The 72,089-nt window shown below is 39.5% G+C and overlaps 1 long non-coding RNA gene across 1 annotated transcript; it reads left to right on the top strand.

Moving 5' to 3' along the window:
• The first annotated feature begins 15,534 nt into the window (after positions 1–15,534).
• On the top strand, positions 15,535–43,857 carry LOC129635834 (uncharacterized). The gene is made up of 4 exons (XR_008706482.1): positions 15,535–15,634; positions 41,465–41,775; positions 42,680–42,911; positions 43,344–43,857. It is a non-coding gene; the product is annotated as an uncharacterized LOC129635834 (long non-coding RNA).
• The last annotated feature ends 28,232 nt before the right edge of the window (positions 43,858–72,089 follow it).

The raw sequence follows: 72,089 nt of genomic DNA, 5'->3' as shown, positions 1-72,089 counted from the left end.
AAGGTCAGAGAGAGATAGAGGAAAGAAGTTCAAAGATGCTATGCTTTTGATGCTGGAGAAAGGGGCAATAATTGAAGGCAGTTTTCCAAAGCTGGGGGCTTCCCTTGTGGTTCCCTGATAGCTCAGTTGGTAAAGAATCCGTCTGCACTGCAGGCGACCTCGTTTCAAGTCCTGGGTCGGGAAGATCTGCTGGAGAAGGGATAGGCTTCCCACTCCAGTGTTGTTGGGCTTCCCTTGTGGCTCAGCTGGTAAAGAATCTGCCTGCAGTGCAGGAGACCGGGGTTCAATCCCAGGGTTGGGAAGATTTCCTGGAGAAGGGAAAGGCTACCCACTCCAGCATTCTGGCCTGGAGAATTACACGGACTGTATAGTCTATGGGGTTGCAAAGAATTGGACACAACTGAGCGACTTTCACTTTTCCAGAGCTGGAAAAGGCAAAGAAACAGCTGCTCCACTAGAGTATTCGAAAGGAACACAGTCCTCTCAGCACTTTGATTACATGACTTCTGATTTCCAGAGCAGTGAGACAGCAAATTTGTTTTGCTTTTAGTCCCCTAAGTTTGTGGTAATGTGTTACCATGGCAACGAGAAACTAGTACTAGTTGACAAGGAATTTGGGGGATTACCTTCTGCTTCCTCAATGTCTAAATCAGAGAAGTATAGATTTTGTTACTCCCTGCTCATCAGATCAATGTATTACAATATAATCGATGTAAAAGGAAGTGTGTTGCCCAGTGAACTGAAATTGAGGCAAGTCCTTATCAGCAAGATTATGGCAGGATTTGAGAATTGACAGAACTCTGAGTTATTATAAAACAATAAAGGTGTATTGCTAATCCTCCCAGTTGAAAGAAAACTACTCCTGATGGTACTTGAGTGAAACAGCAGTTGCCAGATAAAGAGCGGCATACCAGATGACCTGGGATGGGTCCATTTGCCATAGCAATGAAACCATACCTAGGTACCTAGACCAACCTAGACCAGCAGGTGCACGGGACTCATCATCTAAGTTTACAATAGTCTCCTGTCATTCTTTGATATCATCAGTTTTCATCACAGGCCAAAACACATTAACTGCGTTACAACAAGGACCTACTATATTGCACAGGGAACTATACTCAATATTTTTTAATAACCTATAAGGGGAAAAAACTGAAAAAGTATATGTGTGTGTGTGTGTATGTGAGTGTGTGAGGGCACATGTGCTTGTAGTTAGTTGCTCAGTCATGTCTGACTTTTTGTGGCCCTTTGGACTGTAGTCCTCCAGGCTTCTTTTTCCGTGGGATTTTTCAGGCAAGAAAACTGGAGTAGGTTGCCACATCCAGGTGGCATCCTCCCCACCCTAGAATCGAACCTGCATCTCTTGTGTCTCCTGCATTGCAGGTGGAATCTTTACCCGCTGAGCCACCAGGGAAGCCATATATATGGCTTATATATATTTATTCACTGTGCTGTACATCTGAAATTAACACAACATGGTAAATCAGCTATATTTCAATTTATAAAAATGTTGTGTTAGGAATCACTGCTCCTACATCTCTCAATCTCAGGTCCTTGATGGTGACAAGAATTCTGCAGTTCTCTTACGAATGTGGCTTTGCTATTATTAATAAACTATTTCCATAGGGAGAGGGAGTTTTAGTGCCCTCTGCTTGACCATTGCTACCTGCAATAGTTTTCCATTGCTGCACAACAATGACCACACATTTATTGGCTTAAAACACCACTCACTGAATAGCTCGTATTTCTGAGGTCAGAAGTCTGGCACAAGGTGGGTGGCTTCTCTGCTCAGGCTGGAATCAAGGTGTTGACCATCTGCTTTCTCATGTTGAGTTCAAGATTCTCTTCCAAGTTCACTCCTGTTTCTGGCAGGAATTCAGAGAAGAGCTACCAAAGAACTCTTAAAAATATATTCTCCTCACAACTGTTTTTATTACAGCCTTGGTGAAGGAAGTGTCTTATGGATCCTCTTGGGAAACACTGTTAAAGGGTAGATGAGCAGATCTTACTGGAGAAATGTATGCCAGCATTAAGATCTCTCTAAGATTTTGGATTTCTTTCTCTACAATATACCAAGGAAGTTCTGGCAGTTCCACTTGATTTCATTTTCAGTTTGGCATTTCAATCCCACAGGAGATTTGGGGTACAGTTTAAAACAACGAAGCAGACTTTTAGAGAGATACCCAGTGGCTCAAAGTAACTTACTGAACCCAGAATTACTGCTTAGTAAGCCAAATCAAAAAATCCATCCAAACCTAACATCCTATTCCTTCCATATTCCCCCAACATACCTAGAACGCATTCCTAATTCTCTCTCCCCAGGTTACTTGTCAGTATAAATTGGCCAAACTTTGCAATTCTTCTTTATACTGCATGTCCTCACAGGTCTCATTTTGTGCCTTATCCTCTTAGGCATTGTCTGGACTTGCATTTGGCTATAGGTCTAGAAGCAATGAAGGTTTAAGTATTGGGCCTTGTCATGGAACAATAGTCCCCTGCAAGGAACATATCTTTGGGGTCCATTTCAGGTACGTCAGGTAAGGGGACACTAACCTATTCTGCCAGGAAGAGAAGACAGAAAGGCTGCTTCTACTGTAAAAGAGGCTCAGGAAAACTTAGGGGTTCAACATCCCCAGATTTATTGGAATCTGCACATGTGAATCGAATTTCCAGGATACCATTCTTCCAAACAAATGCCTTAACCTTAATATAAGGACTCTGTGATACTGGCAATTCAACTGTGCTATAATTCAGCCCCTTGGAGGTTTAGACCTGGGATTAAATACTCAGAAAGCTCAGTCATAAGGCTATAGGAGATAAGGGTTTCCTTCAGGGCCATCTATATTCCTGGTTTCTTCCCAGACATTGAACCGGACATTTAAAAGCCCTGAGCTGATAATATTCTTCCCCTAAGTTCTCTCTCCCACTTAAAAGCAACTTCTTGTTGTTTAGCTGCTAAGTCTTGTCTGACTCTTTGCAACCTCATGGACTGCAGCATGCCAGGCTTCCCTGTCCTTCACTGCCTGCCAGTTTGCTCAAATTCATGTCTGTTGAGTCAGTGATGCTATCTAACCATCTCATCCTCTGTCACCCTCTTCTCCTTTTGCCTTCAATCTTTCCCAGCATCAGAGTTTTTTTCAATGAACCAGTTCTTCGCATCAGGTGAGCCAAGTACTGGAGTTTCAACTTCAGGATCAGCCCTTTCCATGAATATTCAGGGATGATTTCCTATAGGATTGACTGATTTGATCTCAAGGCTCTCAATTGTCTTCTAACTATGCCCATTATCATCCTTACTTTCACTTATGTTAGTTATTCCATGCCAGACTTCTGCTCACTCACAGGCTTGCTCTACAGGCACCTGATTATCATGCATTGCTGGAAGAACAAGCTGCATTATCAGAGGAGTGACACGTCAGCTACCCCAGCTAATTCAACACGGGACTTCCGAGCAGAGACATGGCTGCTGCTTCATTTCTACTTCCCAAATCTCGTGTCTATTTCTCTTTTTCCTAACCTGGAACCACAGGAAGAAGAAAATTGGTGGAAATTCAGTTCCCACTCAGCCAAGATGACAAAATCACTACTTAAAGCCCCTTCCCGTGCCCTCTCGTGAGCTACATCTTCAAGATAAGAAGTTGAAGGATCCCTTAGCACTGGAGAAGATAATTCTGAGTGAAATGTGGTTGACAGACATTAAAAATAGAAGATGCACTCTAACACAATGTTTTCTGTGGGAGGACAAAGAAGAAACACTAGCAACTTTCTCCCTTACCCAGTCTAACACAAAATGAAACAATGAGAGCATTTACTGTTTCATGGAACCCAAAGAACTGTAAGCCACATTGCAGGTTTGGGAAAGTCGTAGTTTTCTGAAAATTCTCCCTTTTTAGTTCTCCTTCCACCTGTTTTCCTTGGGTTCCCATTGCTGTCTCCATAGAATTAACATCTACCACTTTATTAATGGACAGTTATGTGTCCATCTGACCATTTGCTGTCCTCAGCCTTCCACTGCATTCTATCTGACAGATCTCAGTAGATCTGTTTTACTTTCATTTTGTTGTTTTCCTGCTCAAAATTAATTAGGAATAACCCACTCTCCAATCCCCATTCCCCAACTACAGGAAAATGTCCTCACTCCATGCAGGAGTCTTTTCCATTTTTGTTCCATAACCACACTATATTAAAAAACAAAAAATCATCACTTTGATTAAGTGGCAAAGAGGCGATCTAGCTAGCAGCAGTGAGGACTACACAAAAGATAGAATTTTGGCTCTGCAGGAAGGGTCTGTCTAGTTCCATAAGTCAAACAGTGTGCAGGTCAGTTTTGCAGTTGTTGCTCATACCACAAGTGAGTGAGTGTATTGTATTAGTTCAAGCAGGTCAGGGTTTGTGTCCATAGAAGTTCACTAATGCAGACAAGGAGTGAAGGGAGAAAAACAGCTCTCCAACGGCAAAGTCCAAAGTTCAGGAGGTCAGCTTGTCAAAGATAATTAAACTGGAGTGCAGACATTGAGCCAAACCCAGAGAACAGAGCCAAGGCTTATTTTTCTCTACACTTGGCTCAGACCAAGGGAGGGTAGCCAGCCCTGCTGCTGCTGCTGCTGCTGCTAAGTCGCTTCAGTCGTGTCCGACTCTGTGCGACCCCACAGACGGCAGCCCACCAGGTTCCCCCGTCCCTAGGATTCTCCAGGCAAGAGCCAGCCCTGCGCACACAATTACCAAAGCTGGAACCAAGTTCAGGATATGAGGTCTCTCTGCTAATTGGTCAAGGGGCACAACCAGGTTGACCATGGGTCTGTTTGCCTGGGACAGTCACATCCCCATGTGTCAGGCCTGCTACTCTCAAAGTGGACCCATTTGGAAAATAAATTACATTTTCATTTTATACTTAGATAATATCTCAGCTCCCTCAAGACTGAACTAGTTTTGCATATCCTACTTACAAACTTTGACTTACATGAACTTGAACTTCCCTTCCTAATTGTCTTTATCTTCCTGGTGATTAATATCTTTCATGTTCCAACTTACATCCAGCCCCTTAATAACATTCTGTAATGCTGCTAATCTGGCTTCTATTCCAGGCTTTGTTGCCAGTTGTGTGACCTTATGTAAGCTACTTAACCTATGTGTGTATCAGTTTTCTGATCTTTCAATTTGACATAACAGGTATCTACAACATGGATTTATTGTAAAAATTAAAATAGGTTAATATATGAAAAGTGTTCAGATTAGCGCTCTGAAACCTAACAAATGTTAAATAAATGTTCATTAACTTTATCAGTAGCAATAGCATGGATGCTTTCTCCCTTTATCTGAATTCACATAGCATCCTTATTTGGCACTTTAATTGTTAGTTAAATATTTGTGGTTATTTTGTTTTCCAACTTAATTCTAATAACAGGGACTAGGTCTTATTTGGTATTCTCCGAGAACCCACCACAATACCTTGTGAAGAGTAAGAGCTCAGTAAATAAAGATGGTTTACTTTAAGATAATCTTTCAAAAATAATTTGCCATTGTTAAACAGGGCCCATGAAGAAAGCAGGAACTTTATTTCCTGCGTAGGACTGCACCTCAAAGCCTCCATCTTGAGAATAAATTCTGTACAGATTGGAACAAGGGGTGCAGATGTGAAAGAGATTCAAGGGCCTTGAACCAAATCCTAGGAAATCAGAAGAAAGCAGGTGACTTTTGCTTTCTCAATGAAACATTTAAATAAAAGTTGTTTTACTGATCTTTGTCCATTTCTCTTAAATTTGCTTTATCTCTTTGGATAATTAAATGTTTTATCTGGTAGTTTCTAGATAATAAATAATTAGTAACTTCATTCAGTGTATGGGCCTTTGGGACTACTTGGGCTCTCCTGGTGGCTCAGATGGTAAAGAATCCACCTGCAATGCAGGAGACCTGGGTTCAATTCCTGGGTGGGGAAGATCCCCTGGAGAAAGAAATGGCTACACACTCCAGTATTCTTGCCTAGAGAATTCCATGGACAAAAGAGCCTGGTGAATTACAGTCCACGGGGGTGCAAAGAGTCAAGACACAGTTGTACAACTAACGCTTTCACTTTCATTCAATGTGCAGAAACTGGTACCATTCTTAGCACTGTTCTAGGACAGTCAGAAGACAAGGATTAAACACAAACAATAATATTTCTATCTTGTGAGACTTACAATCTAAAGGAAATAATTTAAAAATGCAGCTAACACATCTAAATTTGAATAATAAAACTATAAAAATATGAACACAAAAATAGGAGTCAAAGTAAACACAGTTATTGTTCTAGGGACACAGTGGATAAAAGAAAAAGTTAGTATTCTTATTTTCTGCACTATCCAATTTACTTCTCATTGCATACCTATTCCATAATTATTTTTTTCTATTTTGAATCAAAGTACAAACTTATCAAAAACAAAAACTAGATATTTTCCCTTTCATTTCCAAAGAGAAGAGCAAACCTTAGTCAATCAGCATTAGAAGTTAGTTTAAAAATCACCACACTGAGGATAAAGTCAGGATTATTCACAGTGTTTTTAAATATCACTGTTAAAAATCAACACTTAGTGCAACTTTCCCTGTGCTTGAAAAAAGGGGAGAACAGGTGTTGTTTCCTCAGATGAAGAGACGCTGATTGTTTTTATATTTCCTGAGTTAATAAGAAGTGAAGCTATCATCACTTGAGTCAACACTACAAGTTGGACGCAAATCCAAATTTGACTTCCTGTAACACATATGACAAGTTAACATATTCCTTATAATAAATAGGAAAATAAGCATCATAGTCTCAAAGTTAAAGGTTATATAACCATGTATCACTGTAGTTAAAATAGAATCTAGAGAACTTCCGTGAGGAGGAGGCTGTTTAAATCCACATATGTCACTTTCTTCCTCATGAAACACTGATAAAACTACAGTAAGGAGATAGATGTTTAAGACACAAACTCCTAAAAAAACTAAATTCTAGGCCAGTGATGAAAGAGCCAATCAATAACCAAACTGATTTATTTCTTCCAGAAATAGTGATACCCATCACATCTAAAGGTTAGTGGGGAGTTAAAGGGGTTTACAGAGCAGTAACATCATTAGCTGCCTTCATCAGTGGGGAATTCTCTCTCTCAACACCAACAGAATACAAGATGTTTAACTTCTGAAGAAGCTAAACAGAGGGGCTCTGGACAGATCATTGCAGACCCCAACTGAGAGACTGTAATAAAAATGGGATATGAGAAGGAAGAAAGATTAAGCAAATTATTCACACCTAAATATCAAAACCTGCATTTAGAATGGGAGTCAAGGCTGATTTTTTTTTCTTTTTTTTTTTATTTATTTCTTAATTTAATTTAATTTTATTTTTAAATTTTACATAATTGTATTAGTTTTGCCAAACATCAAAATGAATCCGCCACAGATATACATGTGTTCCCCATCCTGAACCCTCCTCCCATCTCCCTCCCCATACCATCCCTCTGGGTCGATTTTGAAAAAAAAAAAAAAAAAGTTATCTACTTCAGAAGTTTCTTCCTAAGATTCTAAAACCAATGCATAAAACTAGCCACCAATATCACTGTAAAAAGGTAGAAGTTAGAAGGTAATTTTATACAAGCTACAAGTTCAGATTATTTGTAACATCAATGGTAGTAAAGGACTCGATGGCAGGTCTCTCCAGCTTCCTCCAGCACCTCTTCCAGGTGCAACAAACACCCACACACACACTCAGATGCCAAAGGTAAAAAAGCTGAGACTTGGGGAAAAAAGATACTACAATGAAGGAAAAAAATCATTTCCAAAAGTATACATGATATTAACAAAAACAGAAATATTCCTAACTAAAATATAAAGACTGAATGAGGTTAGGAATTTTAAATATATATTTCAAATAATTTAATTATGCTATGCATTCTATGGCCAAAATTGAAAAGAATTAGAAATCAATAATAAAAGGAAATTGGAAAAATTCACAAATATGTGCATAGGAAACAATATACTCCTAAATGGATAAAGATGTAATAAAGCAAATTAGAAAATACTTGGAAATAAAACAAAACTCAACAAACCAAAACATAATGGAATGTAACTAAAGGAATATTGGAGGGAAATGTATAGCTCTAAATGCCTAAATTTATTTATGTTTTAAAATTATTAGTTTCAGGCTAAGAGATAGTGACTCAATATTTTTAGATATTATGAAATTATCACCTCAGTAGGAGCAGTTACCATCCACTGACATTTGGATGCGAGTTGTTATAATGTTACTGTAACATTATATTCCCAGTGACTTCCTTATTGTAATAGCTGGAAGTCTGTACCTCTTAATCCGCTTCATGTGTTTTGTCCGTCCTTCCACCCCTCTGGAAACCACCAGTTTGTCCTCTGTATCTATGAGTCTGTTTTGTTTCTTCCCTTGTGTTGTTTTGTAGATTTCACATACAAGTAAAATCACACAATATTTTCTTTTATCTGACTTATTTCACTTAACATAATACCCTCCAGATCTGTCCATGTTGCTGTAAATGACAGGATGTTGTCCTTTTTATGGCTGGGTAATAAATATTCCACTGTGTATATATATATATATATATATGGCATACCTTCTTTATCCATTCATTGACCAACGGACATGCACTCAAACTTCAAACTACCATAAAGCTGCAGCAATCAGAACAATATGACACTGGCACAAAAACAGACACACAGATCAGCAGAACATAATAGAGAGCCCCAAATAAACCCATAGTCACGTGGTTATTTAATCTACAATAAAGCAGGCAAGAATACTCAATATGCAAATCACAGTCTCTTAAATGGTTCTGGGAAAACTGGAGAGCTATGTGAAAAAGCATGAAACTGCTACTTTCTTACGTCATCCACAAAATTAAACTCAAAACAGATTTAAGACATGAATGTAAGATCTGAAACATCAAAAATCTTGGGGAAAAAAATAGGCAGTAACTTCTTTGACATCAGCCTTAGCAATAATTTCTTTTTTTTTTTTCTTTTTGATCTGTCACCTCAGAGAAAGCAACAAAAGCAAAAATACAAATGAGACTTACATCAAACTAAAAATCTTTTGCATAGCAAAGGAAATTACCAACAAAATAAAAAGGAAACCTACGGAATGCAATGAAATACTTACAAAAAATATACCCAGCAAGAAGAACAGGGGAGCCTGGCGGGCTGCAGTCCATGGGGACGCAAAGAGTCAGACACAACTTAGCAACTGAACAATAATACCTGACAAGGGATTGATATCCAAAATATATAACACTTTTCCAAAAAAAAAAACATACAGATAGCCAACAGGCACATGAAAAGGTACTCAATATCACAGATTATCAGGGCAATGCAAATCAAAACCAGAATGAGCTATCACTTTACACTTGTCAGAATAGCTATTGTCAGAGATAAGAACAAGGTTTGGTGAAAATGTAGAAAAAGAAAACCCTTGTACATTGTTGGTAGGTAAATTGGTATAGCTGCTATGGAAAACAGTATGGAGGTCCTTTAAAAATTGTTTTTTAAAAACTGAAAATAGAACTACCATATGATCCAGCATTTCCAATTCCAAATATTTATGTGAAGAAAATGAAAACCCTAATTTGAAAAGATATATGCACCCCTATGTTCATTACAGCACTATTCACAATAGCCAAGATGTGGAGGTTACTGTTTTCTTAACGGCTCATCCTTTGGTGCTTCTCTTTGAAGAACCTAAGAATCAATGTAGAATAATACTTTTATACAATTCTTCAAATTACATTGGCTTAGCCTTGAACTTACTGGCTCTTTTCCACCAAAAGAACGCTGAGGAAGAGAGGGAGGGGGTGATGATCCAAAATGGAAAATAACTTCCGGGAGCCCATCTGAAGGGGGGAGTTTGCTCTTTACTCAAGAGTCATGCGGTGACATGGAGAAGAAAGGGAGTTACTGATGTGAGACCTCTTCGTGCTTCTGATGCTTCCTACCCACCGTGTCGGTTTCTTAAAGTGCCACCCTGGACAGAAAAGGGCAGATGTATCGTTCACTTTAATTAGTGGCACTTTGAAAATAATCCCCTTCCATGGAGCCAGTAGGGTTCAACATTTCTTATACCTGGCTGGACTTACTAATTCAGACTGCAGAACTCAGGAACAACAGTAACATATGGGCTCAGTAAGGAATCTGCTCAAGTTGTATAAGAAGGCAATGTTTTGTATTCTGTATTGTTTGGGTCAAGTTGACCCACTGAAGAGATGTTGAAGAGCACAGAACTTTAATATACAGCCAGGGAAATTTATATCTCTCCTAAAAACTGGGGATTATTTCATCTACATATTTATGATTGATTGTTTACAAAAAGATGGAAGAATCTTTTCCTGAGATTCTGCATCATCTTTGCAAATTAGGTACATGGTGAGTCCCCTGAGAGCTGTAACTCTGCACTACACTTAATATCCAAACAGCTGGAAGGAAACTTAAAGGTCAACTACTCTGATTACTCATATAATATATAATGACTATACAGCATCCCTGACACACAGCCATAACTCTGCTTAAAAACATTCATGAACAAGAAACTTACTACCTCAAAAAGCCATTCAGCATCTTTTCATGTCCGTATTGGCCATCTGCATGTCTTCTTCAGTGGAATCTAAAATATGGCACAAATGGACCTATCTACAAAACAGAAACAGACTCGGACATAGACGCAGACATTGTGGTTGGCAGGTGGGAGGGGGTGTGGGGAGGGATGGCCTGGGAGTTTGGGGTTGGCAGATGCAAACTATTACATTGAGAACGGATAAACAACAAGTGCTAATGTATGGCACAGAGAACTATGTTCAGTATCCTGTGATAAACCCTAATGGAAAAGAATATTTTAAAAGAATGTATCTATGTGTATAACTGAGTCATTCTTCTGCAGAGCAGAGATTGCCACAACACTGTAAATCAACTATACTTCAATAGAATTTTTTTCCTTAAAAAGCCATTCAGTCCATGTTTGGGCATTCCAAAGGTTAGAACAGTCTTTGCAGACTTTCTCGGCGTAATACCCATAATACCAAAGGTGGTACTTCTAAGGAAAAGATAGCTAAATGTGACTACATTTAAAAATAATAATAAACAAAAATATCCCTGTATGTATATGGATAGGTTAGACTATACTACAGTAAAAAAAAAAAAAAAAAAAAAAAAATCTTAGCAATTCAGTACAACAAAGGTTTATTTTGTTTACATACTTTGTAAGTAGGAGGCACCACCCATTTTTGTCGCTTGGGGATGCAGGTAGACACTGTCCCCATCACACGCTGTCACAATCAGCACAGAAGAGGAAGTTACACACTCACCGACAGGGAACACAGTCCCTGGGCTCGCAGTCAGACAAGGCCGAGGGTTTTAGCACGAGCCCACAGGCCTAACCACCACTACTCTCTTTAAAGCAAGTGTGTATGCGCTCAGTCGCTCAGTCACGTCTGACTCTTTGCAACCCCATGAACGGTAGCCCATCAGGCTCCTGTATCCGTGGGATTTTCCAGACAAGCATAATGCAGTGGGTTGCCATTTCCTCCTCCAGGGGATCTTCCTGACCCAGAGATCGGACCCATGTCACCAGACTCTCCGGCGCTGGCAGTCAGGTTCTTTACCACTAGCACCACCTGGAAAGCTCCAAAATGAGTCATATAACCGAGCTTAATTTCAAAGAGGGCAGGAAAGAGAGCTCAAAATTTAGGGGAGCAAAACTTGACCATTACTTTTCTGGGTTAAAAAGCAAAATATTACAGATAGCATTAAGTGATACAGAACAAATTAGGTAAAATCACTCAAAATACACACATCAAAAAGATACACTATCTTTTATGTATGGTAAACTCTTAGAACTCAGTAAAAAAGAAAAAGAGCATTAATCACCTCCAGTATACATATTAATAGAAGGCCTGAAAAGAGAGGACTGTAAAGGATAGAGATAATATTTTAACAGATATGGCCAAATACTTAATCTCATTGGTAATGAAACACTGATAACTCATGGAATAATTATACTGTGTCAGGCACTGTACTTAAAATTTATACACATTATCTGAATGTTTCCCCAATTTTGCTACAAGATGAGTATCTTTTATTCATCCACCTTAGAGATGAGGCTGAATATATTAAATAAACTTCTTGGGGTCATTCAGCTTGCAATCATGGAGCTGGGTTTCAAATCCAATGTCTGCACTTTTCTAAACCATATTTAAATATGAGTGAAAATTATAATATAAATGAAAATCGTAATTATCACTCATTTTTTTAGAGTTACAATGCCAGCATTGAAAAAGGAGTGAAATCTGATGGATGGTGCAGGTACAGATTCTTAAAATCTTCCTAGAGAGGATTTAAATTGTATCTAAAAAAAATTTCCCTGTACACTGTCTGATCCATCAATTCTACTTGTAGTGATCAAATAGAATACTTAGAATAAAAGGAAATAATCAAAGTTCGGAACAAAGACACACTGTTTGAGGGCTAATTCTGCAAGCAAGAGCACAGAAGTTTCCTTTCCTCAGGCACGTTCAATCCTGTGGTAATCATGAAAATCTGAAAGTCACTCTCTTCATTGAGGAAAAGCTCAGGCATGTGAAGTACCCACTATACCACATCTGTTGCCGTCTATTGAGTCTACACTAGATTCCCTGTACAAAACATCTAAGACGCCCATGTGGTTTTCTTGTGTGTTGTGTTCTGACTCTTTTGTCAGTTCCACTATGTAAAGGTTTCATCACTGCCCAGATACTCCCAACATTTACTGAGCACGCTGCGTAAAGTACTAGGGAAAACTAGATAAACAGATGACCCATAGCTCCTCTTTTCAAAGTGGTTACCTAGTGGAGATAATCTCCACACAATTTGGTAAAACGCTTTGATATTATATGTTAGCCAGGACACACAGAGACAGGGAAGGCAGCTACCCCATCATCAAGGAGGCAAGGAAGACTTCCTGGAGGAAGTGAAAGTCGCTCAGTTGTGTCCGACTCTTTGCAACCCCATGGACTATACAGTCCTTGGAATTCTCCAGGCCAGAATACTGGAGTGGGTAGCCTTTCTCTTCCCCAGGGGATCTTCCCAATCTAGACATCGAACCCAGGTCTCCCCCATTGCAGGTGGATTCTCTACCAGCTGAGCCACCCAAGAACACTGGAGTGGGTAGCCTATCCCTTCTCCAGGGGATCTTCCAGACTCAGGAATTGAACCGGGGTCTCCTGAATTACAAGTGGATTCTTTAGAGGGTAACAATTACTTTTTTTTTTTTTTTTAAACTTTACATAACTGTATTAGTTTTGCCAAATATCAAAATGAATCCGCCACAGGTATACATGTGTTCCCCATCCTGAACCCTCCTCCCTCCTCCCTCCCCATTCCATCCCCCTGGGTCGTCCCAGTGCACCAGCCCCAAGCATCCAGTATCGTGCATCGAACCTGGACTGGCAACTCATTTCATACATGATATTTTACATGTTTCAATGCCATTCTCCCAAATCTTCCCACCCTCTCCCTCTCCCACAGAGTCCATAAGACTGTTCTATACATCAGTGTCTGTTTTGCTGTCTCGTACACAGGGTTATTGTTAAGAGGGTAACAATTACTTTGAGGTAACTTAATTGTGATACGTTTGAGTTAGCCAGGTGAGAAAAGTCAACAGTCATCCAGGCCAGGGAAGCAGGATAAACAAAGCCATATAGGCATGAAATAGCATCACAGGGGTTCACTGTGTCAAACTTTTGTGCTCTCATCTGTGGGACTGACTTTGGAACTTCTGGTGCAAACTTTGGAGGAGAAAGAAAATAGGAAAACTTGTACCTTGTTATTTGTAGCCTGTAAGACTGTCATTCAATGAAAGATAATAAAATTCTGTCTCATGACTATTTTTTTTCCCTTTTCACCACTCGCCTTAAATTCAATACAACACCACGCATATTGATTTGGGATTTGAACGTGCTATATATTTAAAGGAAAGGGCAGGCCGAAAATGTGAGGTGATAAATCAAAAGCTACCAGAACCTTGTGTGGTAAGCACTAAATGGGCAAAAACAGGAGTTCCCTTTCAAATGTGAATGTTGTTTACTGATATGATTAATGGGCTTTAAGTTCCATTCCTCTGAGCATTCTTTTTATTATTACAATTAAATGATGGTTTCAAATAAGCTGCATTGCTTCCCTCTGAGACTCATTCCAGGGATGTGGAGGTGAAAGGCTACCCAGCCTGGGAGAATTTGCTGGCTTTTTCTGTTAACACATGGTGTTCCGTGAAAGCACCATTGATTCATCAAGAGTTTATCCTTTGTAAGAAAGATCACACCCACCTTAAGGAACCAGAAGAAATATGCACTTTAAAATTGTACCCAAGGCAATTACAAACTGGGATCAGAAAGAAACTTGTGCAGCTGGGATTAATACAACACAGTGAAAATCATTCTCCAATTTCACAGGTATCTTTGTACAATCATATATCAGTTTTTTTTTTTTAATTTTATTTTATTTTTAGACTTTACATAACTGTATTAGTTTTGCCAAATATCAAAATGAATCCGCCACAGGTATACATGTGTTCCCCATCCTGAACCCTCCTCCCTCCTCCCTCCCCATTCAGAATACAGCCAGATATTTATAGATACTTAAAATTTTAATTTTGAGACAAGTGCATATTCCTATGCAATTGGAAAAAGTGAAAGCAGCTCTTTTACCCCTTTCCCCTTTGCCCTTTTCATTCCTTCCTAACCTTGGAAAAACCTAATTATAGGAATGAGATCATTAAGCAATTGGAACTAACTCCAGACTTATGCTCACCTGATATACACCATGCCTTGTCTAATGAATAGCTCTGTTCGCCCAACAGCCCCCTCAGCAATTCTGTAGGCAGATCACACACACACATCTGAAGGAAGTCCTCCAGTCTGCGCTCAATGGTCAATGATGCAGAACCCAACTTCATGCCTCGAAGATCCACTGAGATTCCTCCCCCTCATGTTCACTTTAAAACACAGCTCAGCAAAATCTCTGGAGTTGGTCTCTGGACACGAACCCACCAACTCCCCAGATTGCTGGTTTTTCTAATTAAAACACCTTTCCTTTCTACTGACGCTTCTCTCTCAAATTACTGGCTTATGAGCGGCGAGCAGTCAAACCTGTGTTAGTTACAAGAGTAGTATAGAGACATATCATGCCAGCTTACCCGTGATGTTCTCAAGGATAACATCCTCTGAACCTCTAGTCCAACACCATGACCAGCATATTGAGGTTAATGCAAAGATACAGAACATTTTCATCATAAGATTCCTCATTTTGCCCTTTTATAGCCACACCCAGTTCCCTTACGTTCCCCTCTACGCTGTACTCTCTTCCCTCCTACTCCCCTCTCTCATCTTTATTTAATCCCTGGTAACCACTGCCGTCTATGGGGTCCACAGAGTTGGACACGACTGAAGTGACTTAGCAGCAGCAGCAACCACTGATCTGATCTTCAATAATTTCATCATTTCAAGAGCTATATAAAGGGGAATCATACCTGGTGCAATCTTTTGGGACTGAGTTTTGGCCCAAGCATGATTCTCTCGAGATCCATCCATCCATGATTCTCCGTGTGTATCAATAGCGTGTTGCTTTTTACCACAGAGAAGTAAGTAGTTCATGCTATTGCTGGACCACAGTTAAATTGTTCATCAACTGAAAGACAGGGGGTAGTTTCTAGTTTCTGACTATTACTAAAAAAAAGCTATAAATATTATCAGATTTTTGTGTATACATAAGTTTTCCACTGCTCTTGAGTAAAGATTGTTATTGTTGTTGAGTTGCTAAGTCATGTCCAACTCTTTGTGATCCCATGGACTGTGGCATGCCAGGCTCCTCTGTCCTCCACTGTCTCAAGTTTGCTCAAATTCATGTCCATTGAGTCGGTGATGCTATCTAACCATATCATCCTCTGCCAACCACTTCTTTTGCCTTTAATCTTTCTAGCATCAGGGTCTTTTCCAGTGAGTTGGCTCTTCGTATCAGGTGGCCACAGTACTGAAGTTTCAGATTCAGAAACAGTTTTTCCAATAAATATTGAGGGCTGATTTCCTTTAGGACTGGCTGGTATGATCTCCTGGCAGTCCAAGGGATTCTCAAGAGTCTTCTCCAGCACCATGATTTGAAAGCATCAGTTTTTTGGCACTCAGCCTTCTTTATGGACCAATTCTCACATCTGTAGATGACTATTGGAAGAACCATAGCTATGACTATATGGACCTTTGTTGGCAAAGTGATGTCTCTGCTTATTAAAACACCATCTAGATTCGTCACAGCTTTCCTTCCAAGGAGCGAGCATCTTTTAATTTCATGGCTGCAGTTATCATCCTCAGTGATTTTGGAGCCCAAGAATATAAAATTTGTCCTTGCTTCCACTTTTCCCTTTTCTGTTTGCCATGAAGTGATGGGACCATATGTCATGATCTTAGTTTTTTTAATGCTGAGTTTCAAGCCAGTTTTTTCGCTCTCCTCTGTCACCCTCATCAAGAGGCTTTTAGTTTCCCTTTACCTTTTGCCATTAGAGTGGTATCATCTGCATACCTAGGCTTCTTGCTATTTGTCCCAGCATTCTTGATTCCAGCTTGTGATTCTTCCAGCCTGGCACTTTCCATGATGTACTCTGCATATAATTTAAATAATTAGGGTGGCGATATTTAGCTTTGTTTGCTTATTTCCCAAATTTGAACCAGACTGTTGTTTCATGTCCAGTTCTAATGGTTGCTTCTTAACCCACATTCAGGTTTCTCAGGAGAAATGTAAGGTGGCCTGCTATTCCCATCTCTTTAAAAATTTCCACAGTTTGTTGTGATCCACACAGTCCAAGACTTTAGTATAATCAATGAGACAGAAGTAGATGTTTTCTTGAATTCACTCATTTTCGCCATGATCCAACAAATGTTGGCAATTTGATCTATGGTTCTTCTGTCTTTCGAAACCCAGCTTGTACATCTGGAAGTTCTCTGTTCATGTACAGCTAAAGCCCAGCTTGAAGGATTTTGACCATAACCTTGCTAGCATGTGAAATAAGTGCAATTGTATAGTAGTTTGAATATTCTTTGGAATTGTCCCTCTTTAGGATTGGAATGAAAATTGACCTTTTTCAGTCCTGTGGCCTTTGCAGAGTTTTCCAAATTTCCTGAGATATTGAGTGTGGCAGTTTAACAGCATCATCTTCTATGATTTTTAATAGCTCAGCTGGAATTCCGTCACCTCTACTAGCTTTCTTTACAGCAATGTTTCCTAAGGCCCACTTGACCTCACACTCCAGGATGTCTGGCTCTAGGTGAATGACCACATCATCATGGTTATCCAGGCCATGAAGACCTTTCTTGTATAGTTATGAGTATCCTTGCAACTTCTTAATCTCTTCTGCGTCTCCTTGATTTTTAACGAAAATTTCTGATTGTCCCTCAGAGTGGCTATACTGTTTTACATTCCCCCCAGTAATGAATGACATGGTTTCTCTATATTCTTGTACGCATTTGATGTTATCGCTAATTTTTATTATAATAATTCTAATAGTAAATAGTTATGTCTTATTATGGCTTTAAGTTGCATTTACCTAATGGATAATAATATTAAATATATCTTCTTGTGCTTTTATGTCATGCTTATATCCTGTCTAGAAAAATGTCTCTTCAAGTCTATTGCCCATTTTCTAATTGAATTGTTTGTTTTTACTACTGAGGTTTGAGAGTCCTTTATATATTCTATACTCATCTTGGATAGTGGTTAGCAAATATTTTTGCTTCTTTTCAGCCTTTTAATAATGTAGAGCAAATTTGTTAATTTGATCAAGTCCAATATACCAACTTATTTTTTTAATGGCTAGTTCCACTGGTGTCAAGAACTCTTACAGTTTTACATTATATATGATTCATTTATGGTACACTTTGAATTCAATTTTTTAAAGTATGATGTTTAGGCTTTACTTTTTTTTCCTCTTGCTTATTAATGTCCAATTGCTGTAGTACCATTTGTTGAAAAGGCTATCCTTCCCCCATTGAACTGCTTTTGCAACTCTGTCAAAATCAGTTGGTCCTGTCTGTCTTCATCTATTTTTGAATGCTTCGGTTTCACCGTTTTACATGTTTATCCCTTCTCTAAGTTGCCTTGATCACTAAACTATCATTGAATAGACATTCTTTTACCTTTATTCTTCTTTTTCAAATCATGTTTTAGCCATTCTTGTTCCTAAGCTTTCCATTTAAATTTCATATTTTTTCTATATATCCCCCAAAATCTTGCTGGGATTTTAAAATATAGTACATTAAATCTTTACATCAGTTTGGAAGGACTAGTATCTTTACTCTGTTGAGTTTTCCAATCTACAAACATGGTATATCTCTCCATTTAATTAGCTCTTGATTTCTTTCATCATCCTAAGGCCCTCTGGTTTCTGATGCTGAGGCAGATAATACTGTATCTTAATTTCAGGACTTACAGGGATTTACTTGTATTTCATATGAGGATAGGGAAGAAAATCTACTTCATGTTCCCAGAAGTGGAAGCGGTCTTTATAACATAACCATACAATTAAAGAAGTTTTAACCTCTGCACAAGCATGCCTCCCTGCTTTCTCCCTCTAAACAAATGCTATTCTTATTCATATTTACCAAACATTTAGTACCTGTTTATAATATAATTCACTCCTTTGCACCAGTGTAAGTCACCATCAATATTTTTCCATTTCTCCCCCAAACCATTGGAAACTTTATTATTACAGAGAAGTAGAAAGCTTGCCTCCCTTTTGCAATCTGTCTACTGCAGTACTACAGATACTTGGGAACAAGAAGCTGATTAAAGATCAACATTAAATGAAGTTAAACAAGTTTGGAAACTCAAAAGGAAAAGAACATTTAATTTACCAATCAACCAACAAGAAAATCTACTTAACAATTTTATGGAACCCTTCATTTTTTCAGAAAGTGAGGCCTTATTAATAATGGCCCATGAGATTAAAGACTAATAGTTAAACAGCTTAAAGAAAATATAGTAAACATAAAGGTAACATTTTTGGTTTAAGAGACACCAAAATTATTTTTAGGTGACATTTCAGTTAATTTAAGCTGAATCTGCTAGAAGATGCAGATTTTTTCATATTTATTTCCCTATTTACTGACTTAGTAAGATTAGTATTAATAAGGAAACAACTTTATTTTAACATGCAAAGTAACATATTCTCCTTCCAGTGGATGATGATGACATAAAACCCCAAAGAATAAAAAGTTCACAGCTAAACTTCACTAATCAGAACATTGCATGCTAAGTCGCTTCAGTCATATCCAGCTCTTTGTGACCCTACGGACAGTAGCCCCGCCAGGCTCCTCTGTCCATGGGATTCTCCAGGCAAGAAGACTAGAGTGGGTAGCCATGCCCTTCTCCAGGGGATCTTCCTGACCCAGGGATCAAACCTGCATCTTTTAAGTCTCCTGTATTGGAAGGCGGGTTCTTTAACATTATATTCCTAGAAATTATAAAACCTGAATCTATAAATAATTAGTAGCCAAACTTAATACTTATAATTTCATAAATGTTAAACTGCTCCTGGAGAAAAATATGGGAGCAAAAAACATAAGGGAGAGGAAGAACAAAGGGAAGATCCTGGGCATAGGAGTTACCTACAGGAGTCTACAGGCGGATTTAAAGGCAACTGTTTTGAGTCCCAGAAACCAAGCACTATCCTGGAAGGAAGTGTGTGCTCAACATATGTTTTCTGACTTCAGACAGGTTGAAAAAAAGGAGCTTGGGCTCCTCCTCCTCTCTGAATTGTTTTTCTTCTGAGGTCTGATGAATTTCAGAGAAAATAACACTGCCACCTTTAAGGTATTTTGAGATTTCCTCCAATTCTTGATTCCATTATTTTTTCTTTTCTTTCTTTGTCTTTTAATAATCTCAAAGTTTTCCTTACCTGGTTCAGTATGAGAATACATATCTTATCTTCTGCCAAAAGAATACATTTCTTAATGTCAAAGAGGGTCTCTAAACTTATCTTAAAAAGCAAAGGGACCAATGTTTTAAATCATAATTTTCTGTAAATAAAGATGCTCATGAATGAACTATGAGCTCGGGAGAAGCAGGAGCAGGATGCTGAGGTCTGGTAAGGGAAGCCCAGATCACATTCTGCTCCCAGTGATATCTTGTGTACGGCATCCCATGAAAAGAAAAGATGGACAGGGAAGGGATTCTACAGTGCTTTTCTACAAGAGTTCAAAAAAGTCCACAAGCAAAGTTCTCCTGGTTTAGAATATGCTGGTGGATGAGGTAACTTTTCCTTTACAAATCTGTTCTATGGGAAGAATGAAAGGGCTGCAAACTTTACCGAGGAGGAACAGAAAATCAGCCAGAAGGCCAGCAGAAATAACAAGAATGCTACATTTAAGCGAGGTATCCTAATAAAACCAAGGAAACCCAGAGACAATTCTAAATGACCCATTAATATTTTTGCCCTACCACACAGCACGTTTCTCCTGTGCTTAAAACATATTTGAATATTAACAACGGCAGCTGCATCTTAAATTTAGGGGCATCATTTAATTTTAGGTGTGGGCATTAGCAGAGGATTCAAGCTACCCTGTCTCAAGCGAATAACCAAAAAAAGAAAAAAAAAAAAAAAAGAGAGAAAGGGGGCTCCTGCCTGGGCTTTGTGTTCACAGCAATTAGTTTTAACAATCTGGAAGCTGACTTTAAATAATTTTATAGCCTGGGCGAGATCTCTGCCATTTACCATGTGTGCCCTTCCTATTTTTATGGAAACCAGGACCTCCTTCTGAATCTCCTGCCTGTCAGAGCTGCAGGTGAAGGCCAGCTGGGGCCAGCGGCACTGTGTGTGAACATTAGCATCTGAAGAGGGTTTCAGGAGGCCTTGTGTCTTTGGGGACTTAAAACGCTTTAGTCAGATGCAATAGCCTTGCCTCTAAGGTACCTTGCCAGCAAACACAAGTCTTTAGGAAAAGAGCAGTCTGAGCCTGGAAGCCGCAGTCAGAAAAGGGTCTGGTCGAGGTTTTAGGGTAAGAGGGAATGAGAGGGAAAATGGGGGGCAAGGCGGGATGTCAGAGGCTGTGTGCTTCTGGCAGAGTGACTGAAGTTCATTAACAATTATTTCCAGCTCCCAGTGGCTGTGTGCGCAAGATTTCATATATGACACATGCTGCCCTTGATTAATGGATGTAACAGTATCTCTGGGATGGGAAACGCTGACTTGTAAAGAAAATCACAGCAAAACAGTCTGCCAAAAAGATACTTGTGAAAATCTTTCCTGTATCAATTATTAATGCCGACTACACACACAGAAATTGGAGACTAATTAATTCCTGCACTGAAGAAAAGAGAATGAAACCAGTTTCCAGTATCCTGAAGCCCGTAATCCTTACAAAGGCAAATCTTCCAGGAAGAACACCCAAAATTACACATGTGAAAAATCTTTAGTTCCAGAGGAAGTTTGTTTTAGGAAGAAAAAATTTAGCAGGCTTGTATCTCCACCCATCACTAAAACAAAGAGGTGTTTCTTAATCTTTATTCCTACCGCCTACCTGAAAATCAGACCCAATCTATTTAAGAGTCTACCTGGTTGAAGTCTTAGGATCACAAATAAGTCATTAGCACATACCGATTAACTGAAACCAAGGCGCTTTTATTTGGCAGGTTCAAATAGAGTTATAAAATAAAAGTATTTTTTTTCTGTAGGGAACTTCAGTGGACATAAAAAGTTTCTCCTGGTTGAGCAGAATAAATGTGAGGGTTGAAGTGTGGAGCCAATTTTACAATGCCCAGATTGGCTGGGGATGGATCACCCAGTGATACTTGAATAGAAAAGGGAAGAAGGTGACAGAGTACGCTTTGAGTGCTACATGAGTTTAGCAGCTTTGCCTTCTTAATTAATATTTTTAAAAATCAAAAATATATACATATACATAATTTAAACAATTAGAAGTCCATGAGTGGTCCACTCACCTTAATAAATGGTGAGAAATTTTGGAAGCTCTCACTATGACATCCCCTAATGATACTCTTCTATTATTTTGTCTTGTAGAAGGGGCCAAGGAACTATTCTGATTTTGTTTTCATCATTCCTCTGTTTTTATTTGTAGTTTTACAACTAACACGGTCTCCAATTAGCATGCAAGATTTCATACTGTGTTCATCAACAACCTGCTTTTTTCACTGTTTTTGAGATATCATATTCGTGTTATTCATGTGACTACATGAATTTTCACTGCTGTGAATAACATTTCACAATTGTTCATACAATTCAAGTATATAACAAGTGTATACAATTCAAGTGTATAACAATGCCATACTTTGATCCATCCTCCTACTCTGTGGATAAGTGAAACTTAGCTATTTGGGGAGACAGCTAGGATGACCTGGGTCAACATAATGTAGCTGTTTGCACAAGAAGAGCCTCATGCAGAAAGATAGGACTATAACCTGATAAATAGCATCACTATTATCTTCAGGATCATCCCAGGTGGCGCACTGGTAAAGAATATGTCTGCCGACGCAAGAGACACAGGATTGAACAACATGCGGATTCAATCCCTGGGTCAGGAAGATGCCCTGGAGTAGGAAACAGCAACCCACTCCAGTATTCTTGCCTGGAAAGTTCCATGGACAGAGAAACCTAGCCGGCCATAATCCATTGGGGTAGCAAAGAGTCGGACACAACTAAGTGACTGAGTACACATTATTTTCAGGCGATTCCTGCAAATTACTTTAAACACACAAATAATTTACACATTTGGAAAAAAAATAGTTCTTTTAAAAGTACAAGAGTCTGATCATCTGGATCCAGGGTGAGTGTATCAGAGCAAAGGCATTTAAAAAACTATTCTGTTAACTCCAAAGAAGGCAAGGAAACAGGGAAAGGGGATCCAGCGAAGATGGGGCAAACAGAAAGGAGCTAGCAAGATGGTGGATTTAAATCCAACCCCGTCAATAATAACATTACAGGTAAGTTGTCTAAACATAAAAAATACATACCAACTCCCGATGTAAAGAATAAACAAGTTAACAGTACAAGGATGGGAAAAGATACAGCGAGAGAACACCAGGAGAAAGAGAGCTGGCTAATTTAACACAGAACGCCATCTAAGGTTCCTTTGCGGTTTAAGGACACATCTGAAGAAGCCAAGAAGGAGAAAGGAGTGGTTTACGAGGAAGACGCCGCAGCTCCAAGGAGCCGGCCACACTCACCACGAGGAGGAGAAGGACACGTGGGCCTCAGGCCACGGGGCCCAGAACACTAGACTGGGCCCGGATATGGTGCGGGATTGTGACTGCAGCCGCCGCTCTCAGCAGCCATGCCCCGACCTCAACATCACGGCTCCCGGATGAGAGAAACAATCTTAGAGGCCATTTTGCACCAGAAGATGGAGCTCGCCCAGCAGATGAAGGCCGACCAGAAGCAGAAGTGCCAGGAGCAGAAACAGCGGCAGCGGTCAGGGCGCAAGACCAGGGCTGGGGCTTCCTGGAGGAGATGGCCATGGCGAGCTGACCCCTCGTCCCCTTCTCGCCCACGGCTGCCTTGGGAAATCACCAGAACGATGCCTGACCCGAGTGGGTGCAGCCCTGCAAGCAAGGACAAGAGCAAAGTGCTCCCACCTTGTGGATCACGTCACAGATCCTCGGAGGTCACGGCCACCATGCTGGAGAGGCTGTGGCTTACAGTGACCTGCCCCCCATGGTCAAAGCCCATGTGCAGTTCAGACCTGAGGCCCTGGCCCTTCATTTGGGCTGGGAGAAGGCATGGCCCACATGGGGCTCGCCTTGCTCCATGACCAGGACAACTGAGCAACGCCATGGCCCGCACAGTCCCTCCGCCCTCCAGGGCTCTGAGCATGTTTGAACACAGTGGAGAGGCAGATTCAGAGGAACGTGATGGACTGCATGACCAGAGGAAGCTCACTATCCAGATATCCTGGCTGCAGAGGGTCAGTACCAGCTTTGCAAGCCGATGATGCAGGCCTGAGTGTGCTGGAGACCAAATAAACGGGCTTAGACAAGGGGAAAAAAGTTCTGGAACCAGATTGCCTCAGTACAAACCCTGGTTCATGCTTAGTAGCTTGAGTAACGGAGAAGGCAATGGCATCCTACTCCAGTACTCTTGCCTGGAAAATCCCATGGACAGAGGAGCTTGGTGGGCTGCAGTCCATGGGGTCCCGAAGAGTTGGACACAACTGAGTGACTTCACTTTCACTTTTCACTTTCATGCATTGGAGAAGGAAATGGCAACCCACTCCAGTGTTCTTGCCTGGAGAATCCCAGGGATGGGGGAGCCTGGTGGGCTGCTGTCTACGGGTTCGCACACAGTCAGACACGACTGAAGCGACTTAGCAGCAGCAGCTTGAGTAAATCCCTTTGATCCTGGCCACTGGTTGGGAGGGGAGGTGGGGGTATGGCTTTTTTGGTTACAGGACCTCCACACCAAAATCCACCTGAGGATGCTTGAATATCTTATTCAGAGTAGGGAAGAATTTGCATAAAACCTACACACATCCTCCCATATACTTTAAATCATTTCTAAATTACTTATAATGTGTAATACAATGTAAATGCTATGTAAATAGTCGTAAATGCAATGTAAATACAATGTAAATAGTGGCTTGTGCTCCTCAAATTCAAGTTTTGCTTTTTGGAACTTTCTGGATTTTGAGGGGGAGGGAGAATGTTTTATATTTGAAGCAGGGTGAATCTGTAGATACAGAACCTGCTGACTGTAGTCTCTTTCTCAAAGGATTGACGTGAAGATTAAATGAGTAATTAAGTGATTAGTACAGTTCATCCTGTCCATTCCTGTTCAATCACTTAGTCATGTCTGACTCTTTGCAGCCCCATGGACAGTAGCCCACCAGGCTCCTCTGTTGATGGGATTTCCCAGGCAAGAATGCTGAAGTGGGTTGCTGTTTCCTTCTACAGGTATCTTCCTGACCGAGGCATTTTAACTGCATCTCTTTATCACTAGCACCACCTGAGAAGCCCAGTACAGTGCATGGCTCATAGTAAATACTCAATAAATATTATTTATATTATTAGTTGAGGTGACAGTGGATATGACACAGGATGCTTGTTTACCATAAAACTATTCATCAATTAAGAATATTTGCAGCTTATAGAATTCTTCAGTTCAGTTCACTCAGTTGTGTCTGACTCTTTGGGACCCCATGGACTGCAGCACACCAGGCTTCCCTGTCCATCACCAACTCCTAGACCTTGCTCAGACTCATGTCCATCGCGTCACAGATGCCATCCTACCATCTCATCCTCTGTCATCCCCTTCTCCTCCTGCCTTCAATCTTTCCCAGCATCAGGGTCTTTTCAAATGAGTCAGTTCTTCGCATCAGGTGGCCAAAGTATTGGAGTTCCAGCTTAAGCATCAGTCCTTCCAATGAGTATTCTGGACTGATTTCCTATAGTATGGACTGGTTGGATCTCCTTGCAGTCCAAGGGACTCTCAAAAGTATTTTCAAACACCAAAGTTCAAAGACATCAATCCTTTGGTGCTCAGCTTTCTTTATAGGCTAACTCTCACATCCGTATATGACTACGGGAAAAACCAAAGCCTTGACTAGACGGACCTTTGTTGGCAAAGTAATGTTTCTGCTTCTTAATATGCTGTCTATGTTGGTCATAACTTTTCTTCCAAAGGAGTAAGTGTCTTTTCATTTCATGGCTGCAGTCAACATCTGCAGTGATTTTGGAGCCCCCCAAAATAAAGTCTCTTACTGTTTCCATTGCTTCTCCATATATTTGCCATGAAGTGATGGGACCGGATGCCATGATCTTAGTTTTCCGAATGTTGAGTTTTCAGTCAACCTTTTCACTCTTCTCTTTCACTTTCATTAAGAAGCTCTTTAGTTCTTTGCTTTCTGCCATGAGGGTGGTGGCATCTGTGTATCTGAAGTTACTGATATTTCTCCCAGAAATCTTGATTCCAGCTTGTGCTTCATTAAGTCCAGCATTTTGCATGATGTACTCTGCATATAAGTTAAATAAACAGAGTGACAATATACAGCCTTGATGTAATCCTTTTCCTATTTGGAACCAGTCTGTTGTTCAATGTCCAGTTCTAACTGTTGCTTCCTGACCTGCATATAGATTTCTCAGGAGGCAGGTCAGATAGTCTGGTATTCCTATCTCTTGAAGAATTTTCCACAGTTTGTTGTGATCCACACAAAGGCTTTGGTATAGTCAATAAAGCAGAAGTAGATGTTTTTCTGGAACTCTCTTGCTTTTTTGATGATCCAACAGATGTTAGAAATTTGATCTCTGATTCCTCTGCTTTTCTTAACCCAGCTTGAACATCTGGCAGTTCATGGTTCACATACTGTTAAAGCCTGGCTAGGAGGATTTTGAGCATTACTTTGATAGCGTGTGAGATGAGTGCAATTGTGCAGTTTGAACATCCCTTGGCATTGCCTTTCTTAGGGATTGGAATGGAAACTGACCTTCTCCAGTCCTGTGGCCACTGCTGAGTTTTCCAAATTTGCTGACATATTGAGTGCAGCACTTTCACAGCATCATCTTTTAGGATTTTAAATAGCTCAACTGGAATTCCATCACCTTCACTAGCTTTGTTCATAGTGATGCTTCCTAAGGCCCACTTGACTTTGCATTCCAGGATGTCTGGCTCTAGCTGGGAGATCACACCATTGTGGTTATCTGGGTCATGAAGATCTTATTTGTATAGTTCTTCTGTGTATTCTTGCCACCTCTTCTTAATATCTTCTGCTTTGACTAGGTCCATAATATTTCTGTCCTTTATTGTGCCCAAAGAATTCTTAACATAGTGATTTAAGCAAACAGTTTATTTGCTACTACCCACAACAGAGACTTTATTTTGGGGGGCTCCAAAATCACTGCAGATGGTGACTGCAGCCATGAAATTAAAAGACACTTGTTCCTTGGAAGAAAAGCAATGACCAACCTGGATAGCATATTGAAAAGCAGAGACATTACTTTGTCAACAAAGGTCCATCTAGTCAAGGCTTTGGTTTTTCCAGTGGTCATGTATGGATATGAGAGTTGAACTATAAAGAAAGCTGAGTGCCGAAGAATTGATGCCTTTGAACTGTGGTGTTGGAGAAGACTCTCGAGAGTCCCTTGGACAGCACGGAGATCCAACCAGTCCATCCTAAAGGAGATCAGTCCTGAGTCTTCATTGGTAGGACTGATGTTGAAGCTGAAACTCCAATACTTTGGCCATGTCATGCGAAGAGCTGACTCATTTGAAAAGACCCTGATGCTGGGAAAGATTAAGGGCAGGAGGAGAAGGGGATGACAGAGGATGAGATGGTTGGAAGCATCACTGACTCAATGGATATGAGTTTGGGTAAATTCTGGGAGTTGGTGATAGACAGGGAGGCCTGGCATGCTGCAGTCCATGGGGTCACAAAGAGTCAGATAGGACTCTGAGCGACTGAACTGAACAACAGTGTCAGGGACTTGTTACCTCGATAAACTGGCACTTGCCTTTAGATTAATCCCTGATAGCATCTCTGGCCCACTTTGGCCAATTGCTTGCCTTCTCAGCAAATAAGTGTTGATGGTAACAATTCAAGAAGTAGAAAAACTGGTTCTCAGTATGAGATGTAAAACCTTAACCTCTGAGACTGACTTCTGAACTGCTTTCTTCCTCAAGTTTCTTCATTTCATCGTTTATTGGAAACTGAAAAGTGGGGAGCATTTTATGTTTATTTGGTTCACATAGTAACCAGTGAGCTAGGTAATGCTTTGAGGGCCAAAGGACACCTCACTTGAAGATGTCATGAATTGAACACGTGAAAATTCAAAATGGAGAAGACCCACATAGGGTTTCAGTCTCTCAAGGTCAAACAAATGCCATCTAAGAGGAAGACTGTTGTGTTCACATCTTGATATTTGTAATATTATTAAGAAAGATCTGTGAAACAGAGGCAGAAAGAGGGAGAACAGGAAAAGAGATTTCAGATTGGAGATAGAATCCGATTCAATTTGGGCAGCCTTGATGAATGGCTTAGAAGTGAACTGCAAACTTGATCAAACTCTTTCTTTTTGTGTTTCCTCTGTGTTGCTCAAATCCTCACTCTTTCAAATGTTTAGTCCCTACTCTGTCAGATGATCCCACAAGGATCATCCAACAACAGAAAGAACAGAAATACCTAATATTTACAAAAGTAGAAATGGCCACTAACAGAAATATGATATGTGATCACAGCACCTCAGTCAATGGCATGGATCTAGATTAACCATGTCCCAAGAAGATAATGATCTATCCACCAGCTTAGATTGGAGAATGACCACAGTGAAAATGAAACAGAGACTTCTCAGTATAAAACTGTTGAGATAGTCCAGGGTAACACAATTTAAAATATGGGGTGGCCTGTGTCAGAGCTTCTTGCATACCAAGTTATCTGAACAGTTCGTTCATCTGGAAAAACAACTCTCTTATCAGGACAATGGTTTACTCAAAAGACTTGTCTTCAGACCCTGGCCCTCTGTCTAGTAGTTCTAAATTACTGTGGATCAGACCTAGCCTAATACCAATCACTCATCCTCTTGATGAAAGTGAAAGAGGAGAGTGAAAAAGTTGGCAGAAAATTCAACATTCAGAAAACTAAGATCATGGCATCTGGTCACATCACTTCATGGCAAATAGATGGGGAAACAGTAGAAATAGTGACAGACTTTATTTCTTGGGCTCCAAAATCACTGCAGATGGTGATTGCAGCCATGAAATTAAAAGACACTTGCTCCTTGGAAGAAAAGCAATGAACAACCTAGACAGCATATTAAAAAGCTTTGTCAACATTACTTTGACAACAAAGGTCCATCTAGTCAAAGCTATGGTTTTTCCAGTAGTCATGTATGGATGTGACAGTTGGACTATAAAAAAAGCTGAGTGCTGAAGAATTGATGCTTTTGAACCGTGGTGTTGGAGAAGACTCTTGAGAGTCCCGTGGACTGCAAGGAGATACAACCAGTCCATTCTAAAGGAGATCAGTCCTGGTTGTTCATTGGTGGGACTGATGTTGAAACTGAAACCAATATTTTGGCCACCTGATGTGAAGAGCTGACTCATTTGAGAGGACCCTGATGCTGGGAAAGATTGAGGGCAGGAGGAGAAGGGGATAACAGAGGATGAGATGGTTGGATGGCATCACCGACTCAATGGACATGGGTTTGGGTAAACTCCAGGAGTTGGTGATGGAGGGGAGGCCTGGCATGCTGTGGTTCATGGGGTCGCAAAGAGTTGGACTTGACTGAGCGACTGAACTGAACTGAACTGATCATCTCTTCTTAAAATTGTTTTTTTAATTGAGTTGATGAAGAGATAAATCAGTTATTGCTATCTAAATTGTTATTTCTTCTTCTCAATACTTGGGTTAAGATCTTTAGCATGTTTTGTGTTAATAATGATAGTGAACATTCTTACCATTTTGCTGTTTGAATATAATTATTCTAATGTTTCACTATTAAGCACAATGCTTACTATGTTTTACTGGTACTTCTACTTTATCAGACTGAGGAAGTTTCCTTCTATCCTTAATTTATTCAGTTATTTAAAAAATCTATATAATTGTCACAATTTGGAGTATCTTATCAAAATTTACCATTTAACATGTTTGTGAACACTTTAATTTTTTTTGTGTGAACTATTTGATATACTGTCTGTATTTATACCTAAGCCTTAACTGATTATAATGCAATTCTCTTTGATACAATCCTAGCTTTGATTTCCTGATGTTCTAATTTGGATTATTTATTTTTTGTCTATAAGTTAGATTTGGCTCTAAGTTTGTTTTCTTTCTGTGGGTACATATTCTCCTTATCTTGCTTGGGGAAAATTAGGAAACTTTAAGTCATTTTCCTATGTTCTGGAATAGTACATAGAATATAGACATTTTTCTCTTTATGGCTGTTTGGTAATGCTCATCCACAAAATTATTTGAAGTTAGTGCCTTTTTAAGATGAAGATTTAGAATACCTTTTCATTTTTTCTCATAGTTTCATATTTTCTCTTTTCAAGAGTTAAGTAACATTTTTTAAAGGCAAAGATTTGTACACATTATTCTCTAAGAGTTTAAAATTTTCTCTGCATTTATGTCTACATATGTGCTTATTCTCATAGTTAATGTTATGTATTGTGTATTCTTTCCTTTTTTTATTTGATAACATTTACCAGTGACTTTTATTGATGTGTTAAATGAACTACATTTCTTAACAGAGCAAATTTACTGGATAATATTTTAGATTTTATTATTACTATTCTAAACATATTTTAATTGCTTTCCTTCAGACATTGTTTTATAATTTTCTTTCTCATTTACTTAGTTGAAGGTTTAAATTATTCAATTTTAAACTTTCTTGTTTCCAAGATAGGTATTTATGATTAAGAATTTTCCTAAGAACTTTTCTCCCTGTTTTATGTGCAGTATTTTTTTTTTTTTCCTGTATTTCTGTCATCCTGGGTGATGAAGAAAGGATAGATAATACCTGTCTGTTATCTTGATGTAATTTCTTTTCCTGCTTTCTTTCTATGAATTTTCATTTTAATTAGGAACCAGTTAAGTACCTAGGGCTTCCCTGGTGGCTCAGTGGTAAAGAATCCGCCTGCCAATGCAGGAGACACAGATTCGATCCCTGGGCTGGGAAGATCCCCAGGAGAAGAAAATGACAAACCACTCCAGTATTCTTGCCTGGGAAATCCCATGGACAGAGGAGCCTGGCAGGCTACAGTCCATGAGGTCACAAAAGAGTTGAACACAACTTAGCAACTAAACAACAACAAATAAGTACATAGCTCTTGAGCTGATCTAGACTATCAAGCACTGGCTTGCAACAAGTGAATTAGAGGGTGCTGAACCAGGAGTTATTTGTGATCTCTAAATATTTCTCTTCTGTTGCTTTCTGAACACTGCCCTTTGAATTTAAGCTTGGCCACATGATTTGTTGGGCTAATATAAAGTAAGCAGAAATATCTTGTTCACTAGGGCATGGAACTTCAGAGCTAGTTATGATTCACTTTCTTTTTCTTTAAATTTTATTTATTTTTTTATTTATATTTATTTGACTGTGCCAGGTCTTAGTTAGGGCATGTGAGATCTTTAGTAGTGGCATGTGGTATCTAGTCCCCTGACCAGGGATTGAATGTGGGCCCCCTGCACTGGGAGCATGGAGTCTTAGCCACTGGACCACCAGGGCAGTTCCTGTGATTCACTTTCCTACTACTATGGTGATTACAGAAGCAGGAATCATGATACAGCATCCATCAGTCTGGGCCCCTAATGACTAAAATGAGCAGAATCACCTGCTTACCTTATATGAGTATGTACGTGGACAGGAATAAACTCAAGTATTTTGCCTATTAGAGTTCAGAAATTTGCTACTCCTAGTTGATACACGTGTTCATATAACTCCTTTTTCATAGTCAGAGATCTTGAATCACCCTTCACCAGCAATGTCACTCTCACAAAAAATAAGTAGGCTTTTTTTCCCTCCCTAGGGAGTTGGTGATGGACAGGGAGGCCTGGCGTGCTGCGATTCATGGGGTTGCAAAGGGTCAGACACGACTGAGCGACTGAACTGAACTGAAGGGTCACAAAATGTTGTGATACAGTTTTGTTCCCCCAAAGTGACTAGTTATATCTCTGTATTATGAGAGATGAAAGCAGAAAAATACATTTTATTAGATAAAAATATAAGAACAACTGTTTCTGGTAGCCACCTGTGTCTAACTCTTGAAGAGTTGCAAGCATGGTAGGTATTTGGAAGATGACTATTAAATTTTAATTGAGTGATAATTCATATGGTCATTGCACGTTCAAGGTGGCCACTGCCAAGGTTTCCCTCTAATAACCTCTGAGAGTACTCTTCTTTGTTTGCAATACTTACTGATCTGGATAGGCAGGTAATATATTTGTTTTCTCCTTGTATGTAGAAAGTCATGTGCCTTTGCATAAGATTATAAAAGATATTTACTCATTGTCTTAAAAGCTACATAATTTTTTGCAGAAACTACCAACTCCCACATTCCTCCCATGCAGGCAGGAAGAATACCCTGAGTGGATTCAGGGATAAAACTTGGTGCTGTTAGTCTTCCAAAGGCATATCTATACTCTTGGTAGGCTCCATTGTATGGTTCTGCACATAGACATAACTACAAGATCATCTGTCTCTCTTGATAGTTCATGCTATGCCTCCAGGAAGTGGATAAGCACATCTTCAACCAGTTGTGATAGCAAAGGCTATTTCTCTAAGAAATATGTTTCCACACTTTATGAATTTACAAGCATTTGTGAGAATGTGGAGTGAAAAAAATGTGAAGCAAAACATCTGCTTGCTATTCCAGCACTGTTACGTAGTGCTAATCATATCATTTTTTTTTAATTTTTTAAATTTTATTTTATTTTTAAACTTTACATAATTGTATTAGTTTTGCCAAATATCAAAATGAATCCGTCACAGGTATACATGTGTTCCCCATCGTATCATTTTTAAAATGCACATGGGTTGTATTAGCAATAGTGAACTCAAATAGATAAACCAATTTCTCAAGTAGTGCCAGGGTAATGGATTGACTACATCATTACTTGTATAAGTGTTGTTTTGTAACTATTGAATGTAAACTTCCTTATAGCCTATGCACATCAAAGAAGTATACTTTTCATTATTTTTAAAAGCAAAGATAGGGAAATTCAAGTCTGCTTTGCTAGGAGAAAATTTCTCATATTTAGTCTAATATGATGAATCCATATAATATTTCCCACCAAAGATACATGTTGACAACTGATGATATTCAAATGTTACGTGTGTACTAGGTTGCTTCAGTTGTTTCCAACTCTGCGTGACCCTAGGCTCCTCTGTCCATGGGATTCTCCAGGCAAGAATACTGGAGTACATGGTTGCCATGCCCTTCTCCAACTCAAATGTTAGATGAATCAAATCCAATAAATGAGGGAAAATTTTAAATATATTTTGAATCAACTTGTGACTATATTATGAGCAGAAAAATTATCAGTGTCACAGGTAACAAAATGGAAATAGAGAATTAACTCTGAATAAGTAAATAGCTAAAATACAATATTTATGATAAAGTTCTAGTCTTCAGGTCTGTAAAATTAAAGTACATTCACTAAAAGCAGCATTAACTGTAAACAGTCATAAAATGGCAATAATACATCAAATTATTGTGTGACTATCAAGTAGGTTATTATTAGAAAACAGATCTCCATGGCTGGACTAAGTCAAAGGGAAATACCAAATATGATTACCTGTAATGACAAACTCACAGCAACATTCAAAACTCTCCTGAACAGAAGGCCTACAGTGGTCTCTTTTATTATTTAAATGAAAGCCACTATAAACAGTTCTCTGAAAGTCCCATGCTGGGCTGTTGTTCTGGCCCAATCAGACTTGATTAGGAGTGCACGTTGGGTCTTTTATGAACACCTGTGTCTAAAGCCCACAAATAATTAGCTTAGCCATACCATTTCACTCTAATAATGGTGTAATTTGCCACGCCTTTCAGGCTCAGGACAGCTGGTGCTATTGAAAAGCACCTCAGGATTAGGGCCTGACTCCCAGGCCTGAGTCTTTGATGGAGGGGGTGGCGGGCGATGGGGTGGGGGTGGGGGTTCTTAGGTATCCATGGCAACACACTTAGACTGCAAATTATCACCTCTAATAATAACTGGGACAGTCTATCTTTATTTTATTTGCATTATCCACAGAAAAATGATAATGCATATCAAATCACAGGAAAGCTCTAAAATTAATATACATATATTTTATTACCTTATCAACAGACATATAAGATTGAGAAGGACAAGGAATTTTTTTTTAAATCACACCTGTTCAAAGTTCATTTGGTTATTTAATAAAGATCTATCAAAAGATAATTGAGGGAAAATGAGGTCCACCTCTGAATTTGTCAGTGCTAATTGATGCTGTTACCTACAGCTGCATAGAAATCCAAAGGTGAATTATTCTCTTGAAAAGCTCTTCAGCTGAAAGCAACTTTGTGACTGCTGTACTTTTATCTGAGTCCCTGGAAGGTTATAAATTGGACAGCCTAGAAATGCTGATGGCCATACTCTGGCTTCCCGCAGCTTCTCAGCACTTCAATCAGTGTGTTCCATTAACACACACATGGCAGGCAGGTGGGACTAACTCATGACTTACCTCAAATCCTGGCCCAGTGACATATCCATTTATGGAATTTGCAGGAGACAGAAAAGGAAATCCTTCTTATACCAAGCTACACCAAACTTGGCTCAAACAAACAGATGAAAAGGCTCTGATAAATAAAATATATCTGTGTGTATTTAGAAAGAGAAGCAAATGGGCATTCCTTTTTTCCTTAATAGAAGAATATTCATTGTATGTTGATTATTAAGATTCAAGGAGTTGCACTTAAGTACGGGGTGTGCCTCATAGGATACCATTGTGTTTAAATGTTTCAGCTCTGGAGTGAGACTGCCTGCATTATCATCTAGGCTCTACCACTTAAAATCATTTTGATATTTGGCAAAACTAATACAATTATGTAAAGTTTAAAAATAAAATAAAATTAATTAAAAAAATCATTGTGTGACTTGGAAAAAGCCAATTACCCACTCTTAGTCTGCTATCTTCTCTGTACAATAGGAAGAATAATCATACCTATTTTAGGGGGAGCAGTTGAGGCTTAATGAGCTGATGTGCATAAAAGGGTTTTTGTAGTGGTCCTGCACGTGGTGAACAAGAAATACCAGCTACTATGGCACACCTGGAGGTGTGCCACCCAGATCCCTCTTCCAAGAAAAGACTTGTCACTCTACCTGAGGGCGGACAGCCTCCAGATATTAAAGGATGTGCTTTAGCTTCAGAGTTGACTCACTCAAAGCCATAGCCTTCTGGGATCAACCCGCATCCAAATGACTGAGCAGAAGACCCAGGCGTTTCAGCCCAACATGGGGTATTTTTGGAGTGAACCCTCCCAAAGTCAGCAAAAAGCTGTGGTAAAATAGCATTGCAGATCCACATCCTTCTCCCTTGTAAGGTTACTGAGCCCTAATAAATACCTTGCACATCAAACTCCTTTTTATTTTTTTTTTCTTTCACTACCTGTACTTCTTTATTAGAAAAGAAATTAACCATCCCCACTAGAGACTACAAAAGGAAATTAACTTAATCTTACAATTCTAGAACAGACCAACTTCATAGTCAGAGATTCTTAAGCCTTCAAAAGGTGGGGGAGAAATAAGAGAAAATCATCTGGGGCAGTGTTTTTCAAATTTGGGTCCTTTCACAGACATATGCTCAAATGAGACAGTTGGAAGTTTTCTATGAATGTTTTAGATATTGAATTTGACTTTAGTTGATAATCGAAATCAAATTAGTACACCTCATTCATTTCATGATTACTCAGATGACCATTTTATATAACAGATATGGCCACAGTATCTGAACTGCTACCTCTGATCCCCGTGGTAAATGAAGACCAACCAGGCTTAACTGCTCATGCGTTGTTAGTTGCCCAGTCGTGTCCAACTCTCTGTGGTACCCACGCAACCCCACCAGGCTCCTCTGTCCATGGCATTCTCCAGGCAATTATGCTGGAATGGGTAGCTAGCTATTCTCTTCTCCTGGGGATTTTCCAGACCCAGGGACTAAACCTGGGTCTCCTGCATTACCAGAAGATTCTTTACTGTCTGAGCCACCAGGGATCCCAAATTTTCAAGCGGTTGTCCCCAAATTAGGTCCTCAGAATTTCCACAGGATTGTTGAATATGTCCTTTGAGATCCATGAGTTGCCCAGATTGAGTTGCCCAGCAATGAGGTGGGGTGGGCATGGTGACGAGGGAGACACATGTAGTTTGCAAAAGCACATTCAAAATATCTACTGATTTCATAATACAAGCTCCATAAAGTCAACATCAACAAAATAATTTGGCTGATGGGCAGGAGCAGAAAACCAACTATAGATTCATCCTAGGGGGATTGGAATAAACTCAGTTCAGCAGCACTGGCTCACAGGTAGAGGAGTCTAGTACATGGTGAACGGTATGTAAGAAGCACCTGCCAAACATGACCTCTCAGCATCTGCTTCCAAGACTGTACAGCCTGCACCACTGGTAAACAGCACTGAAGATAGTTTTTATATTTAGGATTTCAGAGACTGTTCCTGGATATTGCAAAGCAACAAAATCTAAATTATTAAAATTATTTCACAAAGAATTTTGATATTATGCTCTAGGGAGTATGAAGAAAAATAGGACACAGCTCCCATTTCTTTAGGAACTGCTCATAGTCAAGCGTAAAAGCATCCTACCTGAAGTAGATGTCCGTAAAAGAATAGGCTGACTACTAACTACTCAGTAGAATCACCCATAAAATGCCTTCACAACAAAGAACAAATACACCTCTTGCTCGCACTGGCAAATGATACATAGAAACATGAAAATCTCATTTTATTTTGATCTTGAAAGATGAAGCAGAGGACTGTGAGGTGGAATTTCAGAAAGATTGCTCGAAATAGAACAGAGCAAGGGTGGGAAAAGACGGCAGAGTAGGAAGATTCTGAGCTTGTCTCCTCCCCAAAACAGACAAAAATTCTGCCTACATATAGGCAAACTATCTGTGAGAATGATCTGGAGACTAGCAGAAAATAGTTTCCACAACTAAAGATGAAAAGGAAAAATTGCATTCAGACAGGTGGAGGCCCAGAGACACAGTCTGGCTGGGATTTTTACCCCAGCACTGTGACCCATAAGTGGGAGGAAAATCATAACCTAACCAGCTCCCCCTAAGGATTGGGAACCCCACATTGGGCCTCCCAGCCTAGGACACCTGCGCTGGGAAGATGAGCCCCCATAACATCTGGCTTTGAAAATTAGCAGCACTTACATCTGAGAGCCAGAGCACTACAGGAAACTGTCAACTAAAAAAAGAGTAGTCACAAGCTGAAAGCAGAGAGTTGTTTAATCTGATGGGTCTTCTTGGTGTTTCAAGTCCTGGAGACAGCATCACGAGTAACCCTGGGCCACTGCTCCAAAAAGGTGGGGGAAGGAGGTAAGTTATACAGAATTTTGCAACAAAGGGGGCAGTCTGAAATCACAGATTATTGTTAATTAAGGAAAACTAGATATCTCAAGTTAAGAAATTTAGTGCTCTTCTGTGTATGGGAAGAGGCCAGCATCTGGCCTCACTGAAATCATTCCTGTCTTCTACATCTCAGCTACCTGGGGCCAGTATCCTGTGTTTTCACATCCCACATCCATAAGGAGTGGCTGCAGCCTGATGGCTTTTAGACAGCAGCAATTCTTCTCCTTCCTGAATTCCCTTACAGCTCACTGGGTCACCCCGGAGGGAGGGCTGCACTTGCTGATGACTGTGGCATCCTTGTTTAGCTGTATGACAGGAAATACCCCATTTCACAAAATCCAGAGTCCACTCTTAAAGGGCGCATGCAGAAATTCACTCGTTCCAAGTCTCAGTACAGAGGCAGCAGTCTGAAAAGTACACAGGTCTTACATGAAGGAGATTCATTGAATAATTTCAGAGCATACACTCGAGAGTTAGGGGTCTGTTGGAACTTTGTGTGTTTGTGACTCCCCTTTTACCTAGCTGGCTTTGCACTGGCAATCACGATTTCTGACTCTCCCTCTGTAACCTATTATCACCATTTACTCTGCCCCAGATTCACCCGTGGACCTAACACTGCTAGTACATTCCTGCAAAGCAGCCCACATCCAGCCACTCTCAACAGGAACACTTGGCTTCCACTAGAGTACCTCTAAGGAGGGCCCTGCCTTGCCAATCATTGTGGGCAATCTAGGCTGGCAGTGGAGCCCCTCCAAAGTGGTTCCCCATCCTGACCAAACTCAGAGGATGACCTTGACCAGCACCTGCACCATCCCAAAGCAGCTCTTGCCTTGGGAACTAACCCATCATACCAGAGCACCCACAATAATTGCAACAGGGTCTTACAGCCAGCCACACTGGGGGCCAGCCTCACACACTAGCATGCCCACAGTAGGCATGGTTCATCCACATGTGTACACATGCAGTCCACACAGAGGCATTCCTAGAGCACCTGGCTCTGGAGACCAGGGGGTGATGAACACAGAACATCTTCTGCACAAAGCTACTCCTTTAAGACAAAGAGACACGGCTGATTTACCTAACACAGAGAAACAAACACAGAAAATTAGGCAAAATGAGGAGACAAAGGAATATGCTAAAAAACAACTTGTCCAAAATTCAGAAAAAGAAGTAAACCAAAAAGAGATAAGCAACACATCAAATAAGGAATTCAAAATAGTGGTCATAAAGATACTCCCTGAATGCAGGCACAGACTGGAAGACCACAGTGAAAGCTTCAACAAAGAGCACATAATATAAAGAACTGATCAAAGCTAAAAAATTATGATAATGGAAAAGAAAACTACACTAGAGGAAAACAACAGAAGATTAGATGATGCAGAAGAAAGGATTCAGTTCAGTTCAGTCGCTCAGTCGTGTCTGACTCTTCGCGGCCCTCTTTGCAGCACACAGGCTTCCCTGTCCTTTACCAACTCCCAGAGCTTACTCACACTCATGTCCATTGAGTCAGTGATACCATCCAACCATCTCATCCTTTGTTGTCCCCTTCTCCCGCCTTCAATCTTTCCCAGCATCAAGGTCTTTTCCAAGGAGTTATTTTCTCACATCAGGTGACCAAAGTATTAGAGTTTCAGCTTCAACATCAGTCCTTTCAATTAATATTCAGGACTGATTCCCTTTAGGATTGACTGGTTGGATCTTTACCAGTCTAGAATACAGGCTAGAGGGTATCACTCAATCAGAAAAACAAAAATAAAAATAAAATGAGCATAGTTTAAGGAACCTCTTATACAACATGAAGCATACTAACACATGTCAGAGAAAGAAAACAGAGAAAAAAATGAAAGAACACGTATTTGAAGAAAGAAATGGTTGAAAACTTTCCTAACCTGGTAAACAAAAAAGATATTCAAGTCCAGGAAGCACAGAGTCCCAAACAAGATGAACCCAAATAGATTCACACAATGATGTCAGTGAAAATGTCAAAAATTTTAAAAAGAGAGAAACTTAAAAGCAACAAGAGAGAAACAACAAGTTACTTATAGGGGACCCCTCATAAGACTATCAGTTGACTTTTCAACATAAATTTGAGAGGCTGGAGGGAGTGGCATGACTATTCAAAGTACTGAAAGGAAAAAAAAAATAACTTCCCATCAAGAATACTCTATCTGTACCATCTTTCTAGAATCCATATATTTAATATATGCATTTATAATATATATTTGTCTTTCTCTTATGTACCACAACTTCTTTATCTATTCATCTGTTGATGGACACATCTAGGTTGCTTCCACATCCTAGCTATTGTAAACAATGTTGCAATGAACATTGGGATGCATGTGTCAGAACAGCAGCGGAAATACAGACATAGAGAACAGATATGGGCACAGGAGGGGAAGGAGAGGTTGGGATGAATTGAGAGAGTAGCATTTAAACATACACATTACCATACGTAAAATTTGATAGCCAGTGGAAATTTACTGTATGATGCAGGGAGCTCAAATCCAAGGCTCTATGACAACCTAGAGGGGTGGATATGGTGAGAGGTGGGAGGGATGTTCAAGGGGGAGAAGACATACATGTGGCTATGGCTGATTCATGTTGATATACGACAGAAACCAACATAATATCATGAAGCAATATCCTCCAATGGAAGTAAATACATTTTTTAAAATAAATAAAAATAAAAAAAATAATACTCTATCTGGAAGTTTTTCATTAGAATTGAAGTACAGATAAAGACTTCCCTGAACAAGCAAAAGCTGAAGTATTTCATCACTACTAAACTGACCCTATAAGAGATGTTACAGAGATTTGTTTAAACAGGAAGAAACATAGCTAGAAATATGAAAATCATGAAGAAACAACTCACCAGTAAAAGTAAAAATGTATTCAAGATAGTGGGTCAACTACCTCTATAGCTAATATGAAAGTTAAAGGAAAAAAACCAGAAAAAGAAATTTAACACCAGTAATCACCAGGGAAATGCAAATCAAAACCACAATGATTTATCATCTCGCACCTATCTAAATAGCTATCATCAAAAAAACAACAAATAACAATTGTTGATGAGGATGTAAGAAAAGGGAAACCTCATGGACTGTTGGTGAGAACGTACGCTGGTGTAGCCACTATTAAAATCAGTATGAAGAGTCTTCATAAAACAAAAATAGAACTATCTTAAAAATCCAGCAAGTCCACTTCTGGATATTTATCAGAAGAAAACAAAAATATTAACTCAAAAAGATTTATGTACCACTGTATTCATTGCAGCATTATCCATAATAGCCAATAATCTATGTGCCCACTGATAAATGGATAAAAGAAGATGTGGTAAGTATACACAATGGAATATTTCTCAGCCATAAAACAGAATGAAATTGTGCCATTTGCAACAACATGGATGAACCTAAAGAGTATTATGCTAAGTGAGCTAATAAGTCTGACAGAAAAAGACAAGTATTGTATGATTTCACTTGTCTGTAAAATATATAGAACCAACCAAACAAACAAAAAGGATGCTTATAAGTACAGAAAGCAAACTGGTATTTGCCAGAGGGGAAATGAGTTGGGGGAGTGGGTGAAATACTTCAAGGGGGTCAAGAGACACAAGCTCCCAGTTATAAGATAAATAAGTCACAGGGATGTAATACACAGCATAAGGAATATAGCAAATAATACTGTAGTAATTTTATATAGCAACTAGACTTGTCATGGTAATCATTCCATAATCTGATTGTCAGATCACTGTTACACAAGTGAAAGTAATGTAATATCATACATCAACTATACTTCAATAAAAAAGCAGGTAAAGAGAGAATATAAATGTAAAAAAAGTACTTTTGCAATTTCTTGATAAGTTTAAAAACTAATGAAAGGCAAAAAGGATACCTGGTTAGCAAGTGAAGTAGCTATAGATCTAATCAGAAAGGTTATGTTCCCACTTTTTGTTTATTCTGTTTGAAGCTCTGTTTTTTGACGTGTACACATTTAGGTTGCTTCCTCTTCGCTAATAACTGTTTTTGCTCCAAGTTTGCCATGTTTCCCTTGTTTTCCCTACTTTTTCAGATATTTCCCCATTCCTGAGTTTTAAATTAATATTTGCACAGTACACCTTTTCCCATTCTTTTATTTTTCAAACCATATGTGTTGTTGAATTTTAAATGAGTTTTTTTTTAAAAGTGTTAATAGTTGGGCTATTTTTTAACTGATTCTGCCCATTTCTATCTTCTGATTGGTGCATTTGGACCCTTCTAATTACTGGAAAGTTGATTCTTAGGTCTATATCTTGATTTATAGTGGTAGTACAATACTGAATACATTGTCAGAGTTCAAAAAGCTTAGAATGGGTGATTCTATTTTATGTCCCATGCAGATTGTTAAGGAGAATAAGATCTACAGCTCCAACTTAGAAGTTACCATCCTGGATGAAATCAGCAGTGTGACACTCCAAAAGCACGCTAGAGACAGGCAGATGTGCATCTTGGCGTCTGTACTTCACCACTTATATCTGCTTGACCTTGGATATTAAAAATTCTTTCTGGGCTGCCATATACTGATTCTGCTTATGAAGGGCAGGACACATGGAAATAATTCCACAATTATCATTCACCTTCTCCTTCTACCACACCATGTTGATGACTTTTATGGTTCTTTTAACTCAGATTTTATCATTTGTCAAGACAGGTACTCTGATTTAATGTTTGACTACTTATTTTAGTTTCTTAGTGGCTTAGAAATAGAGGTTTAATTAAACTTCTTTTCAAATTGAAGAGATACTTAACTGCAAGGAAATATTTTGCCAAAAAAAATTTTTGGAGCTTCTGTAAAACCAAAATTCTATATGGTAGCTAGAAATCACCTTAATTTAAATGGAAGTAATCACATTTGAAAGATGATAATATTTGCAGGTGCTTTTGATCTGAAAATCAAGTGCATTTCAACTATTTCTTTAAAATTAATTTTTACCATCGAAAGAAACTTAGGAACCTAAGCAAGTTCACTCTCACATGGTACCTTTAGTGGTGCTTCGCTGTCCACAATCAAGAATCAACAGCCACCATCAAATGCAGGAGAAGGTAGCCAAGTGCCTATTTCCAAGGTACACATTAAAGGCCACCACCTGCCCTCAACCAGCTCCCTCCTGATTAAGATTAGCCCATGATTTCTTGGGTAGTCCATATTGCTGTGTCATCTCTTTTGTGTGCGTGAACATGAGTGCTTGTCTTTAAGAGCCTCACATGTGAACAAATATCAGAGTGAAGCTGGCACCTTACAGGAACTCCCTGGGGGCAGAAATCCTATTATGTTGGTGCAAAAGTAACTGTGGTTTTGCATTGTCAAAATTGCCATTTGATATTAGAATACATTCTTAAATAAATGCGATTGTGTTATACATCATTTTAATGCACATTTCTTGCTTTATGCTTTTTGCCAATGAATTATTACTTGCTGTTTATTTTACATGTATTTTAGACTATGGAAATGATGTTAGACAAAAAGCAAATTCAAGCAATTTTCTTATTTGAGTTCAAAATAAGTCATACAGCAGCAGAAACAACTCACAACATCAACCATACATTTTGCTCAGGAACTGCTAGTGAACATACAGGGCAGCGGTGGTTCAAGAAGTTTTACAAAGGAGACGAGAGCCTTGAAGATGAGGAGTGCAGTGGCCACCCATCGGAAGTTGACAATGACCAACTGAGAGGATCACTGAAGCTGTTCCTCTTACAACTACACGAGACGTTGCCGAAGAACTCAAGGTTGACCATTCTACAGTCATTTGGCATTTGAAGCAAATCAGAAAGGTGGAAAAAATCGTGTGTGCCCATGCTGCTGCTGCTGCTGCTAAGTTGCTTCAGTCGTGTCCAACTCTGTGCGACCCCATAGACGGCAGCCCACCAGGCTCCCCCGTCCCTGGGATTCTCCAGGCAAGAACACTGGAGTGGGTTGCCATTTCCTTCTCCAATGCATGAAAGTGGAAAGTGAAAATGAAAGTGAAGTCGCTCAGTCGTGTCCGACTGTTAGCGACCCCATGGACTGCAGCCCACCAGGCTCCTCCATCCATGGGATTTTCCAGGCAAGAGTACTGGAGTGGGGTGCCATTGCCTTCTCTGGTGTGCCCATGAGCTGACCACAAATCAAAAAATTGTCATCTTGAAGTGTCACTTTCTCTTATTCTTCACAACAATGAATCATTTCTATATTGGATTGTGATGTGTGATGAAAAGTGGGTTTTATATGACAACCAGGTTAGAGATTGGACCAAGAAGAAGCTCCAAAGCATTTCCCAAACCAAACTTGTACCACAGAGTCATGGTCACTGTTTGGTGGCCTGCTGCCGGTCTGATCCACTACAGCTTTCTGAATTCTGGTGAAACCATTACATTTGAGAAATATGCTCAGCAACTGGATGAGATGCACCGAAAACTGCAATGCCTGCAGCTGACATTGGTCAACAGAAAGGACTCAATTCTTCTACGTGACAACACCCAACTGCACATCGCACAACCAACGTTTCAAAAGTTGAACAAATTGGGGTATAAAGTTTTGCCTCACCCACCTTATTCACCTGAGCTCTCACCAACTGACTACCACATTTTAAAGTAACCTGACCATTTTCTTCAGGGAAAATGATTCCACAACCAACAGGTTACAGAAAACGCTTTCCAAGAGTTGGTTGAATCCCAAAACATGGATCTTTATGCTACATGAATAAATAAACTTATTTCTCTTTGGAAAAAAAAGTGTTGATTGTAATGACTTTTACATTGTAATGATTTACATTAATGTAATGGTTGTTCCTATTTTGATTAATAAAGATGTGTTTGAGCCTAGTTATAATGATTTAAATTCAGGGTCTGAAGCCGTAATTACTTTTGCACCAACCTAATATCTTTGGCAAATCTCAGTTCGCCTGTGTATGAGACACAAAATGATGTCTGTGAAATTAAGGAAATTAATCATTTACAATTATCTCTCTCGGTTCTTCTGTAACACTAATGAGAAAAATCTTGGTTTGGTGCTTGTTTTTATGCCTTGTTGAACATATTATATAATAATAACCTTTTTAATAAACTGAAACAGAACACAGGTGGAGAGTCAAGAGCAGGCTTCAGTACCCACTTAAAGCAGAATGTCAAAAAGTATTTAGTTTTTCACCTACCTTCTCTTTATGGCAAGGGATGCTGGTTTTGCATTTATGAGAGCAAATGCTACTTACCTGCATGTAGATTGAATCAAGATTGCAAACTGAGTGAACTTCAGGCAGACTGAAAGTGAGTTCTCTCTTCCAGGAAAAATAATGGGCTGAGTTGTAAAAGGTAAGAACAGAAGAAGATGATGGAAAAGTTAAGTGAGACATTTAAATAGAGGGAAAAGCATGGACAAAAGCATCAAGAGGTAACCTATTCCAGAAGTACAGTTTTAAATGATTGCTATTGTTCTTTAGTTGCTAAGTCTCATCTGACTCTTGGGAGACTCCATGGACTGCAGCCTGCCAGGCTCCTCTGTGCGTGGGATTTCCCAGGCAAGAATACTGGAGTGGATTGCCATTTTCTTCTCCAGGAGATCTTCCAACCCATAGATCTAACTCACATCTCATGCATTGGCAGGCAGATTCTTTACCACTGGGCCACCAGGGAAACCCTTCTAAATGGTTACATCAAAGAATAAGCAGAAGATTATGGAACTTCACTTAGACCTGTAGGAAGCCACGTCATAGTGATAAGCAAGGTAGATTGTGATCATATTCCCTATTTAAAAATATCAGTTAAGGAGAAATCTGGCAAGTGGAGAGGTGGGAAAAGAACCAGTAGCCCAAGAATTGAACAAGAAAATGTATGATAGAGTGGGAGGAAGTATGTGTCCAGGGGTGCACTTGTTTTTACTACCATTTTAATTTTTTGATGGCTATTCTTGCATTGTTTTTTAAATTTTGACACTGTACTTTTCTAAAACTGTATTGCTTAATCTAGGTTACCCAATCTGTTAGCTTACAATTGTTCATTGTATTTTGTGCCTTTATACAATCTGCTATATTTTTATAGATTTTCTTATTTTTTAAAATTTTCTTATATGTTTCTTCTGTATAGCAACATAGTTATTTGTTACTTTTGTTTTTCAAAGAACAAACTTTAAAAAAATCCTGGTTTCCTGCACTCCACTGATTTCAGGCCTCATTTTTATTATTTCATTTCTTTTTATTCCCTGAAATGTGTTCTGTTTCTATTTTTCTAGCCTACTGAATCAAACCTCATGTATCTCCAGCCTCACTTGTTTTCTGATAATTACAGTCAAAGCTCTACATTTCCTTCTTGTTACTCTCTAGGAGCACATCACACATTTTGAAATACACTACTTTTATTTGGCTATTTTATTTGGCTGTAATAGTTTACAATTTCCCTGTTTATTTTCTTTTTAACCCATGAGTTATTTAGAGGCATGATTATTATAGTTCCCTTTCACATGGGAATGCTAACCATGTTCTTTCATTATTAATTTCTAATTTTATGTGGTGGGCAGAGACCATAATGTGTGGTGCTGAGTCCTTGAATTTACTGAATATCCTCTGTGGCCTGATACATGAGTGGTTTTGAAGAACGGTTTATGCGTGCCAAAGAAGAAATGTGTTCTGTTTACTCAAATAAACATGCTATTTATGGTATTCAAATTTTCTAATGGAATTAACAAACCACAAAATTCACTCATTTAAAGTAGATACATCTATGGTTTTTACTTATTCTCAGAGTTGTGCAATCACCACCATTTACTTAGAACATTTGTGTTACCCTTGAAAAAATCTGTACCCATTATAAGCCATTCCTCCTCCTCTCCTACCTTCAACCTCGGGCAACCATGAATCTACTTTAAGTGTCTATGAATTTTCCTATTCTGGATGTTTCATGGAAATGTAACCATACAATATGTTGTCTTTTATGTCTGGCTTCTTTCACTTAGGACAATATTTTCAAGATTCATTCATGCTATAGCATTATTGATATTTCTTTTTATTGCCAAATAATATTCCATTGTATGGATATGCCACATTTTTTATCCATTCATCAGTTGGTAGACATTGGTCATTGTTGTTTCTGTATTTCAGCTCTGATGGATTATGCTACTATGGATATTCACATACAAGTTTTTGTGTGAACATAAGTTTTCATTTCTCATAGGTATGTATATGAAGAGTGGACCAGCTGGACTACATGATAATTCTGCTTGACATTCTGATGAAGAGACAAACTGAGGAATTTCCAAAGCAGTGGAACCATACAATCCCAACAATAATATCTAGGTTTCAAATCTCTCCCCATCTAGAAAACACTTTTAGCCATTATGTGGATGTGAAGTGTAACCTCAATAGTGTTTTCATCTGTATTTCTCTAATGATTAATGATATAATTGTTGGCTATTGTATATATTTTTTAAATGAATGCCTATTTAGATTCTTGACCTGATTTTCAATTGGGTTTTCCTTTTATTATTGAGTTTTATAAGTTCTTTTTATATTCTTGATGCAATTCTCTTATCAAATTTACCATTTGTAATACGTGAACTGTGAAATTTCAGATGTTCAAGCTGGTTTTAGAAAAGGCAGAGGAACCAGAGATCAAATTGCCAACATCTGCTGGATCATTGAAAAAGCAAGAGAGTTCCAGAAAAACATCTATTTCTGCTTTATTGACTATGCCAAAGCCTGTGACTGTGTGGATCACAATAAGCTGTGGAAAATTCTGAAAGAGATGGGAATACCAGACCACCTGACTTGCCTCTTGAGAAACCTATATCCAGGTCAGGAAGCAACAGTTAGGAATGGACATGGAACAACAGACTGGTTCCAAATAGGAAAAGGAGTACGTCAAGGCTTGTATATCGTCACCCTGCTTATTTACTTCTATGCAGAGTACATCATGAGAAGCGGTGGACTGGAAGAAGCACAAGCTGGAATCAAGATTGCCGGGAGAAATATCAATAACCTTAGATATGCAGATGACACCACCCTTATGGCAGAAAGTGAAGAGGAACTCAAAAGCCTCTTGATGAAGGTGAAAGAGAGTGAAAAAGTTGGCTTAAAGCTCAACATTCAGAAAACGAAGATCATAGCATCTGGTCCCATCACTTCATGGGAAATAGATGGGGAAACAGTGGAAACAGTGTCAGACTTTATTTTGGGGGGCTCCAAAATCACTGAAGATGGTGATTGCAGCCATGAAATGAAAAGATGCTTACTCCTTGGAAGGAAAGTTATGACCAACCTAGATAGCATATTGAAAAGCAGAGACATTATTTTGCCAAAAAAGGTCCATCTAGTCAAGGCTATGGTTTTTCCAGTGGTCATGTATGGATGTGAGAGTTGGACTGTGAAGAAAGCTGAGTGCCGAAGAATTGATGCTTTTGAACTGTGGTGTTGGAGAAGACTCTTGAGAGTCCCTTGGACTGAAAGGAGATACAACCAGTCCATTCTAAAGGAGATCAGTCCTGGGTGTTCATTGGAAGGACTGATGCTAAAGCTGAAACTCCAGTACTTTGGCCACCTCATGCGAAGAGTTGACTCATTGGAAAAGACCCTGATGCTGGGAGGAATTGGGGGCAGGAGGACAAGGAGAGGACAGAGGATGAGATGGCTGGATGGCATCACCGACTCGATGAACATGAGTTTGAGTAAACTCCGGGAGTTGGTGATGGACAGGGAGGTCTGGCGTGCTGTGATTCATGGGGTAGCAAAGAGTCAGACACGACTGAGTGACTGAACTGAACTGAATACTTTCTTACTTTCTGTGGATTGTTTCTTTCTTTCTTAAGGTATTGTTTATAGTACATATGTTTTTAGTTTTGGTACTTTTTCCTCTTGTGGCTAATGTTTTGGTGTCAAATCTAAAAACTGTTGTCTAACCAAGAATTACTCCTATGTTTTCTTTGAAGGTTTATAGACTTAGCTCTTATATTTTGGTTGTTTTTGTTTTTCGGTTGCTAAGTCATGTCCAACTCTTCACATCCCTGTGGCCTGCAGCACACCAGCCACCCCTGTCCTTCACTGTTTCCAAGAATTTGCTCAGATTCATGTTTATCGAGTCAGTGATGCTATCTTACCATCTCATCCCCTGTTGCCCTCTTCTCCTTTTGTCTTCAATCTTTCCCAGCATCAGAGTCTTTTCCAAGTCAGCTCTTCCCATCAAGTGACCAAAGTACTGGAGCTTCAGCTTCAGCATCAATCTTTCCAATGAATATTCAGGGTTAATTTCCTTTAGGATTGACTGGTTGGATCTCCTTGCTGTCCAAGGAAATTTCAAGAATCTTCTCCAACACCACAGTTCAAAAGCATCAGTTCTTCAGTATTCAGCCTTCTTTGTGGTCCAACTCTCACATTTATACATGACTACTGGAAAAACCACAGCTTTGACTATGCAGATCTTTGTTAGCAAAGTGATGTTTCTGCTTTTTAATATACTGTCTAGGTTTGTCATAGCTTTCCTTCCAAGGAGCAAGTGTCTTCTAATTTCATGGTTGCAGTCACCATCTGCAGTGATTCTGAGCCCAATAAAAGAAAATCTGTTACTGCTTCTACTTTTTCCCCTATTTACCATGAAGTAATGGAATCAGATGCCATGATTTTAGTTTTTTGAATGTTGAGTATCAAGCCAGGTTTTTTCACTCTGCTCTTTGACCCTCATCAAGAGATTCTTTAGTTCCTCTTAATTTTTAGGTATTAGAGTGGTTTTTATCCACATATCTGAGGTTGTTGAAACTTCTCCCAGCAATCTTGTTTTCAGCTTGGATTAATCCAGCCCAGCATTTCCCATTATGCACTCTCCATAGAAGTTAAATAAGCAGTATAACAATATGCAGCCTTGTCATACTTCTTTCAGAGTTTTGAATCAGTCTATTTTTTCATGCCTGGTTCTAACTGTTGGGTCTTGACCCTCATACAGGTTTCTCAGGAGGTCAGTAAGGTGGTCTGGTATTCCCATCTCTTAAATAATTTTTCACAGCTGGTTGTGATCCACAAAGTCAAATGTTTTCACATAGTCAATGAAGCAGAAGTAGATGTTTTTCTGGAATTCCCTTGCTTTCTCTATGATCCAATGGATTCTGGCAATTTGATCACTGGTTCCTCTGGCTTTTCTAAATCTATCTTGTACATCTGGAAGTTCTCAATTCACATACTGCTGAAGCCTAGCTTGAAGGATTTTGAGCATACCCTTGCTAGCATGTGAAAAGAACACAATTGTATGGTAGTTTGAACATTCTTTGGCATTACCCTTCTTTGGGATTGGAATAAAAACTGACTTTACCCATCCTGTGGCCACTGCTGAGTTTTCCAAACTTGTTGACATATTGAATGTAGCATTTTAACAGCATCATCTTTTAGGATTTGAAATAGCTCAGCTGGAATTCCATCACCTCTACTAGCTTTGTTCATATTAATGCTTCCTATGGCCCACTTGATTTCACACTCCCAGGTGTCTGGCTCTAGGTGACTGACCTAGAGCCATCGCGGCTATCTGAGTTATCTAGTATAGTTCTTGTGTGTATTCTTGCCACCTCTTCTTAGTCTCTTATGCTTCTATTAGGTCCTTACTATTTCTGTGCTGTATTGTGCCCATCTTTGCATGAAATGTTCCTTTGGTATCTCCAGTTTTCTTTAAGAGATTTCTGCTGCTGCTGCTATGTCACGTCAGTCATGTCCGACTCTGTGAAACCCCATAGACAGAAGCCCACCAGGCTCTCCCATCCCTGGGATTCTCCAGGCAAGAACACTGGAGTGGGTTGCCATTTCCTCCTCCAATGCATGAAAGTGAAAAGTGAAAGTGAAGTTGCTCAGTCGTGTCCGACTCTTAGCGACCCCATGGTCTGCAGCCTACCAGGCTCCTCCGTCCATGGGATTTTCCAGGCAAGAGTACTGGAGTGGGGCCAGTGCCTTCTCCGTGACTTCCTACTAGGATCCTTTAAAACAGCCTGTTAGCTAGCATTTTTTAGATACTATTTCTGAACAATTTTAAAAGAACATTAGATTTACAGAAAAATTATGAAGATAACATGGAATGACCCAGTTCAGTTCAGCTTAGTTTAGTCGCTCAGTCGTGTCTGACTCTTTGTGACCCCATGAATCGCAGCACACCAGGCCTCCCTGTCCATCACCAACTCCCGGAGTTTACCCAAACTCATGTCCATCAAGTCGGTGACGCCATCCAGCCATCTCATCCTCTGTCGTCCCCTTCTCCTCCTGCCCCCAATCCCTCCCAGCATCAGGGTCTTTTCCAATGAGTCAATTCTTCGCATGAGGTGGCCAAAGTATTGGAGTTTCAGCTTTAGCATCAGTCCTTCCAATGATGTCCTTTAGAATGGACTGGTTGGATCTCCTTGCAGTCCAAGGGACTCTCAAGAGTCTTCTTGAACACCAAAGTTCAAAAGCATCAATTCTTCGGCGCTCAGCTTTCTTCACAGTCCAACCCTCACATCCATACATGACCACTGGAAAAATGATAGCCTTGACTCAATATACCCAAAAAACAATATTCCTATTATTTGTATCTTACATTGGCATGGTTCATTTGTTACAATTAATGGACCAATGTTCATACATTATGATTAAATAAAGTTCAGACACTATTCAGGTGTCCTTCGCTTTTACCCAATGTCTATTTTTCCTGGATCCTATCTAGAATACCATATGCCAGTTAGCCATCAAGTTCCCTCAGGCTTCTCTTGGCAGTGACAGTTTCTCAGACTTTCATTATTTCTGGTTACCTTAACCAGTTTTGAAAGGTACTAGCCAGGTATTTTACAGAACGCTACTCATATAGGCGTTGTCTGGTGTTTTTTTCATGATTAGACCGAGGTTATAGACTTGGAGAGGAAGATCAAAAGGAACATGCCATTTTCATCTGTTGATAGGAATCTTGATTACTTGATTGAGGTAGTTAATATTTGTCAGGTTTCTCTGCTGTTAACTTATACTTTTCCCCTTTCTCCATACTGTACTCTTTGGAAGGAAGTCATTATTAGCTCTCACACTTAAAAGTAGAGAGTTATGCTCCTTCTTCTCAAAGGAAAAATATTTACACAAGTTATTTGGAATTGTTTTGCATAGGAGATTTGCCTATAATTTATCTTGTAATAAAATCATTAACTATAATTACAACTAGCTTTTCTATTGAGTGGTGCCAAGCTGTGTTCTGTGCTATTTCCTAACTCAGATGTATGTATTATATACGTGTGTGTGGTTTAATTCCACTTTATTTGATATTAGCTAGCTAAGATTAGCTAGCTAAGTCACTTCAGTCGTGTCTGACTCTTTGTGATCCAGTGAACTGTAGCCCTCCAGGTTCCTTTATCCATGGGATTCTCCTGACAAGAATATTGGAGTGGGTTGTCATGCTCTCCTCCAGGGGATCTTCCCTACCCAGGGATCGAACCCATGTTTCTTAAGTCTCCTGCTTTGGCATGCAGGTTCTTTACCACTTTATCTCAGCTTAATTTTTACATTTCATGATTGCATACTATCTCTTTTCTCATATCTTTATTTGCAAACTTTTTGTCTTATTTTAAGTCAAAAAAAGAATATTCTAGATTCTTAAACTTCTCTGTTTCTAGATTTATGTCTTTAATACATTTTATTTATTATTATACCAGGGAATATGGATGTATTTCTACTGTCTTTTTGGTTTGTCTCAAAACAATTTTTATTGCTTAATCTATCTTTCTTTTTTTCCTTCTTTTTATCCTTTGATACTCCATTGCTTGTTTAAACTTATGCATTTCATTGCATTTTCTGATGCTTACAATTCTCTTACTAAAGCACATGGTTCTCTTTTCCTGGTGAATGCCTCAATTTCTTTAATACTTATGTCTCCTTCTCTTATATGTTAGGAAACTTGGCTGACTTTTAACTCCCTTTTTTCTCCACAACAACTCACTTCAGCAGTTTTGATGTGACATCAAGTTGTAGATTGGATGTTGTAGATATATTTCCTTTTTGTTAGTTTCCTAAAACAAATAATATTTATTAATGTCCTTACTTGTTCTTGCTTTTCATAATTATTGCTTCTTTGTGGACTAACATAATCTCCTTGGGGAATATGCTAAGAATAATACTTTAGGTGCAGTCTGTGAGTGATAAGGTGAAAAGATTTTTATTTTGCCCCATCATTTAAACTATCTATTTCCTGGGTAATCTAGAATCCTTTCCTTCTCCAGCTCCACCAACAACATGTGATCTCATTGTTTTGTTGATTTTGAGAAATTTGAGGTTCTATCTTCTGCCTGTGGCTTTATAGGTAATTGGTTTTTCACTCTGGAAGCCATTTATTAAATTTCATCCTGCTATGTCTGGATGTACTGTTTTATTTATCTGCTTATTGTGGGCTGTTACACTCTGAAACCATTTTTAATCTAAAGTCATGTGTCTTTCTTTAGTTCTGGAAAACACTCACTTTTTTTTCAAAAAATGAAATTTTTTGCCTTTTCAAATCTTTCTTTCTGGAATGTTTGCTCTGTAACTTGACCTATCTCTTTAATTTTTTTTTCAAATACGTTCTGTCTATTTATGCCATCTCCTTAATCTGGATAATCTTCTCAACATGATTTTCCAGCCCATTAATTAATTCTTTGTAGCTATTCTGCTATTTAAAATTTTATAGAACCTTTGATTTAAATAATTACACTGTTTCACATCCAATATTTCTAACTGATTCTTCCTTAAACACATCTGCTCTTTTTTTTCATGTTTGCAATAAACCTTTCCTTATTTCCCTCAGGATATGTTTTATGCTTACTCAAAGTTCCTGCTTTTTCTGCTCCATTAGCTTGGCTTTCTCTACTATGTATTTCTTGTTGTTATTGCTTTATATCGTTGTCATTAAATATTTTGTGATCTTTTAATTTTATTATGGTCTTATTGACATTCCTTTTACAAGGTCAGCTCCCTCAAATTATAATCTTTGTATCTGAGAAGGGTGTTGTCTAGTCTGGGCCTTATTCTTCTAGCTGTGATTTGAAAGGAAGGGAACTACATTTTAGGTAGATTGTCTATTAATATAATCTGCTTAGGCCTTCCCTGGTGGCCCAGTGTTAAAGAATCCTCCTGCTAATGCAGGAGACACATTCTATTCCTGGGCAGGGAAGATCTCCTAGAGAAGAAAATGGCAATTGATTCTGGTATTCTTGCCCAGGAAAACCCATAGACAGAGGAGCCTGGCAGGCTACAGTCCATGGGATCAGAATAAAGTTGGACATGACTGAGCAACTAAGCAGCAATATCAACATGATCTGCTTAACCATTTCGACTCTTTTCCTGGACTCTGTTCTTCCCCATGACATCATTTGTCACATCATCCCAGACTCTCTTTTATACAGAGACATTCACCTTTTATGGTACTTATCCAGCCCGTGATGAAGAAAGAACATAGGGAAAGGGCTCATGGTCAATTATCCAAACCAGTAGATCCTAAAGATAATCAACCCTGAATATACACTGGAAGGACTGATGCTAAAGCTGCAATGCTTTGGCCACCTGTTGCAAAGAGCTGACCCACTGGAAAAGAACCTGATGCTGGGAAAGATTTAGGGAAGGAGGAGAAGGGCTCATCGGACGATAAGGTGGTTGGATGGCATCACTGACTCTATGAAAATGAGTTTGAGCAAACTCCAGGAGACAGTGAAGGACAGGGAAGCCTGGTGTGCTGCAGTTCGTGGGGTCACAAAGCAGTGGACATGACTGAGCAACTGAACAACAGCAATAACTACACATTCCTTATCTAGTTCCTTTAGATGCGAATTTCTAGGGGTGGGAATTTTGTGTTGTTTACCAATATCTTCAGCACTTAGAACAATGCCTGGCATAGAGCAGTCACTTCATCGATATCTGTTGGATGGGTGAACATCTATCCCATCAGGGTTCTAGGTCAACTTTATGTGACTCAATCATGCCTAGGTCTCATTACAGGCTTCTTGATTATGCTATGCATGGGGTAGATCTCATGATCCAAGGTAGGGTGTTGAGGCGGTGTGTGGATACTTATTCCAATCCCTTTCTTTTTAGGGCTCTGAGGATATGGTTTTTGCCAGCCAAATTTTGCATCACTAAGTTGGAACTGTACTCAGATGCCGCCAAGACAATTCCCTAACAGGTCATGACTTCCAGCCTGGGCTTCACAAGGCAACCTGAAAGAGAGACAATGGTACACCTAGGAGCCTTCACTCAACTCTTCCATTGTTGCTCCAGGTTGCCATTTCTTCCATGTAAAAAGTAACTATGGCTGATTCATGTTGATGTTTGACAGAAAACAACAAAATTTTGTAAAGCAATTATCCTTCATTTAAAAATAAATGAGTGAAGTCGCTCAGACATGTCCAACTCTTTGCAACTGTAGCCTACCAGGTGCCTCCATCCATGGGATTCTTCAGGCAAGAATACTGGAGTGGGTTGCCATTTCCTCCTCCAGGAGATCTTCCCGACCCAGGGATTGAACCCGGGTCTCCCGCATTGTAGACAGATGCTTTACTGTCTGAGACCCTCAACTCAGAGACTTTAAGCCTCCTGAGGAATGTTTACAGTTTTGTACCACTTGCTATAAGAAACTCCACATTCCTCACATGAGTGATAACTTCTCTAGCATCTGCCAGATTCAGTATGGAAGACAGAGTCAGCTAATTTGCCTTTGTGGTGAGTAACACAAACTCCAAAATCTACTTTTGATATAAATTCAAGCAAAGAGTGAACTGATTATAATGAAAAATATTAAGTTGTTTTGGAGGTGATATGGCCAAAAAATGTGTAGGTTATTCAAGGAATATGAGTTATGACAGAAATTATGAATATGGTAGGCAAATAGAAAATTCTTTGAACATAGTAGATGCTCAGTGAAAAACTGTAGGATGACTGGAATAAGTGAATAGTGCTTTAAACATGAATTTATGAATTGGGATATTGGATCCTTTTTTGACTGACCGGGGATGGCACAAAAGATCCGTAAACATGCAGCTACTTGAATAAAGATGCAAGAGCAAGCTACTGAGCACAACCTGTTGAGCCCCTCCAACAAAACAGACTCCTGGACCTCAGTTCTATGTCCAGCATGTCCAATATCTATGATACTGTTAGCCCTTCTGCTATCTGCAGGAAACACAGATCTAAATGAGGACAAAAACCTAGAAATTGGAAGAGACTTAAAATTTCCAGATTTATCATGCATAAGACATGATAAATGGATGGCAAGCCAGAGTGCAGCAGAAAGCAAAAGGGAAATATCCTGGTGCTACCAGTGAGCACAGGAACGTTCAGGTCCCTGGATGAGGGAGCTGATCTTGGCTCCACCATACTGAGCTTTCTCATCTCCAGGTACCAAGTTATTCATGCAACAAAAATTTGCTCATAGAATATTTTCAAAGCTCCTGAACACCCAATGTAAGTTGTCTATTGCCTTAAGGAAACATGGAAAGTTTAAAAGAAAAGGAAGCATTCTAATTTTCAGAATATCACCTCTCACTCTGTACAACCTTATTTTTCTATTGTGTTGATGTATTCATGCCTCTCATGGGTTCTATGATTGAGTGTAATTTCTAACTTCTGTGACTTACAAGAAGTGAAGAATACCATAGTAAATCAGGACGCATTAGACCACAGAAAATGAACAAGTGACATAGATCCTGTGGGATAGAGACATGGAGTAAATATCAGAGACTACAGGTTTCCTGACTACCTCTATGACCTTGGGGAATTTCTCTATCTGAATTTCAGTAAAATCATCAATTAAGGAAGGTAGGTGGGTTAGGTAATCTCAGAGGCTCCTTCTGTTTGACATTTTTGTTTATTTTTGCCTGTGTTTTTTCCATATAAGCTTCATTATTAGGAAGACTAACTTGGGCTTCCCTGGAGGCTCAGTGGTAAAGAATCTACCTGTCAATGCAGGGGACACAGGTTCAAGCTCCAACCTGGGAAGATCCCACACGCTGCAGAGCATCTAAGCTCATGCACCACAACTATTGAGCCTGCGCTCTAGAGCCGGCGAGCTGCAGCCACCAAAGCATGCGTGCCCTGGAGCCCATGTCCCAAGCCAGGAAACACCGCCACAATGAGAAGCTGTGCACCACAGCTACAGAGCAGCTCCTGCTCGCCACAACTAGAGAAAAGCCTGACAGCAATGAAGACCCAGCACAGCCAAACATATCTAAATAAGTAAATTATTTTTTTAAAAAAAAGGAATACAAATTTGGAGATGCAAACAATTCTTAGTCATTTTACACACTGCCAAGACTGAGAGCTCTGTACTGATTCTGAGGCTTATTTTCCATTGTTTTCCTCGTCCTTTCTTAGAGACCTGTGTTGTTGAGGTCTAAGTAGACCTCTTGACCCACTGAGCTGCAGTCAAATAAATATATGTACACATGCAAACACATAAACACACACACACTGCTTTTCAGTAGTCTATTGCCTTAAGGAAACATGGAATCTAATAGCTCAGTTTTGCTTGACAGTATCATTGAAAAAGCCAAAGAGTTCCAGAAAAACATCTACTTCTGATTTATTGACTACACCAAAGCCTTTGACTGTGTGGATCACAATAAACTGTGGAAAATTCTTAAACAGATGGGAATACCAGACCACCTGACCTGCCTCCTGAGAAATCTGTATGCAGGTCAGGAAGCAACAATTAGAACTGGACATGGAACAACAGACTGGTTCCAAATAGGAAAAGGAGTACGTCAAGGCTGTATATTGTCACCCTGCTTATTTAACTTCTAAGCAGAGTACATCATGAGAAACGCTGGGCTGGAAGAAGCACAAGCTGGAATCAAGATTTCCAGGAGAAATAGCAATCACCTCAGATATGTAGATGACACCACCCTATGGCAGAAAGTGAAGAGGAGGGTGAAAAAGTTGGCTTAAAGCTCAACATTCATAAAACTAAGATCATGGCATCTGGTCCCATCACTTCATAGGAAATAGATGGGGAAACAGTGGAAACACTGAGACACTTTATTTTTTGGGGATCCAAAATCACTGCAGATGGTGACTGCAGCCATGAAATTATAAGACATTTTCTCCTTGGAAGGAAAGTTATGACCAAACTAAACAGCATATTAAAAAGCAGAGACATTATGGTACTGACAAAGGTTCATCTAGACAAAGCTATGTTTTTTCCAGTAGTCATGTATGGATGTGAGAGTTGGACTACAAAGAAAGCTGAGGGCTGAAGAATTGATGCTTTTGAACTGTGGTGTTGGAGAAGACTCTTGAGAGTCCCTTGGACTGCAAGGAGATCCAACCAGTCCATTCTGAAAGAGATCAGCCCTGGGATTTCTTTGGAAGGGATGATGCTAAAGCTGAAACTCCGGTACTATGGCCACATCGTGCGAAGAGTTGACTCATTGGAAAAGACTCTGATGCTGGGAGGGATTGGGGGCAGGAGGAGAAGGGGATGACACAGGATGCGATGGCTGGATGGCATCACTGACTCTATGGACATGAGTTTGAGCAAACTCTGGGAGTTGGTGATGGACAGGGAAGCCTGGTGTGCTGCAGCCCATGGGGTCACAAAGTGTCAGACACGATTGAGCAACTGAACTGATCCAACTCTAGGTAGTCTGTTAGGCAGTGTGGAAGTAACTGCATCTTTAGTTGGACTGATTGAGAAGAGTATGATCTGGAAGAAGACACATGACTGCACAAAATTTAAGGAATTTATCCCCTTTTGATTAGCAGTTGAGATAATGATTTTTTGATTTTTTTAAAATTTTATTTTATTTTTAAACTTTACAAAATTGTATTAGTTTTGCCAAATATCAAAATGAATCCGCCACAGGTATACATGTGTTCCCCATCCTGAACCCTCCTCCCTCCTCCCTCCCCATACCATCCCTCTGGGTCGTCCCAGTGCACTAGCCCCAAGCATCCAGTATCGTGCATTGAACCTGGACTGGCAACTCGTTTCATACATGATATTTTACATGTTTCAATGCCATTCTCCAAAATCTTCCCACCCTCTCCCTTTCCCACAGAGTCCATAAGACTGTTCTATACATCAGTGTCTCTTTTGCTGTCTTGTACACAGGGTTATTGTTACCATCTTTCTAAATTCCGTATATATGCGTTAGTATACTGTTTTGGTGTTTTTCTTTCTGGCTTACTTAACTCTGTATAATAGGCTCCAGTTTCATCCACCTCATTAGAACTGATTCAAATGTAACAAGTGGCGCTGGGAAATCTGGTCAACCACTTGTAAAAGAATGAAACTAGAACACTTTCTAACACCATACACAAAAATAAACTCAAAATGGATTAAAGATCTAAACATAAGACCAGAAACTATAAAACTCCTAGAGGAGAACATTGGCAAAACACTCTCTGACATACATCACAGCAGGATCCTCTATGACCCACCTCCCAGAATATTGGAAATAAAAGCAAAAATAAACAAATGGGACCTAATTAAACTTAAAAGCTTCTGCACATCAAAGGAAACTATTAGCAAGGTGAAAAGACAGCCTTCAGAATGGGAGAAAATAATAGCAAATGAAGCAACTGACAAACAACTAATCTCGAGAATATACAAGCAACTCCTACAGCTCAACTCCAGAAAAATAAATGACCCAATCAAAAAATGGGCCAAAGAACTAAATAGACATTTCTCCAAAGAAGACATACAGATGGCTAACAAACACATGAAAAGATGCTCAACATCACTCATCATCAGAGAAATGCAAATCAAAACCACTATGAGGTACCATTTCACACCAGTCAGAATGGCTGCGATCCAAAAGTCTACAAGTAATAAATGCTGGAGAGGGTGTGGAGAAAAGGGAACCCTCTTACACTGTTGGTGGGAATGCAAACTAGTACAGCCACTATGGAGAACAGTGTGGAGATTCCTTAAAAAACTGGAAATAGAACTGCCTTATGATCCAGCAATCCCACTGCTGGGCATACACACTGAGGAAACCAGAAGGGAAAGAGACACGTGTACCCCAATGTTCATCGCAGTACTGTTTATAATAGCCAGGACATGGAAGCAACCTAGATGTCCATCAGCAGATGAATGGATAAGAAAGCGGTGGTACATATATACAATGGAGTATTACTCAGCCATTAAAAAGATAATGATTTTTTGAATGGATTCGAAAGGTTCAGCAAGTTCAACCACAAAGGGAAAACAACGATTGGGGTTTACCAGTGAATGGCTGAAATATGTCTCCAGAAGTGATCCCTCTAAACTGAGAGCATCATGGAAAAATTGTACTACATCAGAAGAAGTTTATACTTTGGAGCTTTGTCTTTGCTGCCACTGTTAAAAGGATTCTTGTCCTGATCCAGCCAGAGAGAACAGTCTCTCTCCTCCTCTACTTGGACAACCAATTAAGTTGTCAGTTCCAAATTTAGACAGAGGCTTGAAATAAGCTTAATTAAAGTTAAAAGGATTGGGTTATTGAGTAAAATTTCCACTCACCATCTTTTGTTTTGGGAAGTAGAGAATTCCATTATCAAGCTGGCCTGTTGTTAAATGAGCTGGAAAGCTGAGTTAGGCAGGAGTGGGAGGCCAAGCCGATGATTGTGTTGCCACCAAAGTTAAAGACAGGACTGAAAGCAGCCAGGCAGCTCCGCAAAAAAAATAAAAAAATTAGAACCTGAAAGCCTCTTCTGATTTCTCAGTGGAGAGATTATAATAACAGGTAAACGATGTTTCCTTCCGGAGAATGTTTTACACCTATGTTTTTAGAAGCTGTTTCATGTAGAGAAGACCACGGCCACTGGTACCTAGTTTTTAATTCAGGCTCCTTGATGTCCTGGTTTTGTAAACTAAGTCAACTAAGGAAACTTCTCGGAGTCTTGGTTTCTTTAACTCTAAGACATGGATAATACTACTTCCAACTCACAGCTGTTGTAAAAACTTTAAATAGTGTTAGTTGCTTGGTGCTACGCAGCTAAGCAATTCAGATTCCACAGCTAACGTCTCTTCAGTTCAATGGAAAGTGCAAATCAAAATGCTGGAAATTAACATTCAAGGAGTGTCTTATTTAAAAATAAGATACATTTGCTACAGACCATTTTATAAAGTAAATAATTCTGCTACAAAATGGTTAGTGACTTACTGTTCAAGGTTAGATTTTTTTTAGTAATGAGATTTTCTTAAAACAGGAGAATGCATCAACATTTTTATTAATAAGACATGATTCAAATAAATGATGCCCTGAATCTTTTCACCAGAGACAGTTTGACCTGGGGATCTACAGGTTAGAACTGTCTTTCACAAAGGCTGCAATAAATGGCTCCTCCACAAACAAGGGCTACTTGTTCTGATACAGAAGGGGAAAAAACAGCAATGTATTATCACTTTCTTTTCTCAAAAAAAAAAAAAAAAAAAAGATGTAGAAAATGCCAAATCTTCTGTGGTTTCTTTCCTGAAAATGTCTCTACTCCAGGTAAATCGCTACTTTCTCTATATTCCCATAGCTCTTTGCTCATACTTCACTCTCTATCTCTGTAGGACAAATATCAGTAATAGCTAATGTTTAGTACATACTTACTTGTCAAACACCAGACTCTGTCCCAAGGATATGACATATAACCAACCACTTAATCATGTGTTTAAGGTTAAGAGGGCTTCCTTGATAACTCAGTTGGTAAAGAATCCGCCTGCAATGTAGGAGACCCCAGTTTGATTCCTGGGTCGGGAAGATCCCCTGGAGAAGGGATAGGCTACCCAACTCCAGTATTCTTGGGCTTCCCTTGTGGCTCAGCTGGTAAAGAATCCACCTGCAATGCAGACCTGTGTTTAGTTCCTGGGCTTGGAAGATCCCCTGGAGAAGGGAAAGGCTACCCACTCCGGTATTCTGGCCTGGAGAATTCCATGGACTATATAGTCCATGGAGTCGCGAAGAGTCAGACACAACTGAGAAACTTTCGCTTTCATAAGGCTAAGAAGTAGCTGTTATTACCACTTCCTTTTATAGACGATAAAAATAAGGCACAGAGCAGCTAAGGTATTTGCCTAAGTTTATTCAGCTGGTGGGGCTTCCCTGGCGGCTCAGCAGTAAAGAATCCACATGCAATGCAGGAGATGCAGGAGACTCAGGTTTGATCTCTGGGTAGGGAAGATTGCTTGGAGGAAGGCATGGCAACCCACTCTATTATTCTTGCCTGGAGAATCCCCATGGACAGAGGAGCCTGATGGTCTACAGCCCATAGGGTGGCAAAGAGTCAGACAAGACTGAAGTGACTTAGCATGCATGCATCCCACTGGGAAGTGATAAAGCCAAGGTCTGAAGACAGACCTGGTTTGTTCCTGTACTCTGTGCTCTTAACCACGTCAAGCTGGCATTGATTCTCTGGGCCACATATTTGAGATTCAATCCATTGCAACTATTAGAATTACTTCCGGAGCTGTTATGATTGAAACAAGATCTGAAAGAGAAGTAATCCTGGCAACGCAGAAATGATCATTAAGAGAAATGGAGGGTAGCCAAAGAAAACATTTTTTTTTTTCTCTTTGAAGCTTTTTCTAAAGGCTGCACTAGAATGAGACAAAAGCCTAGAATACCAATACGCTGATAAATTGCTTACCAATGCTGAACAAATATGTCAACAATTCTATCTCCATATGTTATATATGAAAGAAAGTAAAATCGTCTAAAATTATCCACGTGTTCTAAATGGAGGATTAGAAAGGGAACACCTACCCAGGCCCCCACCCACACCCCACTTGTAAAGGCACCTTAAGGCCCCTTGAGGATTGGTCACTGTTTACTTGTTTAGCCTCACATGTTCCCTTTTTCCTTTCAAATTCTGCATTCCAGTTATGTGGAAATGGATTCATTTATCTGAAAATGCTCCAGACGTTTCACCCCGCAGTTCATGGTACTGGCTGCTTCTGCTCCAGAGCCCCCTGTTGCCAGCCTAATTCTTCTTCCTGATTCAGGTGACCAAGTGGGCATCTCTGCACAGGAACTCCTCCCTTATCCTTTGCCCAGATTTGGGGCTTTGTGTTTCGTCCATATTACATGCTTTTTAGTTCCCACCAATGCCCTGCAGCTTGGTCTCCTGCCTAGAAGGTACAGGTTAAGAATGCAAACTTTTGAAGTGGAATCTCGGTCCTACTACTGACCAGTCACCAAACTCTGAGCAAGTTATATATATTCTCTGAGCTTCAATTTTTTATTTGTATAATGAAAATTAAAACAGCACCTATCTCATGAGCTTGTGGTGAGGATTTGTTAAATGAAAGTCAAAGCTTAAGAACAGTGCCTGACACAGAGTAAAGTACATATGGCTGCTATTATTAGGAATAGCAGTAGGCTTTCCTTAAAAGCTTGTCAACTCAACCAGAATAGTTGGAGACCAGGATCAGAGTGCATGGTCGCCTTGGGCTATTTTACCACTTTAGGGAGATCTGGAGTCTGTGCTTCTTAGACAGCAGTTCTAATTTCTGATCTCAAGGTGATGACAGAATGTGCTCTTCTTGCTGGGGACCCACATAAAACACCGTTACACCTGCTCATTTTTTTTTTCTGGCCCAGTTGCTCTCTCCCTTGAACTCTGGGTGTCAAATATCGCATCAGCATTTTCTCTGCTGACAGCATTACAAGTTCAGGGACACTGCTCCTCGGGGCATCGTTGGCCGCTTCTGGTAAACAGTGCTCCAGTGTGTTTACTTTAGTTTTAGGAAGAAGCTGGGGAGAAATTGAGTTTGAGGCCCTGGGGAGCTTCGTAGCTAGAGGCAGGGCTGGGAGTTGGCTTCTTCTCTTCCTTGAGAAGAGGTTCCATTTGTCACCCTCTCCCTCTGTCTTTCTGGATAGCCCTCTGCCTCTCAGCCTGACTCTTCTTTATCATCACTGCTCCTGATATCCAGAGCCCTTTGGAATATCGCTCCTTGGAAATTCTAGACTTCCAGGTTGCTGAGGGAGGTTGGCAGGGATGGGGCAGGGTCTGTCTTCTGAACATCTCCCCCTGTTCTATGCACCCCCGCCAAAAAAATTGACCTTATATAGGCCCTTTCCTTTACGCTTTTGTTCCTATTTCCTCTGTTTTGGCTGTTAGTGTGTGTGTATGTGTGTGTGTATTTGACACCTCCTTCCTAGGTAGTATAATTGTTTACTTTCAAATAAACAAAGAAGAAATTGCTTTGGACCAAGAGAAAAGAAACTAAGATCCATTTTGATCCATTTTTATATTGCCAAGTGACCCTGAGCAAATCCATTTTTTAGATTCTTGGATTCCTGATTTGTTAAATTAGCATATGCGAAGTCCCTCACTGGAAGCCTGCTTTGAAGTTTTATAACTGTGTTGAAAATGTAGGACTCTTAGGAGACTGGATAGGTCAGTATGTATGGACAAAGGAACTTCTTGAGATTTCTCTACCATCACATCAGCATCTCTCAATAAGCAGTTGACGTATAAATCTTGATTTTGTGTTGCAAAGAAAGGTGCCTTGTAAGGCTGGCTGGGTCAGATCACTCTGGGGACAGCTTAACCAGGGCTCCCAGCCCCTGGGATAAGTGGAGAACACTTACAGCTTCCACGAGCCCCTTATCCTTATCTATCAGAAGGCAGACAGAATGAAGACCACAATCTCAGAAAACTAACCAAAATGATCACATGGACCACAGCCTTGTTTAACTCAATGAAACTATGAGCCATGCCATGTAGGGCTACCCAAAACAGACGAGTCATGATGGAGAGTTCTGACAAAATGTGGTCCACTGGAGAAGGGGATGGCAAACCACTTCAGTATTCTTGCCTTGAGAACCCCATGAACAGTACGAAAGGCAAAATGATATGACACTGAAAGAAGAGCTCCCAGGTTGGTAGGTGCCCAATATGCTATTGGAGAAGAGTGGAGAAATAACTCCATAAAGAATGAAGAGACGGAGCCAAAGTGAAAACAACATCCAGTTGTGGATGTGACTGGTGATGGAAGTCCAATGCTGTAAAGAACAATATTTCATAGGAACCTGGGATGTTAGGTCCATGAATCAAGGTAAATTGGAAGTGGTCAAACAGATGGCAAGAGTAAAAATTGACATTTTAGGAATCGATGAACTTAAAATGGACTGGAATGGGTGAATTTAATTCAGATGACCATTATATCTACTACTGTGGACAAGAATCCCTTAAAAGAAATGGATTAGCCCTCATAATCAACAAAAGAGTCTGAAATGCAGTGTACAGAATGATCTCTCTTCATTTCCAAAGCATACCATTCAATATCACAGTAATCCAAGTCTATGCCCTAACAACTAATGCCAAAGAAGCTGCAGTTGAATGGTTCTATAATGACCTATAAGACATTCTAGAACTAACACACAAAAAAAGATGTCCTTTTCATCATAGGGGACTGGAATGCAAATGTTGGAAGTCAAGATATACCTGGAGGAACAGGAAAGTTTGGCCTTGGAGTACAAAATGAAGTAGGGCAAAGGCTAATAGAGTTTTGCCAAGAGAATGTACTGGTCATAGGAAGCACCCTATTCCAAAAACACAAGAGATGACTCTACACGTGGACATGAACCAATGGTCAATACCAAAATCAGATTGATTGTATGTTTTGCAGCCAAAGATGGAGAAGCTCTATACAGTCAGCAAGAACAAGACCAGGAGCTGACTGTGGCTCAGATCATGAAATCTTTATTGCAAAATTGAGACTTAAATTGAAGAAAGTAGGGAAAACCACTAGGCCATTCAGTCATGAACTAAATCAATACAGAGGAAATGACAAATAGATTCAAGGGAATAGATCTGATAGACAGAGTGCCTGAAGAACTAAGGACGGAGATTCATGACACTATATGGTGGAGGCGGTGATGAAGACCATCTACAAAAATGAGAAATGCAAAAGGCAAAATGGTTGTCTAAAGAGGCCTTACAAATAGCTGAGAAAAGAAGTGAAAGGCAAAGGAGAAAAGGAATACCCATTTGAATGCAGAGTTCCAAAGAATAGCAAGAAGAGATAAGAAAGCCTTCCTCAGTGATCAATGCAAATAAAAAGAGGAAAACAATAAAATGGGAAAGACTAGAGATCTTTTCAAGAAAATACCAAGGGAACATTTCATGCAAGATGATGGGCACAATAAAGGACATAAATGGTATGGACATAACAGAAGCATAAGATATTAAGAAAAGGTGACAAGAATACACAGAAGAACTATACAAAAAAGATCTCCATGACACAGATAACCACTATGGTGTGATCACTCACCTAGAGTCAGACAAACTGGAGTGCAAAGTAAAGTGGGCCTTAGAAAGCATCACTGCAAACAAAGCTAGTGGAGGTGATGGAATTCCAGTTGAGCTATTTCAAATCCTGAGAGATGATGCTGTGAAAGTGCTGCACTCAATATGCCAGTGAATTTGGAAAATTCAGCAGTGGCCACAGGACTGGAAAAGGTCAGTTTTCAATCCAATCCCAAAGAAAGGCAATGCCAAAGAATGCTCAAACTACCGCACAATTGCACTCATCTCACATGCTAGTAAAGTAATGCTCAAAATTCTCCAAGCCAGGCTTCAACAGTACATGAACTGAGAACTTCCAGATGTTCAACCTGGATTGAGAAAAGGCAGAGAAACCAGAGATCAACTGCCAACATCCGTTGGATAATAGAAAGAGAGAGTTCCAGAAAAATATCTACTTCTGCTTTATTGATTATGCCAAAGCCTTTGAATGGGTGGTTCACAACAAACTGTGGAAAATTCTTAAAGAGACAGGAATATCAGACCACCTTACCTGCCTCCTGAGAAATCTGTACACAGGTCAAGAAGCAACAGTTAGAACTGGACATGGAACAACAGACTGGTTCCAAATTGGGAAAGGAGTATGTCAAGGCTGTTTATTGTCACCCTGTTTGCTTAACATATATGCAGAGTACATCATGAGAAATGCTGGGCTGGATGAATCACAAGCTGGAATCAAGATTGCCGGGAGAAATATCAATAATCTCATATACACAGATGACACCACCCTTCCGGCAGAAAATCAAGAAAAACTAAAGAGAGCCTCTTGATGAAAGTGAAAGTGGAGAGTGAAAAAGCTGGCTTAAAACTCAACATTCAAAAAACTAAGATCATGGCATCCAGTCCCATCACTTCATGGCAAATATTTGGGGAAACAATGGACACAGTGACAGACTTTATTTTCTTAGGTTCCAAAATCACTGCAGATAGTGACTTCAGCCATGAAATTAAAAGACTCTTGCTCCTTGGAAGGAAAACTATGACCAACTTAGGCAGCATATTAAAAAGCAGAGACAATACTTTACCGACAAAGTACTGTCTAATCGAAGCTATTATTTTACCAGTAGTCATGTATGGATGTGAGAGTTGAACTATAAAGAAAGCTGAGCACCAAAGAATTGATGCTTTTGAACTGCGGTGTTTGAGAAGACTCTTGAGAGCCCCTTGGACTGCAAGGAGATCAAACAAATCAAACCTAAAGGAAATCAGTCCTGAATATTCATTGGAATGACTGATGCTGAAGCTGAAGCTCCAATACTTTGACCACGTGTTGTGAAGGACTGACTCATTGGAAAAGACCCTGATGCTGGGAAAGATTGAAGGCAGGAGGAGGAAAGGAACAACAGGGGATGAGATGGCCGGATGGCATCACCGACTCAATGGACATGAGTCTGAGCAAGCTCTGGGAGTTGGTGAAGGACAGGGAAGCATAGCATGCTGCAGTCCATAGGGTCAAAGAGTCAGATACGAAGGAGTGACTGAACTGAACTGAAGTGAACTTCCCTAAGGCTATCAGCTTACTTTTCAGCAGAAACTTTGCAGGCCACAAGGGAGTGGCATAATATATTATAGTTGCTGAAAGGAGGAAAAAACCTACAACCTAGGGTACTCTACCCAGCAAGGAAATCATTCAGGATTGAAGGGATATAAAGAGTTTCCCAGATAAGCAAAAACAAGTAACATGCTTCTCCATGTTCATGGCAACAGTATTTACATAGCCAAGAAATGGAAGCAATTCAATGTCCATCAACACACAAATGAGTAAGAAGATGTGATATATGTGTATATATAATGGGCTACCACTTAGCCATAAAAAAGAATGGAAATTTGCCATATGTGAAAACATGCATACATCAGGAGGGTATTATGCACATTGAACTAGGTCCGACAGATAAAGACAACTTTGGTACGGTTTCACGTACGTGTGAAATCTAAACAATAAAATAAATGAACAAATATGACAAAACAAAGAGACATATAGATACAGAAAAACTAGTGGTTACCAATTGGGAGAGGGTTTGGGAGGACAAAATAGGTATAGGGGATTAAGAAATACAACTACAATGCATAAAATTCAATAAGTCACAGGATGTAATATACAGCACAGGGAACATAGCCAAAATTCTATAACTTGGTATGGTGTATAATCAATGAAATATCAAATAACTATGATGTACATCTAAAAATAACATAATACTTTAAGCCAACTATGCTTCAATTAAAAAAAAAAAGCAGAAAGCAGGGGCTCTGTCTTATCAACCTAGAGAGGTGGGATGGGGAGGGAGACGGGAGGGAGGTTCAAAAGGGAGGGGACATAGGTACACCTATGGCTGATTCATGTTGAGGTTTGACAGAAAACAGCAAAATTCTGTAAATCAATTATCCTTCAATTAAAAATTAATAAATTTTAAAAATTAAATTAATGATCCAAAAAAAAGAAACAGAAAGCAGGAACTTATGGAATGTTATGTGCCAGCCAGCGTTCCATGTACTTTGCAGGAAGAAATTTCCCTTAGATGATAGAAGTTTTACATTTGCTGACGTGGAAAAGTAGAGACTATTGTTTCAACAGCATCTCTCTTCTTTTCTATAAAGTATCTTATAAAGATAACAGAAAGATGGTAGGTTTAGCATAAGGGTTACATAAGATGGTGTATAGGAAAACACTTTAAAGCTGGACATACTACATACATGAAAGCAAATCATGTTAGCTAATGCTAACCTCAGCTGGGACATCTCCTACAACAGCAGAATAGATGGTGATCATGATTAAACTTTCCCTGGATTGGGAAGATCCCCTGGAGGAGGAAATTGCAACCCACTCTAGTATTCTCGCCTGGAGAAATCCATGGACATAAGAGCCTGGTAGGCTATAGTCCATAGGGCCACAAAGAGTCAGACATGACTGAGAGACTTAACTCACACACATGATTAAATTCTGCCTGAATGCCAGCAGATCTGGGGGTAGAGACATTCTCAAAACCTCAAAAGCCCCTTGTAGCAGTTATAAGTAGCCTATATGTATGATATAGTACTGGGAGGAAATGAACCATGTTGGACAAAGATCAAAATATTCCTATGCCAAACTAGACATTTTTTTTCCTCCAAATTACAATATTCAATAAGGGCAGAAAGTTGAACTATTGTTGAATTGCTTAATTTTCTAATGTGTTCCTTCCTGTTCATTGTCAGAGATTTTTGAGCAAATATGTTCTACAAATCCAGGTAGAGAGATCTACTCCTAACTAATGGCCCAATGAAGCTTTTTATCTTTCCACTCTCTGGATAATATGGCTATCTTCCTGTTGCACTGAAAACAAAATCTATCTTTTCTTGTAATATTGGTTATCACTATCTTTTTCTGTAGTGCTAATTTTAAATTCAGACATGAATCCTGCATTTTTAATTTAAAAAAGTCAATAGAACATGGCAATTTAAGAGACAGCAACACAGTGAGGGAGGAGGAAACTATTGATAAATGTATATTAAAAGATAGATTAATCTCAAAGACAAAATTTGACCTCCTCTTAAGGAGATACGGTTTCTGCAGTCAAGAATACTAAGCAGCAATCAGTGGGTTTCATCTTGCTTTATGCTTGAGCTCACACGATTGGGTGGAGACCTGGCATGGTTACATGCACACCTGGGTTGAAGTTTTAACTCTTGATCTTTTGCTTTTTGGACTTTATTTTCTGTATTAATTGCAATAAGGCCAATGCAGGGACAGGGTTTCTATAAAGGAGTAAGCGCAGCAAATGGAGAGACAGATGATCTTAGGTCACCGGGGCCTCATACTCTTCCCTAGTGCTGATGGTAATCAATTTCCAACCCCTTTTTATTAATCTCGTGAGTAGATAGGATAACTAATAAACATCATGACTATTTTTTAAATTACCCTAGCTATTGTATGTGTGTGTGTGTGTGTGGAGAATTTTAAAGTTATAAAGAGTTATATCTGAAACAGTCACCCCGGTGGCTACTGCAGTTACTTTAATGATGCAGCTTTTGCCCATAAATTTTATTACTCTTCTTTGAGGATGGACTTGAGTCTGCTTGAAAATCACACCATTAATTGGCCCTATAAATCTAGTTCTGTCCAATCTACTGCTTTTCAAACAGGATCTCAGGCATCTGTCATTTAATATTCAGTCTATATGCAAAGATCCCTAATTGTCCCAAGACTGTCTTTCGTGGCTGTTTTTCCCCTCCCTTCCCTCTTTCTCTCCCCACCCCCTTTCTATATTGTGATATCTATTACTGAGTCAAGATCGTATAAAGGTTAATGAATTCCACATGTTTTTTTTTACAGTGTTTAATCATTCCTAATAGGTTAAACAACAACCCTTCCATCTATTTATTATTATTATAACACTGACATTTTTGAAGAATCCAGACCAGTTATGTTACAGGTGTTTCACATTTGGGGATTTTCTGACTTGTACTTCTTGATTAATTTTAATTTGTTTATCTACTGCCTTTCTTTTCTGTAAACTTAACATTAGAACTCGAGACCTGATTGAATTTGAGTTAATCATTAGAAGTAAGACTATGTCACCTGAGCTGTCTGCCACCTTTTATTGAGTAACAACACAAGGCTTGAAAGGTCGTAACAGGTCAATGCGTCTCACATTGCTGATGCCACATTTGATCACTTGGCTAAAATAGCAACGATCAGATTGCTCCATGTTCAAATACATTCCACTCTTTGCAATCATTTAGTTATCTGTGGAATCATTCTTTGGCATAAGATGAACATAATGTTTCTGAACAAATTATTACCTAATGGTTTCTAGTATATAAGTTTGTCCCTTGCCTGAACCAGTTCTTACACTGAAGTTTCCAAAATGCTGTGCTGTGCTTAGTCGCTCAGTTGTGCTTGACTCTTTGCAACCCCATGGACTGTAGCCCACGAGGCTCCTTTGTCCATGGGGATTCTCCAGATAAGAATACTGGAGTGGGTTGCCATGCCCTCCTCCAGGGGATCTTCCCAACCAGGGATCAAACCCAAGTCTCCTGTGCTGCAGGCTGATTCTTTACTATCTGAGCCATCAGGGAAGCCCATGAATACTGGAGTGGGTAGCCTATCTCTTCTCTAGGGGATCTTCCCAACCCAGGAATTGAACCAGAGTCTTCTGCATTGCAGGCAGATTCTTTACCAGCTGAGCTTCCAGGGAAGCCCAGAGTTTCCAAAATAATGATATTCAAATGTTACTATTTCTTTCTAGGTGTGCTAGCCAGCATCCATCTCAAAGAACTTTTGTCACCCTTCCTCCATTTTTTAATATCACTATAGACTTAGAGGTTTTCATTTCTTTAAATGTTACAATGAATTACACTTACTATTCACAATAATGCTTAAGTTGTCCCAAATAGAGCCAGTAAGAGCACGCTTAAGCAAGCTCTTGTGTGTTATTGACATACTCATATTATGAGCACTTCCTTGATTTTTAGCATAAGCAGAGGTTCCAATTTTCACTGCATGTTCCTATAGATCTGAGCACAGGTTTTACAAAATATTCACAAATTCTTTGACATACTCCCTGTTTAAGACCTCACTGGTGTTATATAAGCATGACCTGAAAATAGACAACTTTAGGACAACTTCTGCTTTCTCCTGATCATTATAAAGTTTTGTGGAAAATGATATCTTTAGAAAAACAGTAAAAATGGATAATACTTAATGCCAGCAGGCTTTAGTGTCCTCATGTACTGTCTGTCACAAGATACACGGGTACAATCATTTTGGATTGTTAATGCAAAGCACTGGTCAGAAAAAACTCACAGATTTCAGCCCAGTCATCCCGCTCCAAGGAAGATACTCCAAAGAAACAAAGAAAAAAGCATATCTAGAAAACTGTTCATTACAACTTAAAAAGGTAAGCTTTGCATAGTCCCAGGTATATATTATGCACTGAAAAATATTTGTTGAAAAGTTAAATGTGTGCAAGAGTCTGATAATGATTGAATAAATTTTGATACATGAAAATTATGGGGGAAAAGGTAGATTCTGGCTCCTTTCCTCTTGAACATGAGCTAGCCCTTGGTGATTCAGTTCTAACAAACAGAATGCATCCACTGTTACGTTTCTGAGACCCCCATCATGGAAGGAGATGCAGCTTATTGCTGGCTTGCTTTCTTTGGAAACATATTCCTTGGGAGTTTTGAGCAACACGTAAGTCTAGTTTCCCTGATGCTACCGAGGTGCAGAGGTCACACGGTGATGGGAAAAAAAAAACAATCAAAGAACCCTAGATGTTCTTGCCCCCTGGTTTTCCAGTCCTTGGCTTTTTTTTTTGGCTCTTCCTAGCATCGTCTGTCAGACATGAAGTCAAGAGATTCCAACTCCAGCCAACGCTGAGCGGAGTGGTGTTAAGTCAACCGTGCTGAGTCTTTGCCCAAACTGCAGATTCCTGAGCACTAATGTTGCCATTGTTTTGGAAGCCACTAAATCCTGAAATGGTTTATTGTACAGCCATAGCTGACTGGAACACTCTAATACCAGTCAACTTTTAAAGGAGCACTGTTTTCTATTAATGGGAAATGGTATTAGAAATAAAATTTGGGTGTTGGCATTAGCTCATTGCTCCTGGGCACTTTTGATTCCAAATCTTTTTAGTACACAGGGTGGGGAAAATGTATTCCAAATGCATATGTTTGTGTGTATATTTCTAATTAAATTTACCATTAAAGGAATTTTTCACTACTTTTATTTCATTACCACATCATTTTTACCCTGAAAATCTTACTTTGTAATAACATTAATGTATTTAAT

Source organism: Bubalus kerabau, chromosome 21 (assembly GCF_029407905.1).
Source record: "Bubalus kerabau isolate K-KA32 ecotype Philippines breed swamp buffalo chromosome 21, PCC_UOA_SB_1v2, whole genome shotgun sequence".
NCBI classification, from domain to species: Eukaryota; Metazoa; Chordata; class Mammalia; order Artiodactyla; family Bovidae; genus Bubalus; species Bubalus kerabau.
The sequence above is the reverse complement of the archived record's forward strand: the minus strand, read 5'-3'. Positions and strand labels throughout refer to the sequence as shown.